General features: G+C 54.1%; 1 protein-coding gene across 1 annotated transcript; it reads right to left on the bottom strand.

Annotated features, from left to right (window-relative positions):
* Positions 1-34,820: 34,820 nt before the first annotated feature.
* Positions 34,821-66,163, bottom strand: NTN3 (netrin 3). The gene is made up of 7 exons (XM_005150663.4): positions 66,024-66,163; positions 56,150-57,144; positions 49,172-49,360; positions 42,958-43,107; positions 41,938-41,991; positions 36,605-36,679; positions 34,821-36,346 (listed from the first exon to the last, which is right to left on the bottom strand). Exons 2-7 carry the CDS (start codon positions 57,114-57,116, stop codon positions 36,018-36,020), a joined length of 1,764 nt encoding a protein of 587 aa, XP_005150720.2. The 5' UTR covers positions 57,117-57,144; positions 66,024-66,163; the 3' UTR covers positions 34,821-36,017.
* Positions 66,164-70,413: the final 4,250 nt, after the last annotated feature.

The raw sequence follows: 70,413 nt of genomic DNA, 5'->3' as shown, positions 1-70,413 counted from the left end.
GGGCACCCTGTGCCAGCGCCTCAGCACCCTCACAGGGAAGAACTTCTGCCTAAGAGCTCATCTCAGTCTCCCCTCTGTCAGGTTAAAGCCATTCCTTCTTCCTTGTCCTGTCTGACCCTGAGCACTTCCAATGGTGGGGCACCCACAGGAGCAGCCACAACAGGTTCAGCAGATCCAAGCCTGCTTTTAGTATCAGACGAACCTTAGGGTTTTTGTCCCCTGTTCAGGCCAGGGCTGCTCCTCTGTACCCACTGACAGTCCAGGGTGATGTGAATCCTATGAGAACAGCTTGTGAGACTTCAGGACTTGTCAGAGCTGAAGGTGAACCCTGATCCCAGCCTGGCTGGGTGCCCACAGCCAAGCCAGACCTAATCTGGGGCTATACAGTGCCCGTGTTTAATGAGGTATTGTGTATGGATGTGTCTGGCTGTGTGTATGTGCATGTCATGGGCTCCGGGTGTCTCCTTCAATGTTTGCATCTGTCTGTTAGTGAGTTTGAGCATCTGGGGCCGTTTCCCTAGCCTTATTAAATATCCCCCTGGGAGCGTGTTTGTGTATCCATGGATCTTATCGCATGTGTCTGTGTCTTCACAAAGAGGTGTTCACAGCTCTGCATGCACACAGTATTTGCTCCAGTGCCAGTGGGTCACACTAGGTTGTTGAAGATGCTTCTTCCACTGTCAGGATGTGCTGAGTGATGTGGGAAGGGTGGGTGGCCGGCCTGAATCCAAGGTTTGGATGGAACGGTGCAGACTGATGTGGGTTTCCCCATGGGTGGTGGGCACCAGTGCTACTCAGGCCATTTCCTCTCTCCCCAAGGGCAGGTAGAGCCTGCAGGATAGTGTTCTTCACTTCACAGACATGGAGCAGGGCACAAGGCATCCTGGAGGCTTGGGTGCAGGGTCAGATATGATCCCCTGCTTTCAGTGAGGTGCCCCTGTGAAGGACTGCTCCCAAGCCTGGCTATGGCTCCTTTATCCCAAGTGGCTCCAGGTTTCAAGATGTCCCTCCTTGCCCAATGGTTCCTCATGACAGGTAAGGCTGTTTCTGTGTCTCTGCTCCCATCTTTCTTCCCTGCTGCCCTCCCTGCTCCCCTCAGCTCGTTTCCTACCCTGAGGAGCATCGCTTCTGCCGGGGCACTGCCCTTCCTCACCACAGCACCTCCCTGCACGAGGCACGGTGCCGGCAGGAAGAGAGGGCTGGCAACCACGGACTGCAGGAGTATCACAGCCTCCTGCAAATGTGCTGTCCACCCTGTCATCACGCCCATGAAGCAAAGCTGATGCTGGCTGGGGATGTGTCCCCTGGTTCTCTCCCTTTGTCATGAAGAGCCAAGTGTGCATGCCGAAAAAATCACCCTGTGGCAGAAACTGTCCTGGCTGGAGCACAGCACTCCCTGCTCTGCTCTGTGGCTGCAGGGTCTTTGGCTGCAGATATTTACCAAGCAATTTGAATTCAATTACAGAAGCCGGAAGGACTGGGAGGATTTTCCTTCTGGTTTTCTCTCAACAGAAGCCAACTTGTCCAAATTACAACCTAGGAAGCATCTCATTAGTGGGAAGTGAGGTCTCCAAAACATTTGCTGGTGGTGTAGGGATGCAGGCTGGTACATGCAAGTGGGTGAGGAGGCTTTCTGGTCACCATTTTCTCTTGCCCATGGTAATCTTCCCCATGTGTGCTCTCAGCCATGGCACCTGTGCAGAGAGGAGATAGGGTTTTGGAGGCTGCTAACTTGTTACATCACCTCCCGCTTTGGCTCAGGAGGTATTTGATTTTGCAGGGCTGAGGCATAGGCTGTTTTTTTCCATCAATTTATTTCCCACCACCTCCTCCTGCCTTTCTCTCCAGGGAGTGTGGTGTCACCCAAACCAGGGGAAGGTGAAGCTCTAGTGGCAGAATCCTGGGGATGGTGGTTACAAGCATTTAACAGCCTTACTGAAACCAGAATCCTCAGCAGCATCACTGAGCTAGTCCATCTCAACTGTTGTCCCAAGAGGTTGGTGGTACATCCCTCACCTGGCCTTCTGGAGATCTGCTCCCCAACATGGCTTTCCTACAGGGACCTGTGTGTGGTCCCAGGACATGCTGCAGACCCTGATTCAGGTGGAATACAAACTCACACAGCGGTCTGGACTTTGGAAGGGGCAAGGCAGGAGCCATCCAGCAGAGTGGCAGAGGGAGAAGGGACCAGGGCACTGCCGGCTGTGACTACAGAGAGGTTTCTGACAAGGTTTGGGAACAGAAGCAATCAGGAAGTGCATCTGGCAGCTGTTCTTGGGCTTAATGGCTATGAGGTGACATTTATGCCAATAATCTAATGCCCTTCCCAATATACTTTCCTAGATAGAGCTTGCAAGCAAACTGCTGAGCTGCTTCTGACAGTGACCAAGATGCAGGCATGGCTCCAACAGTTTCAAGTGAGCACTGCAAGTGGAGTGTGCATGTGGCAATGTGACGCTCACTGCATCAGAAGCGAGGACACCCTTGTTGTGTGTGGGGAGCTGCAGCACAGGGACCCTGCTCACCTGGCTGTCCCCCTCCCAGCAGACCCAGTGGGTTTTGGTGGGGAGCTGCACCATCACTCTGGCTCCTGGCCTGCGCGGGAGGTGCCTGCGCTCCCCTGCCCACGGCACCATCTGCTCCCTGAGCTGCCGGCCAGCATGGCTCTTCCTGGCTGCTCTCCCTGCCCAGTGCTCTCAACCCTCCTCAAGTGCTCCGTGCCCAGGCAGGAGCATCCCAGCATCTGTCATGTAGGTGGTTGCCTGGCAGCCCTGGTCCCCTCCCTGCATCGTGTCACCTCGGCCAGTATTTGGGTGACAGTGTGTGCTTCGGGAGGTGGCTTTTGTGGCTACACCATCAAGAGCCACCTCTTTCCTTTGCTCCTCTTCTTGGCAGCTGCAAGGCTGCAGCTTCTATATCAAGGTTAAATTTGATGAGTTTCAGCTTCCAGCCGGGTGATCATGTAATGACTTTGAATGCAAATGCGCATCGCTCTTGCATCCAGCAGGCATTCCCTGGGTGAGGATCGGGATGGACGCTGGCTCCTTCCACGCAAGGTGAAGGAAAGGCTGGTATGGAGAGCCAAGCTGCCTGCATCAGCTCAACCACCCTGTTTGCACACCTCTGCCAGCCCCATGGCCAGGAGAGCTGCTGGGTGTCTCTGCTGCCCACAGAGCCAGGGGGGCCCATGGGACACAGCAAATTCTGTTTCCCATGGGTTCCTCTGTTCCCAGGACACCCCAGCAATTTTCTTCTGCGCTGTGAAGTGTCTGAGCCCCTTATCATGACCAAGGTTGGTTTTGACATGGAGCTCCTCCTCACTCCCCATGAGGACTGTGTCCCACCAAGGGAGGATGAAGAAGTTTCTACCAGATGAAGCTGCTCCTCCCCAGCAAGAGAGGCAGGAGAGCAATGGCCTGGCCCAGCTGACATGAGAAGCAGTTCTGCTTTCCATTCAGGCTTCCACTGCAGACTGCCTACCCTGTCCCCAGTGAGCCTCTTGCCCTTCTGTGTGGTTCAATCAGGTCCTCCTTTTCCTGAAACAGCCCTGTCTGCCCTTCCTTGCTACCCATGGAGGGGCCTGTTGCTGCTCCCAGACCTTAGTGAGCCCTGTCCCGTGCTGCTGCTCCCGGTGGCATGCCATGCTCTGTGACCTGTCCTGTCTTTGCTGCCACTGGCACCCTGGGGACACCCACTCTTTGCTCTCCTGGCCTCCAGCAGCACCCAGTCCCCTCACCACCCAGCTTTGCCCCTCCAGACCTGTCCCTGTTCCTCTCACCCTGCCACCTCGGGGCTGCCATAGGTCTTTGGGGAGCCCTGCCTGCAGTCCCCTGTGGGCAGCGTGGGGGGCAGCTACACCCCCCATGTGGCATGTGGCTGAGATGAGGAGTGGGAAGGGGGTCAGGAGACAGGGCAGCCCACCGCCTGGCTTGGCTCACCAGCTCCCCTCCCTGGCCCCACCATCCCATTTATTACCCCTCCACCATTCATCGGGCCAGACAGATGCCCCCAAATAAATACCCCCAGACAATAGGGTGGGAGGGGCCAGCGGGGCACCTCATGAATAAACATGAGGGTCTTTGGACACAGCTTCCTCTCTTTGCAAAATGGGACCGATTGTGCAGCAGGCGTTTAAAATTCAGCCGTGGTAAGGCTGTCTTCCAGTGTCCCCTGAACCACAGAGGTGCTTCATTTATTTCATAATTTCCCCTCCTCCCCTCTCGGCAGAGCTGGCTCTTTTCACGCCTTCTCCTCCCTCTTTCCCCCTTCTTGCTCCCTTTCTCTCCCTATTCTTTTTTTTTTTTTTATCTTCCTTCCTTTTCCTACTCCCTGTTTCTTTCTCTCCCTGGCTTTTGTGCTGGGGGCCGTGACGAATGGCTCAGAAAAAAGGGTGCTGTGAGAAACTGGAGGTGCCACTGGCAGAGTGGGTGGTGAGGACTTGGTGCTTGGGGGTCTGGGAGGGTCCTGATCACCAGCACCCAGCTGGGGGCTCCCGTGCGGTGTGGGCGTGGGGTGGTGGTGGGTGATCAGGGCTCCCCAATGGCCTGGGTGCTTGAAAAACCAAGGGCTGGGTCCCTCTGCCTGTCTCCTGCTTGTTCCCCTGACTGTGGGGAGCCACATCCCAGTGCTCCCAGTCTCTGGCTGTATTTGGCCATGGGGAAAGGTCTACCCTGTTGTTTCACCCATTGCAGTGACAAGCAGCCTTGGGGGGGGGGGGATGTCAGAACATCTGAAAACTGGGAGGTGCACAAGGAATAAGGAGATGCCTGGCTATGCCAGGCAGCCCCATTTTTAGTGGGGGGAGGGGTCCTTGCCTGGGGTTTAATCACATGCTGGGATGCACACCAGCAAAATTGGTCTTTAGATCCTGTAGAAGTGGCTTGGGATGTTGGACAACAGCATCCCCAGAGGGCTCCCAAGGCCATCATGCCCACATGTGCCACATGTCCTGTGGGTGTATGGGAACTGGGAGATAGCTCCCTCAGCAGATGCAGGGGCCTCCCCCCAGGGCAAGGGTGATGCTGCAGGATATGGGTGCATGTAAGAAGGGCTGCTGAGCACTGCCCACTGCCACCTCTGCTCAGGGCCCGCTGCCCGGCTGTGTCATGGCCCGAGAGAGGATGGGGCTGGCAGGCTTCAGCAGCAGGAGGGCTCCTGCATTACAATCCAGTACAATCTGTCCCCCTTCCCACTGCCCAGCAGTAGGGGAGATGGTTACTGTTTAATCCCATTTGACAGCTCTTTCATCATCTGCCTGCTTCCCTCCAGCTTCCCCGTGGTTCCTCCAAGGCTCCTTTGTGGCTGTAATCAAAGCCTGGTGAGTGATGGCTGTTCAGGGGGAGGGAGGAAAGGGACAGCCAAGCAAGGGTGGCTCGCCTACCGGGGCTTGTAAGGGAGCCTTGCCACAGCCCTGGAGACCTGCTCAGATGGGGCTGGTGAGATCACAGCTGTAGTGCAGCTCCTGCAGGTATGGCTGTGGGTGGCAGCACCATGAGCTGGAATGCATGGAGCATCTCCAACACTGGAAGCCATCCTGGGCTGAGCATCCCCAGTGCTCATACCTGCTCTTGAGTGTGCTCACTAAAGTGGGATGGACGCTGGTTCTCTTCAGTGCAAGGTGAAGGAAAGGCTGGTATGGAGAGCCAAGCTGCCTGCATCAGCTCAACCACCCTGCTTTAGTGAGTGCTTGAGTCCAGAACACCCCTGTGTCCTGGGCTGCACCCCAAGAGTGTGAGCAGCAGGTCGAGGGAGCAGATTCTCCCCTTCTGCTGTGCTCTGGGGAGACCTTGCCTGCAGTCCTGATCCAGCTCTGGAGCAACAGCACAAGAGGGACGTGGAGCTGTTGGAGAGAGTCCAGAGGAGGCCATGGAGATGCTGTGAGGGCTGGAGCAGCTCTGCTCTGGAGCCAGGCTGAGAGAGCTGGGCTTGTTCAGCCTGGACAAGAGAAGGCTCCTTAAGGGGAGACCTTAGAGCAGCTCCAGTGCCTGAAGAGGCTCCAAGGAAGGAGCAGGGAAGCAGGGGAACATCCCCACACCAAACACACCACTGTGGTCCCAGGCAGCTGCCCCTGAGCCGCTGCTGCCGAGGGATGCCCCAGTTCTCGAGGGAGGGAGTGTGCACGTCCCAGGGTTATCACACACATTGCGCCGTTTGACAGTGTTTCCCAAGAATACATGTTCCCTCCTAAACCCAGGCTCTACTTATCTCAAAGGGCACAACCGACAATTAGCTTATCTGCTGTGAAAGTGAGGAACGGCTTTGGTTATCTGGCTGGCTTCAGCAGGATTGGGAAAAAGAAAGGGAAAGAACCCCTGACAGACAGAGGCACATCCTATAAATGAAGTGACTGTGCTGTGAGCTTGCCACAGACAGGCTCCATGTGCTTGGGTGGGGAGCTGGAGGTGCTCCCTACTTCTAAGGATGCTTGGGGCTTCCTTCTGTAAAATCCTGCCTGCAGTTGCCGCTGGCTTTGCCAAACCATCCCAGGCCGGGTGGCAGTTCTTTTTGTTTTTGCAGGGTGGGTTGCAGCCTCCAGTTAAATTGGGGCGGGGGGGAGGGGGTTCAGCTGAAGAGCTTCACTCTTTCCAAGGAAGAGGATAAGGAAAATAAAGCATTTGTCCTTATTTTGTTTTAAACTTCTGCCTTTGAAACAATTTGGCAAGTAGGGAGTGAAGAGAGGCTGGGATTTGTCTTGTGTCCTTGGAATATGCTCAAATTTGACCAAGCTGGAACACTTTATTTGGGAAAAACATGCAGTAGGCACAAGTTTGGTGCAAAACGCTTCCATGGGAGCACTTCCTGTCCCAGTGCACAGGTGTGCCACCTCCCAGTCCCTGGGCAAATGGCTGCCAAAGTGAAGAGCCACCCATGTCCCAGTGCTGGCAACTGACAGCATTTTTCTGCTGTCCCATCGCACTCCTGCATGAAGCACATGTAGAGCAAAGAGTGCACGTTTGGCCAGCCCTGTGCAGCGTGGTTAAGTTGTCCTCTGTTCACTGCCCTTCAACTCCAAGGCTGTCTCTCCTCCCTGCCTGGCCCAGGACATGGCATCCCTCACTTGGAGCAAAAGTGAAGAATTGGTTAATTTGTTGCAGATTGTTTTTTGAGGAGCAGATAATCAAAAAAGCTGGTGGAGAGCCCAACTTCTCCTCTCCTGGAGACTTATTGGAGGACCTTCTGGAGCTCCCTCCTCCTGGAGGCTTTCTGGAGGGTGACTGGTGCCCCATATTGTACTTAAGGAAGGCACAGGATGCCTTTGGAGGGAGCTTTATTTGGCTCCCCCTGTTTCGCCTCCTGCCTTCTGCTCTCCCCCAAATCCTTACAAAGAAACATGTATCTTGTTTGCAAGCTAAAAACTAGAAATGATTTATATGTTTATAAGCCCAGCTCTGGCTCCATTTATTTTGGCAAAGGAATTGTTTGCATCTTTGCAGAATTCCTTCACCCATACCACTCATTAGATATAAATTTCAAAACAGCCAGAGGGAGCAAGTGACTCAGGGGAATTAGCAAATGGCTTCCCAAAGCCTTTTACATCAAGGCCAGCAGCTCAATTCCAGATCTTTATGCCAGTGGCCCAGAAGATACTGTCATCTAATGTAGGGTCAGTGAACGTGAGGCAATGAGTGCATTTGAGGACCTTGGTCTCTGACTTCTAGCTGGTAGGTGTCTTTACCATGGAAACCTCAGCTAAAGAAGAAATCTTTGTGGAAGAGAATGATTCAGTCAATGAGCTTTCAATGGACATGACAACATTGGCTACAGGAACAGATCAAGAAGTGGACACCTACCAAAGCCTTTTCATCCCAGCATATAGATGTGGGGACTTCTGTATAAGACATTTCAGGAAAGTCAGACTTGAAGCCTGGAGATGGGGAGAATCTGTGACAGCTGGTGCCTCTGCTCTGGGTTTAAAGATCACTTTGATTTTCACCTGGAAGCTATTAAGAAAATTGTGCATGGAGATACCAGCTTTTGCTTTTCTCTGGCAGATGAGAACCCACAAAGCAGTTAATGGCTATGACCCTGCTCTATCACCTTGTCCTGGCAGAAGGTCAGGACTTGGGCTGGCATTGGGAATGGGGACAACCTCTCAGGCTGCTTTGGCTGAGGAGATGCGTGTGTTCTTCTGATGGAACAGTGTGGCCTCTGGAGACTTTCAGTGCCCCCACAAATGTGTGTTTGGGGGGCAAGGGGACAGACACGCCTTTTGTGGGAGAAGATCTGTGAGGAATGGGATCAGCCATGTTCCCCCCTGTAGGAAGAAAGCGCTTCACCCTGGACCAGTCAGCCTGAACTGCTAGAGATGTCCCACTCTCTGAACCTCCATGGGTACTCAGCGATGGTGTTGCCAACTTCCACATCACCCATTTTCCCTGGAGGCACAACCCAGGTCTATCAGGCAGCATGTCCCACAGCGGCAGCATGAGGAGCCTGCATTGCACTGCTGGTCCTACCCATGTGTGTCTGGAAGCTCACGGTGCCACCACACTCCTCGTCTCTATCCCCACTCTACCCCACCCTACCCAGAGCCCCAGCTTCAGTGTGCAGGCTCACTCCAATCCAGCCTTGGCTCCTTGTCTCACAAGTAGAGATGAAAATAAACTCCAGTGAAGGGTCCTTTAACTTTCTCTACTTGAGTGAAAATAAATGTGATTTCCCCACCACCCAGCCTTGTAAATTCCCTGCATGTGGAATATCTTCCAGATATAGTAAAGAGACGGCTTTCGGCAATTCTTTTTAAACATCTTTAACTGCTGTATATATTTCCAGGGAAACGTAATATGCGCTACAGCTAATTTATCTGCGTGTACTGTAAATATTTTCAGGAGATAGCAGCAAGGATTTCAAACACATGGCTGGAAGGATTGGCACACAGCGTATGCTGGGTGGGAAGAACACATTTAACCCTTCACGTGCTGTATCTCTTCCATTTTCTTCCTCTCTGTGTGTCCCCTCCACAACATCTCCTTGCCAGCCCATGGCTGTCCTTCCAGTCTGATGTCCAAGCAGAAGAAGCTTGGTTTCAATGGGGCAGTGGGGCTTGTTCTTCCACATGACCACAAGGTTCTTGCTTAAGGGGGCACTGGGAGCACAGCCCTGCTGTGACCCCTCATTCTGGCCTGCTCCATACAGCTATGCCTGAATCTCTCCATCCCCTTGCACAACTACCAAGACAAACTTTGGGCATCTAAGCCCATCTTCCAGCCCCAACAGCCTCTGGGTTTCAGCAAATGTTAGAGTCCCAGTGGGAGAAACCAGTTTGCCCAGTTGCTGCTGAGCACTGGGTCTGGGCTAGGAGGCTAAGCAGGGCAGGGGCACAGCTGCTTGCCACAGGCTTTCGTTACCCTGTGTCCCTAGGGAATGGAAGTCCTGTAGAAGGAGCCTTGACCTCTGTACAGCCCATCCCCAGCTCTCTCAGTATAGAAGAGACCATGGCTGATGGAGAGCTGGGGAGCAGAGGAGCAGAGGGGAGCAGCCACCTGCATATGCAGACATGTTCATCCATTCTCCACCCAGACTGGCTGCAGTGGATGTGGGAGCAGGGGGCTGCTGGGACAGCTCACTGTGAGCCCACAGCCCCACTCTTTGCATGGTGATCCCCACTCATAACCCCATCATAGTGCTGTGATACTGTGGGGACCATGGCTCCATCCTGGGGAGAACCCTTGCAGAGAGAGGTAAGATGGGGTCCAGAGGCCACCTTAGCCCTGTGCCCAATATGCCCCAGGAGCTTCTGCGGGGGGATGGGAGCCTTTCCAGCAGAAGGTCTGGGGAGGAAGCTGTGGGATGCTGGCCTGAAGGGAGCAGAGGTCTTTCATCATGCGGGCGATGTCTGGTGTCAGCAGGGAACTGCACAAAAAGCACATCCAATTCAATGCCTGTTATTAAGCCAATCCAGCTCTGTGGCACGAACAGCCTGTCCTGAAACTGTGGGTCACTGCAGCTGGGCCAGTCACCCTGCAGAGGGGTCTGCTCGCTGGAGTGTTTTCCCTAGAGAGTTTCCCTAGCTGTTTTCACAGGCCCTTGACATTTCCAGACTCCTCTCCATCATCTGAGCACTGGGGTCCAGGGTTTTACAGTGGGCATGGCTGTGAGCCAGACCAAAACCCAGGGGGGTTGTGGTCCCTTTGGCTTGTTGCAAAGCATCACCTAAGTCCTACACAGGGCAGTTTCTCCCACCAGCTAAGGATGGGCAATAGGCTGAGGTGTTGAGGGCAGAAAAGCTCCCCCCACAGGCACAGTGAGGGCAGCTCTGGCAGCGGTGAGTCCTCCCCACCAGCAGGTACAGATGCATTGGTTGTGTTCTCCTCATGATCTGTTCCCAGCCTCTTTTCCGTGTGATGTAATATAATGCAGAGTAAGGACATGAGGTACCTATTGGCTTGGAGCCCACCTGAAAAGCCGTAAAAAAGGAGATAAAAGCCTTTAAATGCTAAGCCTGTCTGATGAGACAATAAAAGGCAAATGTCTTCCCAGCTTTATGTCTATGCCTTTTTGCTTGATTTATGGAGGTTTTGCTATACTCCTTCATGGTTTGTGACTCTTCAAGCTGTTCGGCTGTTGTAAAAAGCCCATGGAAGAAAACTGCATCAGCTGGGGGCTCATCTGGTCTAGAAATCCATCCCTCAGCCCATGCTGGTCCTGCTGCAGGGTCTTGCATGTGGTCTGCAGTGGCCTTTGCCTGATGTCCTGCAGGGGAGAGTGGTTGGGATGATTCCGATGTCCCTGGGCAGCACCCATGCCACTACAGTGGTTTCACAGGCATGGAGAGGAAGAGGCAAGCAAAGAGAAAGGGCCCAAATGTTTCCATTCAGCCTCTGGGTGAGCAGCAAAATGCTTGGGAGCTGGATCTGCAAAGAGGAACCAGATGGGGGGAACCGCAGCTGCTCCCTGCGAGTGGAGCTGGGTTGTCTTTGGGGACATGGGGTGGAAGGTCGGCAGGGGGTGGCCCCAGGGCGAGGGGGGCTGCAGGAGTGGGGGGAAGCCATCCCCACACAGCCAGCATGTGCAGATCTGGAGCTAATCAGACCCGAGACAGGATGCATGTGTGTCTACTGGGGCAGGGCTGTGAGAGCAATTGCTCTCAATAAAACAATGCTTCCCTCCTCCGTTTCTTTCGGAAGTGAAGCTGTGAGCGTGAATGTCCTCAGCTGACTCTCCTGATCTTTCTGCCTCCTCCAAGAGGGAGGACTCGGTGGAGACTTGGGGATCAGTGCAGCCAAGCAGGAGCCCATGTACTTTCACATCACCCAGTGCCAGATGTGGCTTTGGCACTGGGCAGCTGAGATAGGGAAGTGATATCCCTGCCTTCCTGCATCCCTTCAGTCTTCCCAAACCAACTCCTGTTTGCAGGAGAAGCAGCAATAGGGCTTGCATTCCTACAACGGGGAAGGGAATGCTCTGAGCTGGTGGGAATCCGGGGATGTGGGATGGGATGGTAGCTGTGCTGGGTGGGCAGCACCTCCAGACTAGAGCATGGCAGTGGTAGGGCACAGCAACCTGTGAGTGCCTGCTCCACTGCCAGAGGTGGGAATTGTCCTGGCTGGCGAGGAAGGGGGGAGCTGTCCTGCCTCCCTGCAAACTGGCCCTGCTGTCCTCTGCCCTCAGTGCTGATGGGCAGCTTGTGACTCCTGTGGGGTGTCAGCCTGGCCTTGCCCTGCAGCACCAGGGGAGGGCACATGTGACCCGGTGGGTCCCCCAGCCCTGTAGCATCCCCTCACTCACCAAACCGTCCATCACCTCTCACTCTTATTGCCAGTTTGCAACAAACCCACTGAAGGGAAAGGATTTAGGGGTGCTGGGGGGGAGCTACATGGGGAAGCAGAATTTGGTCTGTCCTTAAAGGTCTCTAAAAAAAATATATATTCTTGCCTGTAAAAAAAATTAGTAATTTTAAACCTCAGGCAAATGCTTTGCATTCCTGAGCAATGCTGCCCTCTGTTTACTGCCCTTATTGTTCTCAATGAGCTGGAACCGTGGAAATGAATATTTGCTCCGATCCCATCCTTTGCCCAGAGAAAGAAAGGAAGAAAGAAATAAAAGAGGAAAAAGAACCAAAACTGCTGAAGGAAAACAGAGTCATTCTCCTCATGACTGAGTAAAAGAATAACATGGGACCGTGGAGAAAGAGCTGCCAGGGTGCAGCAGTTGATTTAAAGCAGGATCTGAATGCCGTCAGTGCTGTGGTGTGCTGAGCTCACCCTGCCAGGGGTTGCTGCTGGGGTCCCTGAGCCACCTCTGGTATGGAGAAGAGATGTTGGCCATGGGATAGGGGATCACACATGGGGGCTGCTGGCAAAGGGCAGGAAGATGTAAAGCTCAGCCCGGGGCTTTCTCTGGTTGGGTTATGTCAGGCTGAGACATTGCTGCAGACCACACAGGCACACGCCGAAACAGGCTTTTAGTGTTTCCGCAATGTAATGGGCAGCACGTGGGGCTGGGAGCCCTTGGTATGCCATGGTGTGGGATGTGCCTGCAGCAGGGGAATGTGCACTGGCCTTTGCAGCCCTGTCCTTCTTCTGGGCAGCTGGAGGCCAGGCAGCAGAGACCCTGCCCTGAAGAGGACACTAGGCCCCACTGCCTGGTTTTCTCTCCCCAACTCATTAACCCATTGCCTGTGGGCTGACAGGAGCAGAGGAACCAGCCCAGCTTTGGGCTTCACAGCCCTATGCACAACAGCACATGGTTTCTGAGATGGGTATGGGGATGTCAGGGAGGGGACATCCATGCTGAGGCCCGGGTCCCCCCAGCACACACCCACGGTCCTGGCTTTGGAGATCAGCTGCCCAAGGGTGAGGGAGCCCAGCTGCCCCTCTCTGGGGGTAAACCGGTGGCTCCTGGCAAAGCAAAGCACCCGTCCACCCTTGTGCTCCCCAGTTAATCATCACATTGGGTAATTGCACCAGTGGCCGAGGGGCAGCCTGTGGGAATTTGCCTGCAGGTGTGGGGCAAGCCAGAGGCCCGGTGGGCCCTGGCTGGGTGCAGAAAGCTTTTAACTGGAATAGGGTTACAGCCAGGCAGCCCAGCAATGCCAGGGATGCGAGGAATCCCCTACCTGCTTCAAAAGGATGCTTTCTTTATCGGCTAATTAAAAACAGGGCAGTGGTGATGGGGACCGGAGTGCACCTGCACCAGCAAACACCCGGCCAAGAAAGGGGGGAGTGAGGGAGTGAAGAGGGGGTGAAAGCACTGCAATCTTGCTGGAAGAGGAAGGCTGGGACAGACCAGCATCTCCAGGACCCTGTGGCATTGCTACTGCCGGCCATGTTGTGCCAGGCAGACCCTGCTTGATGCAGGGTGGTTTAGTGGAGAGGCTGGGGTCAGGTTGTCTTCACTGCCATGCAACAGCATCCCTCAGCCTGCCAATTCCCAAGGGAGAGACCCAGGCTAGAAAGCAACTACACATTGATTTTCTGGCAGGGTTTAATATTAATCCATTAGGGATGACTCCTGGCTGAGCTTTATGTACTGCCACAGCTCCCCAGCAGTGCCCTGGCCACATTTTGCACTGCTCAGCTCTTGCTCTTCCTCTGCTCTTCCTCAGTATTTTAAAATAGGGGGTTTGGTCAAAATGGCTCCTGCAGTGAATCAGACTCAGCAGCTGGTTCAGGCAAGATTTCCAGTAGGAAAGAGCAAATTATTTTTGGGGCTGGTGTGTGTGAGCCCTGCCTTGGTGATTTGTGTCTCAAAGCTTTTTTCCAATCTGGCTCCTCCAGTTTCCAGTGAAGGCAAGGCTGGGGACACAGCATCTCCCATCCTTCCCACAGGACACATGGGGATCTCTGAACTCTCCATCTCTCCATTGACTAGTTGAAATTGTCTGCTGGCTTTGAAAGTTATAGAGATGGACAGAGAGACATACCCACACATACCAGGACTGTAGAAACCTCGTTTGCTTTGGAAACCAAGCCAAAAAAAGAAAGGAAGGAAACAAAAGAAAAGGATGAAACAGTGGAAGTGAGCCATTCATTAGCTGTAGGAGCAGTTTGGACAAAAAGCCCAGCACTGATTTAATGAGATAATTTCACACCTTTAATTAAATAGGTATTATTCTGCTCAGGGAGGAAGCAGGGACACCCCGGGGGTTTTGCAGGATGGAGGAGCCCAGGGATGAGGAACAGGGCTGGTGACTGTCTCCAGATCTGGGGAAAGGGATGAAGCCATCACAGAGTGCACAGAAGAAACCTCGGAGAAGTTATTCGTGTCTAGAGAACTGTTACATCCCATCTTCACACTGATGTCAAACATGCATGGACACCCCACAGGGAGAACAGCCCCAGGTCCTGGATGAGTCCTGGCTGGGACATGTACCTACATGATGAGCCTCAGTTTCCCCAGCTGTGAAGTGCAGACTAGCACCATGGAGGAGGGCAGTGAGGAGGCAGAAATCCAGCTGGACCAAGGAGTCTAGCTCTTATAACCTGCCTACCAATCCCAGTGGGCTTGGTTTTCCCAGGGGTCCCTACAGGTTCTTCTGCTCCCTACCCTGCAAGAACGTCAGCAGTGGGGATGGTGCTGCCCTGCTGACATTCTCTGTAGTGGAGATAGACGATGCCCATGATGGGTACTCAGGGCGGACTCACCCCCATGGGTCACATCCTGCACCGTGGCTCAGTCCCAACCTGTGCCCACCCCTCGCAGGCCCATGGCTGGATGGGGACACTGGGAGAATGAAGATACAGCAGCACATGCTGGGGAATGCATGGGTTTGGGGAGGCTTCTGGAGTGGCCAGAGCCCCACTTTCTCCCTGGTGCAAGGGGGCTTTGGTGCAGCACCTAGGGCTGAGGCTGCTGCAGCCAGGAGCATCCGTTGCTTCGCTCTGCCCCTGCCCCTGACGAGCCTGGCCCTGCCAGCATATGGGAAAGGCACAGTGCTCTGAGGGACAGGGGGTGGGAGGAGAAGGACAGGGATGAGCAAATCTAAATCTTGAGTTTCACATGCCTTGCTCTATAGTTTTTGGCTCAGCCTCCCCTCCCCTCCCCGCCTGGCAGCTGGGCTCCATATGGACATGTGCCAGTGCAAAACGAATGCACTTCCAGCCTCCGTGGGGGGGCAGAGAGGTAGGAGGGTGAAGGAATAGAGGTTAAGGGATGTGGGGCTGAGTAGGAGAGGAGGACCCCTTAAAGCCTCCTCCACCCCTTCTACAGCAGGTCCTCAGGCAGGGTGGAACTGCAGGCTTGGCCTCAGGGGGTTAAAGACTCCTCCACCCCTCCGAACGATGTGCACACGGGGTCCCTCCATCTCCCTTCTGCAAGAGCGGGAGGGGCGGGAAGCGACGCTCAGCCATGGCAGCAGCACCGCGATAGCATCGCAGGGATGTATGGTCCTGGCCAAGCTGCAGACCCACGGGGAGCTGCGGCACGGCCGGGGCTGGAGCTGCAGGGTGAGGGGGAACCAGCGCAGAGCCCCAGCCTCGGCAGGCACTCCGGCTCTGCGGAGCCGGCTGCGGCCAGCCCGATCCCCAGGGCCAGCCAGAGGTTGAGCAGTCTCATAACCCCTGTCCCTCCTTGCTGGAGGGGGTTACCCAGGCTGTGTCATGCAGCCTGGGCCGGTGCCATCTCCACGCACGCTCCCCATGCTCCTTGGATGGTCAAGAAAGAGCTTGCAAGGACTGTCCCCATGGAGCGATGGAGTGATGCCAGTGGGAGCTGCAGGCAGCTGGGCATCTGCCCACAATGCTTCTCGCTGGGCGAGAGCTGGGATGTGTTTCCAACATGGAAGATGGAAGTTATTTTAACACCCGAATTTCTTGCTGAGGCAGAGCCCCTCCCAGTTTTCCAGCACCTCTCCCCTGGCCAGGGTTCTCATAGAATCATAGAACCACAGGATAGTTAGGGTTGGAAAGGACCTTAAGATCACCAAGTTCCAACCCCCCTGCCATGTGCAGGGACACCTCACACATGTCACCCAAGGCTTCATCCAGCCTGGTCTTGAACACTGCCAGGGATGGAGCATTCACAACCTCCCTGGGCAACCCATTCCAGTGCCTCACCACCCTAACAGTAAAGAATTTCTTTCTTATATCCAATCTAAACTCTGTTGTTTCAACCCATTACCCCTATCACTACAGTCCCTAATGAATAGTCCCTCCCCAGCATCCCTGTAGGCCCCCTTCAGATACTAGAAGGCTGCTATGAGGTCCCAACACAGCCTTCTCTTCTCCAGGCTGAACAGTCCCAACTTTCTCAGCCTATTTTCATATGGGAGGTGCTCCAATCCCCTGATCATCCTCGTGGCCTCCTCTGGACTTGTTCCAACAGTTCCATGTTCTTACTCTTCATCACCGCAGTGGAGGGAGAGCCAGGTCCCTGTCCCCTGCCAGCTCTCCTTTGGGACAATATACTGCTGCTCCCCTATGCTAGGAAGAACACTGTCCGCCACCTCACATGCACAAATCTGTCCCCAGACCCGATGTGCTGTCTCCATCCTAATAACACCTGCAATGATCCTGCAAACATGGCACATGGTGGCCCCTTAGACACCCTGGGACCCACTGGCAGCAGGCAGAGCTGGTGGTAGGGCTGGTGCTGCCCTTCCCAGGGCTCTCCCCTTCTGTCATCCTGCCTCAGGTGGCGACTCTTCCATGACAGTTCCAGAGAGAGGGTGCAGAGCCTGGCAGCTGCTTGAGCAGTTTAAAGCTGGGTACAGAACATGGCCTGATTTTCTAGCACGTGAGGTGCTTTGCTCAAGCAGCTTGTGTCTCCCCATTCTGCAGCAAGTGAGATGGAGCCTGTGGTGAAAACACCAGGTTTGGTTAAAACATCCCATCTTCTGAAATCTTGGCATTGAGCACAGCTTGTCACAGCCAGCTTGTGATACTGTGTGATGAGTTGTGTCCCTACTCAGCATGGTGGGACATCCCCCAGGGCATCTTCCTGGGATACTGCAGCCATCCCTGCTCCAGCACTCTCCATGCTGGCTACCACGGGCTCCCCACACACCATCCTGCTCCCTTTGCTGCCTGCAACCTGGTTCAACCCAACTCAGCTGCCTGCCCGTCACAGCACAGGGAGGTGCTCCCAGGCCTGAGCCTGATGTCTTAAGCTTTTCCAGAAGAGTTGTGAGAAGCTGAGCTGCCCCAGAGGAGAACCCAGGGGTGAGGGGAGTGGCAGGAGAGGGGAGAAGGGAGGATTTCCCTCCTAATTTTAATAAACTAAATAAAAGGAGTAGAAAACTGGTATTTCATGCAAAACTTGGCGAAAGTTAAACCACTTCCAGATGCTGTCTCAGAAGGCTTTGCTCCAACCTGATCTGTTGCAGATAAAGTCGTAGGCACCTCTGCCAGATATTATATTATGTGCCAGAAGAGTTTCCAAATGGTGCCGTGATCCAGGTGGCATTTTGTGGCATGCTGTCACATAAAGGGAAGAGAAAGGACTGAGAAATGTCTCCACAGCTGTAAACCCATCTTGGGACTGCATCAAGCATCCCTTGGTGCAGACAGGTTGTGGTGGCCATGCAGTGGCAGCACCATGGGGGCCCAGGCTGCAGACAGCTGCCAACAACATGTCCCTTGACCAGCACTGTGGCCATATCCCCTTGCCCCTTTCCAGCAGGACCTTCTCTGACTCCTTCCCCTGCTTCTGGTCTGACTTACACCCATCCCTGTGAGCTCTGCTCCACAATCCATCACCCCATGGCCCCCCGTGTGCAGAGTGATCAGTGGTGATGCAGGGATTGTCTTCTCTATAACCATGGACATGAGAGATCGGAAGCTCCCATGGCCATGGCTCTGGGTGAAGTCTAGCAAGCCCTGCAGCTCTCAGCCTCACTGATAGCTTGTGCCTGCACCAGCACTGCTGGGATGGGGCTTGTCACTGAGTGTGGGATGCAAAGGGTGGGTTTAGGTTTGGGGAAACTGAGGCAGAGCCAGGCCAAGTCTAGCTGAGGAGGAAATGGGGCTCCTGCGACTGAGCTGCAGCTCTGGCACACCTGCCCGGAGTGGGAACGTGGCCTGCATTCCTGCCTAGAGCCCTCTTCCTTCCCCCCCACTGGCCCGCACCCCTGCTGCCTCCCGGCCTCCGCTTGTTTTCTTAGCAGGCGGGTCCCACACTCATGAGCCCAACAATTTCCTGCCTGGGCGAATACATTCCTCTCCCCCATTGCAGATCCCTTCTGCAGCCTCCCCACCATGGTGCTGGATGCTGCTGCTTTCTGCTGCCCGCACCAGGTCCCCCTGCTCCCCTCCTGTCCTCCCTGCCTCAGTTTCCCCTGCTGGGACCCCCCTACACTGCTTCTGGGAAGCAGGGATGTGGGATGCTGAGGTTTGCATGACCCTCCCACAGTTTTAAAGGAGGTGATGTCCTTCCCCATTTGCAGTGGTGGGGGCTGGCCTGTCATGGGGATGTGGTGATCTGGGCTGGGAACACCCAGTCCAGCTCCAGCCTGGGCATCAGCCTGGAAACAAGGGAAGCACTGGGAATGCCCCCAGATTCCTCAGTGATAGGCAATCTTGGGGTCTTCCTGCCCCCGGGGCAGTGAGCCTACGAACAGGATGGGCACAGTGAGACCGTGCCAGCCTTACTACTGGAGCAGGTTTTCCTCCTCTACAAGCTGGGAAAACCAGAAGGGCAGAAGAGTAGTGGTAGAACAGTGAACTGGGATGGCCCGGGACAACAAGGGTGGCACTGGGTGGACAGCAGCATCACCTTGGGGTGCACAGCAGCATCACCTTGGGGTGCACTGCCAGAGCTGCTGTGGGGGCCAGGAAGGGAAGCAATGGGCAGAGCTGGCCAGGTCCAACTGTGGAGACCACCTCATGGACAGCAGTGCTGGGACCAGCTGCAGAGGACCAGTGTGGAGTGATGGGGCTTGGGCTCTGAGCCAGAGGGACACCATCTGTGGGGCTGCTGCTGCTGGCAGAGTGACCATGGGGCGGGTAGCCTGCCAGACGTGCCCATCCCTTGCTGCCAGCGCTCCTGCCCACCCGTGTTCTGAAGAAAGGGAAAAACCCCGGCCCGCCTGTCAGGAAACCTCAAATCAGGGCCAATGTTTTTGAAAGGGTTTTTTTCCCCTCCTCTCTCCTTTAACACATCTGCCAATATAATCTGACCTTTTCCAAATAAATAAAGCCCGTGCACTCCAGCTTTGATCCTGCACTCCAAATTTTCTATTTACTTAATTGGCCCATCCAAGGTCTGAGCTTCTGCAGCCGCATTCCTGGGGGCTTATCACCACCCACTCGCCTGGTTGTCATTATCATAGCCTCTCCCCAGCCTTCCACTTCCACTGGGTATCCTGCTCCACATACACAGGGTGGGCATGCAGGAGTGGGGATGTCTCTAGTGTTTCATGAAAGATCTTGGTTTTGGTGCCTGTTCTTGTCATTCCACTTCTCCTGCTTCTATCTGTGGAGGTCAGCTTGGTCTGAGAGAGAGGGATCTCTATCCCATCCCTGTGGATGAGTAGACGGTCAGGGACTTCTCTAGGCAGCATGGGGAGAAAGGGATGCTCCTGCAGAAAGAGGACCAGAGCTTAATTCACTGTTCAGAGATGCTTTTGTCTCCATACAGATCTTATCCTAGTAACCCTCCCCTGGATTAAGGACCGTAGATGTTCCCCCCCAGAGCAGGAGGGAGCACAGAGCTTTGATGCCATGTGGAGATGAAGACTCTGGATACCCAGAGATGGTCACCATAGACTGGTGACCCCCAGCACTCCCCTGCTAATGTACCAGGTCATGGCTAGGACCAAGCCTTCCTGCTGCAGACCTTCAGTGAGTAACTGGGACAGATAACACTGCCTCAGCAGGTCCCTCCTCTCCTGGCCATGGGGAGGCCAGACTGGGACATGCAGGGCTGAGACCAGCAGTGGAGGGAGGACAGTGTGTCCTTCTGCAGCACAGCCTGTGCCGGAGGAGAGGAGGCCATTGGGACCCAGGGAGACAGGAGGCTCCCAAGGATGTGTTGCTCCTGTGCTCTTGGCAGATGTCTTCCAGTTATTTTTTTCAGTCTGGGAAAAGGAAGGAAGTGAAGGGCAGGCTGCAGGCAGACTCAGACACGGATATTGGTCCTGTGTGTTTCTTTCACACTCCAGCTAAGGTGGCTCTGTTCCTGCCCTGAAGAGGCAGAAGGTGCTCATTCTGACTGTGGCTCCTCAGCTTCTTCAGCCAATAACCAAAAGGTGTGAGTGGGGTTTGGGAGCTGCAGCTATTGGCAAGATGGGGAGAGCAGCACTCAAAGGGAGGCCTGTCGAGCAGGAGGGTTCATCTGGGCATGGGCATCACCGACGTGATTCAGAGCCTCTTGTGGGCAGGTCCTAACCGTGGCAGCCATGTGACATGGAGCACTGCTTGCTGAGATGACCATGTGCAGGCAGGGTCTGGTGATGGAAAGGGTGTCTCAGCTGTCCTATAATTCTCTGTCTTTCATTTCCACTTTCACTGGGAAGGGAGGGAGGTGTCTGCTTAACCTGGTCCACCTCAGTGAGGTGGGAAGACATCGGTGGTGCTTTCTGCACTCAGAGTAGCCTTTGATGTGTGGGAGGTCCCAGAAGAGTTAGTTTGCCAATGACACCAAGCTGTGTGGTTCGGTTGATACACTGGAGGGAAGGAATGCCATCCAGAGGGACCTTGACACACTTGTGAGGTGGGCTGATGCCAACCTCATGAAGTTTAACCATGCCAAGTGCAAGGTCCTACACCTGGGTCGAAACAATCCCAGGCACAGCTACAGGCTGGGCAGAGAAGAGATTCAGAGCAGCCCTACGGAGAAGGACTTGGGGGTGTTGGTCAATGAGAAAATGAACATGAGCCAGCAGTGTGCACTCACAGCCCAGAAAGCCAACCGTATCCTGGGCTGCATCAAAAGGAGCGTGACCAGCAGATCAAAGGAGGTGATCCTGCCCCTCTACTCTGCTCTCGTGAGACCTCACTTGGAGTATTGTGTGCAGTTCTGGTGTCCTCAACATAAAAAGGACATGGAACTGTTGGAACAAGTCCAGAGGAGGCCACGAGGATGACCAGGGGACTGGAGCACCTCCCGTATGAAGACAGGCTGAGAAAGTTGGGGCTGTTCAGCCTGGAGAAGAGAAGGCTGTGTGGAGACCTCATAGCAGCCTTGCAGTATCTGAAAGGGGCCTATAGGGATGCTGGGGAAGCAGCATCATTAGGGACTGTAGTGGCAGGACAAGGGGTAATGGGTTAAAACTTAGACAGGTGAGGTTTAGATTGGATATAAGGAAGAAATTCTTTACTGTGAGGGTGGTGAGGTACTGGAATGGGTTGCCCAGGGAGGTTGTGAATGCTCCATCCCTGGTGGTGTTCAGGACCAGGTTGGATGAAGCCTTGGGTGATATGGTTTATTGTGAGGTGTCCCTGCCCATGGCAGGGGGGTTGGAACTAGATGATCTTAAGGTCCTTTCCAACCCTAACTATTCTATGATTCTATGATTCTTAGAGCCCTGGAAAGCTTGTCCTGATACTTGGACATCACTGAGGCATGAGGATGGATTCCAGCTCCCCAAAACCCTATATGGTTGGCCACAAACTCTGGGATTCTGGCACCCATTATAATGGGATGTGGGAGCTGTGTACAAGGCCATAGACAGTGCTTGGGTTTGACTGGGAGCAGTACTGGTCCTTTTCCTTATTGATCCTCAGGACAGTGTCAGTGAAGGGTGGTGGATGGTCCTGGCCATGGCTTTTCCTCTGGACCAGCTAAGCCTACACCCTGGGATGTTGGAAGCTGAGAGATGCAGGCTAGAGGAGGACATGGCTTGGATTAACAGCACTGAGAGCTGAGGGCAGAGGTGTAGAAGAGGTGGCCAGGCTGAAGTGAATGGACCTCAGCCTCTGCAGGGTCCAGCACGGGGAAGGGCTGGCCTGGCATGGTGGGTGCCACTCAGCACTGCTCTTGTCCAGGGTGCCAGTCCTCCTGAGCAACCTATGGGGATTTTCCCCTGATTAACCCTCAGTTCTGCTGTTTCACATCACGGCTCATCATTTATAAACCACTGGTGGGAAGAAGGAATATTTCATTCATGAGCATCCTCGGGTGGCACTGCTGGATGTGCTGGCTCAATGACAGATGGGCACCATGATGTAGGAGGTGACGGGTCATGACCAGGGCACTGCAGAGGGGCATGACTGATCTGTCAAAGACCTCCAGCCTGCCTGTGCCTCACTGGCAGCTGCCTGCTCAGCTGTGCTCACCCTGGGACTGAGGAAGGTCTTTTCTTTGCCATGCTGGGAAATCCTTGCCACTAAAGATCTCATATGGCTTCACCACCCAGACTGTCCTGCAGCCCTGCTCTCAGCTCTTTGAAACCCCTTGTAGATGCCTCCTCAGCTGCCTGGCTCTGCCTCATCCACACAGGCAGCACCACTCTGAGCTCACCCAGAAGCTCCATATCCCTCTGCTGGGTAAAGCAGTTGTTTCCAAATGACAAGCTGTTGATGCCTCCCAGTGACACCCATCAAGGTCTCACATAAACCACCTCATCCTCTCGGTGCCATCCCAGGGGGAGGATGTGGGCAGCACAACCAAAGCGGGACAAGAAGGAGATGAAGAGGGGCAGGAGGCAAGGGAAGGTAGTATCTGGTGGGATTTCGACATCTGCCATGTTGACTTTTCCAAGTAGAAGCCAGTCACTCAACATCTGGCCAAGAATATTGCGTCTTGCTTAAGAGCAACTCCAGATGTTCCTGAGACCTTTTTCTCATTATTTTATTTCTTTCTTTCATTCTTTTATTCTCCCCCTTCCCTCCCAGCCACTCCTGACTCACTAAATCAAGGGAGACAGGCTTTTAACTCTCTGGAAGGAAATAAACGGCTCAATGGTGATATGAAACGAATTCTCTGGAACTGTGACAGCAGATGTGTGTTGGGGGAGGGAAAGGGGAGAGCAAGGTAAGGGAGCTCAAGAGAAAGAAAAGGGCACGTGTACATTGCCATCTTTTTAGCATGAAGTGCCCCAGCTGGATGCACAGCTTGATGGCCAGAGGGATGTGCAGTCTTCACTGAAAGCAGGACTTGTGACTGGACAGATAAAGGAGAATGGACCGGTTCCTGTTCCACTGGATCAGCTGGTGATCTCCTTCCTCTCCAGCATTACCAGGGTCCAGTCCTTACCTCCTGGAAGTGGCTTAGAGCCAAGGAGGTCAAAAGAAGGATGAGTCTGGTATGTTGATGACGCTCATCGAAAGAGGTGATTTATCATCCCTGACGGGAATGGAAGAACAAGCATCCAAACAGCAAGAAACTTGGGAAAAGGGAAAGTTTGACAGGAGGAGGGGAGAGGTCAAAGGTGAGAGATGAATAAGATGGAGGAGGGTGGCGATAAAATGAAAGCAAGGAACAAAGGTATAGACACATGTTTTCTATGTCATGTTTCTTGACTGCTATGAAAGACTTGTTCTGTGCCGGTCAGTCCTGCAACATCAGTATCCACTGTGTGCCATAGAGACAAAGGCCTCATGTCTCTCTGATGTCCCAGAGCTGCTCCATCTGCAACCTCTTCAGGCCTGTCTGCCATTATCTACGCTATCCCCTCCTGAGCCATCACCTCCAGCTCCATCCATTTGTCAGAGCTGCTTTGCCTGGGTTTGAAGGCTCCCAGCCTTTGGCAATCTCACTCCTTCCCCAGGTGGGAGGGGGTGGGAGGATAGTGGGTTGGGTTGTAGGCCCTTTAGTTAAGCCTTGGGGCTTAAATCATCTGCTTTCTTCTTTTCCTACATCTGTAATGGTACCATGACAAACAGCACAATGGGGATAGCACAGGAAAAGCTCTATTTGTTTTCTTGTCCTTATAATTAATGCACCAAAACACTGGATGACCACTGTAGTCAGCCTAGAGAAGCAACCTGATGGCACCCTGTGGATGGCTACCAACAAGCCTGGCAGAGTTTGTTTCAGAGAAACATGCCACTAAGAGACAGTTAGGATGACAGAACGCAGCTCTGTCTCACTTAACCCACACCAGAACCCTGCCCCAGAGCAACTGAGGAGTCAACCACCTCCACCAGCATTTCGAACTTGCCACGTGGTGCCAATCTGCTCATGCCAACACCTCACAGGACACATCTCAGGAGGGTTTATCCAAATGCCAAAACTTCAGCAGTAAGGTTGCAGTGCAGAGCTTGGAGTGTAGAGAGTGCCTGCACTGGTCTTGTGAGGGAAAGGTGCAGAATGGGCAGGGCTGTGCTCGCTGCTCCCTGGTGGAGGTCCTCCTCCAGCAGGTGGCTGAGCTATGGGATGCTATCGGTAAGCTGCAAGATGTCAGGGAAGCTGAGAGGAAACAGGACTGCTTGCTCCAGTCCCAAACAGCGCAGGGGCCTCAAGCTTCCCCTCTAACTCATGGAGGAAAGAAGGAGGCTGTTGATCAGGGAAGCTGGGAATTAGTAACAAAATAAAACAACCAAAGGAGGAAGAGAGCAATTAAAAGCAAGGGGCTTCCTCCTAAATCTGCTGTACCCACCCAGAATGGCTTTGCTGTCCTGCAGGGGGCTGATGAGGAAATGCACTTGCATCAGAAACAGCCGCTGGTGCACTGGTACAGAAGATCTCTACTGGTGTCACCAGGAAAAAGCGGCGGCCTGTAGTAGTAGGGGACTCTGCCTTGAAAGGGACAGAAGCGCTCATCTGTTGGCCTGACCCGCTCACAAGGGAGGTGTGTTGCCTACCTGGGGCACGGATCAGGGATGTTGCGGAGAGGCTGCCTGCTCTAGTAAGTCCCATGGACTATTACCCGCTTCTAGTGATACATGCGAGTGGTGTCCCTCAGGGATAGGTGTTGGGACCAGTCTTATTTAATATCTTTGTCGCTGACATGGACAATGGAATTGAGTGTGCCCTCAGCAAGTTTGCCAATGACACCAAGCTGTGTGGCTCAGTTGATTCACTGGAGGGAAGGAATGCCATTCAGAGGGACCTTGACACACTTGTGAGGTGGGCTGATGCCAACCTCATGAAGTTTAACCATGCCAAGTGCAAGGTCCTACACCTGGGTCGAAACAATCCCAGGCACAGCTACAGGCTGGGCAGAGAAAAGATTCAGAGCAGCCCTACGGAGAAGGACTTGGGGGTGTTGGTCAATGAGAAAATGAACATGAGCCAGCTTCAGTGTGCACTCACAGCCCAGAAAGCCAACCGTATCCTGGGCTGCATCAAAAGGAGCATGACCAGCAGATCAAAGGAGGTGATCCTGCCCCTCTTTTCTGCTCTTGTGAGACCTCACTTGGAGTATCGTGTGCAGTTCTGGTGTCCTCAACATAAAAAGGACATGGAACTGTTGGAACAAGTCCAGAGGAGGGCCACGAGGATGATCAGGGGACTGGAGCACCTCCTGTATGAAGACAGGCTGAGAAAGTTGGGGCTGTTCAGCCTGGAGAAGAGAAGGCTGTGTGGAGACCTCATAGCAGCCTTGCAGTATCTGAAAGGGGCCTATAGGGATGCTGGGGAAGCAGCATCATTAGGGACTGTAGTGGCAGGACAAGGGGTAATGGGTTAAAACTTAGACAGGTGAGGTTTAGATTGGATATAAGGAAGAAATTCTTTACTGTGAGGGTGGTGAGGTACTGGAATGGGTTGCCCAGGGAGGTTGTGAATGCTCCATCCTTGGCAGTGTTCAAGACTAGGTTGGATGAAGCCTTGCATGGCATGCTTTAGTGTGATGTGCTTCTGTCCATGGCAGGGGGATTGGAACTAGATGATCTTGAGGTCCCTTCCAATCCTAACTATTCTATGATTCTATGATTCTTTGGCCTGGTGACTTCCAAACTCTCGAGCACAGGCAGATTATTGCCTGTTTAGCCTCCCCTGTGGCAATGATGGAGAGGCTCCTGGCTTTCAAAGAGCTGATGCTCAACATCCTCTGATAGCCGGGTCTCCAAGAGACCTGAGAGCTGAAAGTGCACACACACACACAACCTTGTTGAGGGGTTTTCACTGTGCTGTACACACTTGAAGCTCACGAGAAGCCCTCAGAGACCTTCTGTCTGGCAGTAAAAGCCCTTCAGAAAATGATAGATGAGGTCTTGAGAAACCACAAATACTGTCCAGCTAACAAATGCCTGCTAACAATTCTGCAGAGCAATTCTGCTCTTTCATGAGCAGAAATTAAGTCTGGCACTGTGGATCAGGAAAAGGTCCTGAGGGACAGCAACCTTATGACCTGCCCCATGTCTCATCCGTGTCCAGCACCATGCTTGATGGTCAAGGGCTAGGGCTAGTCATAAAATTCTCAATCAAACTGGTTTTACCCTCTGAAAAAGCCAGTTTGCTGAAGTGAGCCAGCTGACTGGCCTCTCCTCAGCATCCGGCCCAGCTTGACCCCCATGTCCGGACACCCTTGGGAAGGCTCTGCTCTGGCTCTAGGTGGGGTTGTGGGATCCTGGTGCTGGCTCAGCTGCAAGTGGCCTGAAGCTCTGTTGGGATCCAGCTCTAGCTGTGGCTACAGGAGTTTCTAGGCTTCCTGCCCTGGGGCCAGGGTCTTGGCTCTATGTTTCTGGCTCTGGAGACTGAGGCTGAGAGGCCATCCTGGCTCTTGGGAGGACCTGTGCTTCAAGATTTTCCAAACAAATCACTTGGATTATTTCTGACATTTTTTTGGAGGGTTTTCCTGCTGCCGGAAGAGAACAACTTGTTTTATTGATTTTTCAAAAATTCCTAATCCCAAGCCTGCTGGTCACTCAGAAGAGGATGGAGAGAGGGCTAGTGAGTTTGGCCATACCAGGTCCACCAGCCCTGCCCAGAGCTGGCAGGCATGGGAAGCTTCAGCTTCTGTCTCCTCCTCTCTGCCCCAGGCTTGCAGATGGGCTCCCCTGAGTGCCCAGAGCCTGCCCAGAGCCCTATAGCGCCTTTTGTTGATCTGTGAGCATCCCCAGCTCTCCCATCACCTAGCTGTGGACTGGTGCTCCCCACTGCCCCCCATGCTGGCTTCAGAGTGCCACAAGGAGATGAGGTACACCCAACAGGTTTTATCAGAGAATCAGAGGGCCATGGAGATGCTGTGAGGGCTGGAGCAGCTCTGCTCTGGAGTCAGGCTGAGAGAGCTGGGCTTGTTCAGCCTGGACAAGAGAAGGCTCCTTAACGGGAGCCCTTAGAGCAGCTCCAGTGCCTAAAGGGGCTACAAGAAACCTGGAGAGGGGCTTTGGACAAGGGCCTGTAGGCACAGGACAAGGGGGAATGGCTTTAACCTGACAGAGGGGAGACTGAGATGAGATCTTAGGCAGAAGTTCTTCCCTGTGAGGGTGCTGAGGCGCTGGCACAGGGTGCCCAGAGAAGCTGTGGCTGCCCCATCCCTGGCAGTGTTCAAGGCCAGGCTGGACGGGGCTTGGAGCAACCTGGTCTGGTGGAAGGTGTCCCTGCCCATGGCAGGGGGTTGGAACTGGATGAGCTTTCCAACTGGATGGTCCTTTCCAACCCAAACTCTTCTATGATTCTATCTTTTCTGAGCACTTGATGGGATACCTCTTCCAGGGGTTGCTCTCTCTGCCTGGAGCATGTCCTGTCTGCGTCCCTGCCAGCAGCACCTGGAGTTTTCGCTACTCTTCCCAGCATCATGCAGCAGCACCCAGACTCATGACCCTCTCCTGCCCCAGGGTGCAGTGGTTGCAGGCAACAGGTCCTCACCCCCACCCCACAGTGCAGAGCATTGAGTGGCATAAGGCCATGGAGAGGTGGCACTGTGCTGTTCGGGGACAGGAGCTGCCTGGACAGGATGATGAGGGAAGCAAAGCCCTGGGCCACCTGCATCCCTTGGAATACATGCTGTTTGAAGGGAAATGGGACAGATCTCTCTGGAGAGGCTGTGAAATTCAGATGGAAAAATATGCATATTTTCCAACCATTATATTTCACAAATGGAGCTGTTCATCCACTTAAAATATAGGTGACAAGTACAAAAGGCATTTGGCATTATAAAGCAGGCCAAATCTTCAGGAGATCGAAGATATATGGTACACAACCACATCCCAGCTTCAATCTGCTTCTATACTGTAAATTCCAATTACATCATGCTGCCTTGTTTAAATACCATGAAACCTGGCTCATGCCCTAAGTATGTTTTATATATTGCCACATCCATTTGAAATAGATGGGCAATGTGTTTTACGGCACATGTGCAAATACCTCCATATTTTTCCAACTGGGGGTTTATGGGATCTTTCAGAAAATTAATAATGAGGCTCGGAGGAAATGTTCGACTTGGAGGCAGTAGCAGAGATTTATGGTCATCCCACTGGATGCCAGGGAAAAGTCTGAAACCGCCCGGAGCAGACGAAGGCCCCACTATTTCACCAGGCACTCCCTGGGAGCTGATTTTGCATAACGGGTGAGACCCGGAGTTTCCCCACAAGATCCAGCAGGTTGATGGGAAGGGATTGCTATTGAAGGTGAGAAGCTGAGCACTGGAGTGAGGGATGGGAATGAAGGTTGGGATCAGCACCCGAGGAACAGGGGCAGGGCAAGAGGAATAGCTGAGCATTGCTGGTGATGGGGACAGCGCTGCTTGGCCACCCCACTGACCCCCTCCAGCTACCCTGTCTCCCTCCCAGATCCAGCACTGTCTGGCTTTACTGGAAAAGGGACAGTGTGAAACTCTATGAGTGTGCTGGCCAAAGCCACCTGAGAGCTTGCCAGGCTTTGCTAGGCTTGCTGATGGATGAGCAAACCCTGTCTGCCATGATGTGGAGAGCACTCTCCTGGGACACTGACCCGATCAACACCAATCCCATCCCTACTGGCCCCGAGGCTGCAAGGATCACGGTGTGGGTGGCCAGCAGCACTGGGAAGGGACGCTTAAGAGTCACCACACAGCAAAAGCCTCAAGTGGCCATGAGGTCAGGTTACTGACCCATTGCACAGCCATGGAGCTCCAAACATCAGGGAAGCTTTGCTCCTACTGTCATCTGTCTGGCAGGACACAGGCAGGAGACAGGCAGGATACAGTACCTGGCTCTGCACTGCTGTTTCAGAGGTCAGCTGGTGCTGGGAAAGATGCAGCCCTTGGGATGCCTTGCTTGTGCAGAGCTGTGTCTGCTCTGCCCCGTCTCCATCCCCTTTCTCCCTACGCCGTGAGCAGGACCATGGTCCTTCCTGTGACAAACCCAGTGATCACCTGGTGGAGCTCCCCCAGCACCAGCCATCTTCTGAGAGTGACACCTCTCCCTGCTCCACCCAATGATTTTCCATCACATGGGTGTGCTGGAGGGAAGAGGTGGGACAGTGGAGAGGCCCTTTCTCCAGACTTTTTGGGTAGTACATCTTGCCCATTATGAAAACACCAGCATTTATTTGAGTGCCACAGTGGCTGTGTAAATAGAGAGCTTGTTTTAATGGATGCTGGCTGGTGGCTCAGCAGTGGGGTCCTGATACTGCCCCGTGAAGAGAACCCTAACCTGTCATTGACTTAATGGAGACATGGCATCCCTCTGAAATAGCAGTCCTGATGCGGACATGAATAGCAGAGGATGAAATGGGGGAGAATGAGGTTGTGGCAACAGCTGAGCAGCAAAAACCTGGAAGGAGGCACAATACTGAGCCCAGGTCACAGGGTTCCAGCATGGCTCTGTCAGGGCAGCAGCACCGCTGGGTAGGATGCTTTTATAGTGCCATGGCCCGTGTGCCACTGGCAAACCTCCTGGCACAGCATCACAGAGATACCTTAGGGCCAGTGCAGTACAGGTGCAGGTTGTGGGGTGTGGAGGTTACAGGAGTTGCAGGAGGATCACCCCATCCCCAGGATGCTGGTGGGGACCACTCTTCTGCCTCATCCTCTCCATCACCACTGAGGTGGGAAAAACTCAGCAGGAGGGAGACAACAGATATCTCCAGATGGTGCCCCCTTGACCACAGCAGTTCCCTGTCTTCGGCTCTTCCTTAGGAAAACATGTTACAGGCCAGTCCATTGATTAATGGTTTCCTCATGTTCCCCCTGCACAGCTGAATTGGAAAGCTGCCTCCCTGCTCCCCAGGATCCCCTGAATCTCCCCTGCCTCTCCATGTCCCTGCACCCTGCATGAGCCTGGGTACCCTGTGCATACAGGGAGAATGTGTTAAACCAGTGAACTGTGCTCTCATAAAGATGAGGGATCATAGAATCATGGAATGGTTGGGGTTGGAAGGGAACTTAATGATCATCTAGTTCCAACCCCCCAAAATAGATAGATCAGGTGAAGGAATAAATGAAAAAATGAATGAATGACATGGTGGTTAACTCTGATGTAATAAATGCCCCCAAGGCTTGTAAAAATACACTTGACATTTTGAAAAATGGCACATTTCTCACTGTTTTGCAAGGACAAGAGTAGTTGGAGCAGCTCAGCCCCCTGAACACTTGGCTGACAGGGTCATGAGCAGAAAAAGTGCATCCTGCCCTGGTCCTACAGCCCCTCTGTCAGGAGCCTGGGTGGGTGGAAGGGTTGGGGTTGGGAAGGCAGGAGGAGAGCTGGGAAAAGGAGAGGCTGAGGTTTGCTTAGGAAGTAAAATTTGTGAGGTTAACGAGGCTTGTGAGGGTTGTAAAGTGCCGAGTAAAGCCCTGTGCTGGGGTAACGGCTGGTGGGCAGAATGCTGCTCTACCAAAAGCCTGGCAGAGCCAGAATGGAGGATGTGGCATTGACTGGGTAACCACAGCTGATGGATGACAGCAGGCCACTGATGCCTAGTGCACTATGTCCACAGGAGACAAAGTGCCATGCTGTTAAACATAGAAGCATGGAAAGGTTGGGCTGGTAGGGCCACCATCACTGCTCTATGGCAGTTGAAGCCACTACTAAGATCCATGTTGATCTGCATTGCAGGATGGAGAGGAGTTGCTCTGTATACCAGGGAGCTTCAAGGGAGTAAAGAAACCACATCAGGTCATGACAAGGGGCCAAGCAAGTAGGTTTTGACTTTCTAAGTAGATCTTGCTAGTCACCAGGCAGCATGTTGCAGAGTCCAGCATTCAGCTGTGCTATATTGGTCAAGCAAAATGCCCTTTGCTTGACTATGCTGCACCTAAGCGAGGTGTTTTCCTGTGTGATTTTTATGGACTTCCGTTACCAAGAGAAAAATGATGGGAAATAATATGTGTGTGCATCCATCTGTCTACTCATTTACCCATCTCTCTGTCCACTAAGGTTGGGTACCAGTCAGTCTCACCTCTGTGCCTGGCAAAATAAGGGAGCAGATTCTCCTAGAAGGCATGGTAAGGCACATGAAAAACAACAAGGTGGTTGGTGACAGCCAGTGTGGCTTCACTAAGGGGAAATCCTGCCTGACCAATTTGGTGGCCTATGACAGGGCTACAAAGATGATGGACAGGGGTGGAGCAGTTGACGTCATCTACCTGGACTTGTGCAAAGTGTTCAACACTGTCCCACATGACATCCTTGTCTCTAAATTGGAGTGTCATCAATTTGATAGGTGGAGCACTCGGTGGATAAAGAACTGGCTGGATGGCCACACACAAAGAGTTGTGGTCAATGGCTCAATGTCCAGCTGGAGACCAGTAACGAGTGGTGTCCCTCAGGGATCGGTGTTGGGACCAGTCTTATTTAATATCTTTGTTGGTGACATGGACAGTGGGATTGAGTGTGTCCTCAGCAAGTTTGCCCATGACACCATGAGCTGTGTGGCTCAGTTGATTCGCTGGAGGGAAGGAATGCCATTCAGAGGGACCTTGACACACTTGTGAGGTGGGCTGATGCCAACCTCATGAAGTTTAAGCTTGCCAAGTGCAAGGTTCTACACCTGGGTCAGGGCAATCCCAGGCACAGCTACAGGTTGGGCAAAGAGATTCAGAGCAGCCCTACGGAGAAGGACTTGGGGGTGTTGGTCAATGAGAAAATGAACATGAGCCAGCTTCAGTGTGTGCTTACAGCCCAGAAAGCCAACCGTATCCTGGGCTGCATCAAAAGAAGTGTGACCAGCAGGTCAAAGGAGGTGATCCTGCCCCTCTACTCTGCTCTCGTGAGACCTCACTTGGAGTATTATGTGCAGTTCTGGTGTCCTCAACATAAAAAGGACATGGAACTGTTAGAATAAGTCCAGAGGAGGCCACAAGGATGATCAGGGGACTGGAGCACCTCCTGTATGAAGACAGGCTGAGAAAGTTGGGGCTGTTCAGCCTGGAGAAGAGAAGGCGGCATGGAGACCTCATAGCAGCCTTGCAGTAACTGAAGGGGGCCTATAGGGATGCTGGGGAAGCAGCATCATTAGGGACTGTAGTGACAGGACAAGAGGTTATGGGTTAAAACTTAGACAGGTGAGGTTTAGATTGGATATAAGGAAGAAATTCTTTACTGTGAGGGTGGTGAGGCACTGGAATGGGTTGCCCAGCGAGGTTGTGAATGCTCCATCCCTGGCAGTGTTCAAGACTAGGTTGGATGAAGCCTTGGGTGATATGGTTTATTGTGAGGTGTCCCTGCCCATGGCAGGGGGGTTGGAACTAGATGATCTTAAGGTCCTTTCCAACCCTAACTATTCAATGATATGTTGTGAGTGGAGCTGGCTGGACTACATGGAAAAAGAGCATCAAGTTTCCTGTAGTATTCTCACATTTTGCTTCTTTACTTGTCCAGATTCCATGTTTCCATGAAAAATGTCCATTGGCCTTTTGAAACGAGAAAAATTTCAAACAGCTGCAAAATTCAGTCCCAAAGCAAGGGGGAACTTGCAAACGTGACCTCTCCTTCAAAATGATTGAATCTCAATCATTTTGCCCCAGCTGAATACTAGGAAAAGGCATTCGCAGGCTGGATCCCTGCATGGCATTCCTCAGCACACATGAGCTCAGCCTGATGCTCATGGGCTGGTGTCTGCACTCCAGGAATGAGAGTGCACCGGAGTATGCTGAATCTTCTCAGATCCTTTGTTAAATTCATTTACTTTTTTTTTTTTTGCCTCAGAGAGCTGGTTTGAAAAGTGTTCACCTTCATTGTGGCAAGTTTGTTTATGCTGCTATGTCTCCTGGGCCTTGCAAAGGCTACTGCTTTTGGCCATGGCTACCAGGACTGCATGACTACCACCCAAGTCATAGAGTCATAGAACCACAGAGAGGTTTGGGTTGGAAGAGACCTTAAAGATCACCCAGTTCCAACCCTCTGCCAATGGCAGGGACACCTTCCACCAGACCAGGTTGCTCCAAGCCCCATCCAACCTGGCCTTGAACACTGCCAGGGATGGGGCAGCCACAGCTTCTCTGGGCATCCTGTGCCAGTGCCTCAGCACCCTCACAGGGAAGAACTTCTGCCTAAGAGCTCATCTCAGTCTCCCCTCTGTCAGGTTAAAGCCATTCCCCCTCATCCTGTCCCTACAGGCCCTTGTCCAAAGCCCCTCTCCAGGTTTCTTGTCGGCAACTTTAGGCATTGGAAGACTGTGATAAGGTCTCCCCTGGGCCTTCTCCAGGCTGGTGAATGAAAGATGAATTCTTGCTTCAGACTTTGGCGTGACACAAACAGGGGAAGTCAGGACAACAGCAGCAGCCTTAGTGAAGGTACAAAGTGGACTACTCTAGTTCTTCAGCCAAGACTTCAGGATATCCCTCAGGGAAGGGGGAGCTCCTTTCCTCAGCAGCATCCCATGGCACACGTTGTGGTCCTCCTCTAGTGTCTCTGATCTGCCCCAGCAGGAAACACATATGTACTAGGACACCAGCTGGGAACCATTCCTGCTCATCAGCAGTCCCAAGTGGCAGAGCTGAAACAAGAGGGATGAGTTGTATGGGAGGGTAAACCAAGAACTTCAACCACCAACACCAAAGTCCTCAAAGTTTTAGGTTCTCTGTTTCAAGGAAAAAGAAATCAGTTGCCAAAGGAAACCCTGGGTCCTTCTGCCCCAGCAGGCTGTAAGAGTACTTTTTGGGTACCTCTCCTGAAGGCTGTAGCTGATTGGAGAAAACACGTGCCTTCTGTAGCCCTGCCCATCATGAACATCCATGCAGTGATGCTTCCCCACTCTTTCGTGGGCTGAGCTGCTGAGAAGAGGGGCTCAAGAGCCCCCACATCCCATGGGGTGATTCCGAGCAGCCTCTGGGGCTGTGGGGATAACCCCAATGGGATCATCATCCTGGCTGGGTGCAACCAAAGGGTGTTCCACCGCTGACCCTTGCAGGAGGACTGTGGGGATCATGGGGTCAGAGTGAGCCTGAGGCAAGGACAGCAGCTCTGCTTCTGGAGTGCAAGCAGCCACAAAAGGAAGAGGAGGGGTGGGTGGGCTACATTCTTCACAGGCCATCTCATGGCAGAAACCAATAGCCTGAGAGAACCAGAAGAAGAGGAACCAAGGCTGGAAGGATGCCCTCAGCTCAACTAAGAGAAGGGGGATTCTATATCAGGAGTGTGGCATAAGACCAGCTCATCCAAGGCCAAGTGGGTGCACATATCCTTTGCCCTTCAGCTTTTGCCCTCCCCTCAGCTCTGCTCTTGCCCTCTGTAGGCACCCCAACATCCACAGGACCTGAAAGATGGCACTGCAGGCTCTCCACGTCTCTGAAAAGCCACTTCCAGCACCTCCAGCAGCTTCACCAGTGGATTGACCTCCCTGAACAGGGCATCTGCATGTCCACACAGACATTCCCCAGTGCCTACACCCTCACTCCCAAACTCCCCTGTCCAGAACCTGTCTCTTCAGCTGCAGACTCCAGCACCATGCTGGGATGATGAAGCCCAGAAGCACTGAACCAGCTACGGGATGGGGAGTCCATGTAAGCTGCCATGGGCTCCAAAGGGCAAAGCATCATTCTGAAGCACTGGAAAACTGTGATGTATGCTGCAATACCTCGCTGAGCCATTCAGTAAGCAAGGCAATGTTTATAGGCAAAGGAATATCTACTGTCAGAGCACCTATTATTTCTATTCATATTTATTATGCCAAGACTGCTACAATCTCAACACGGGGTGATACTGATGTCTGCTTGAACTGGAGGCTAATACATGGTGAAGAAGATATAAAGACTAGAGGTGGGTCAGTGAAAGCTCATCTCTCTTCGTGCCACCCCTGCCTTGTGCATCTCCTCAGACAACCTTGGCCACAGGGGATTATGCAGCCAAGCCAGCTCTGAAGGATGCACACCAAGGCAGACGGTCACTTGGTGTCAGCTCAACAGAAATGGGTGGAATTATGTCAGTTGGTATCAGTCAAGAATACAGGGGCATAGACCTGGCTAGATGTATGATGACACACTATGGCTGTGGTCAGCCTGTTTGCCCCAGGTCCTACTTGTGGGGCAGGCCACAGCATTGGAGGACATGGGAGGGGAAAAATGGGTGTCTCTAGGTCTTTCCCACTGGGTTGCTTGGACTATACACCAGCATAGGTAATGGCCAGTGGGGATGTGAAGTCTGTCCCTATATCCCTGGTGGACACAGCTCTTCCTGGTAATGGCCATCAACCAGTGTCTGTTTTTTCCCTAAGGCACTGTAGCATCACACGGGTTCTGCCGCAGGCGGCAGCACTGGTCCATGTAAATCCGATGTCACCAGACAATTAGGCCTGAATGATTCAAAGTTCATTTGTTATTCCTGGTGGAGAACCTGGGGCTGGTCCCTCTTCAGCATTAGGAGGGTTTCCACTCATCCTGCCTGTATACACATCAGTATGATGAAAGAAGACTCGGACCTGTTCCTACTGGGGAAGGAGAAGGGGCAGAGAGAGATCTAACAGCAGCACATTTTTAGAGAGCAAGGAGGAAGCAGGGCCTGGATGCTGGAGAAGGAAGAACTGTCAACTCAGATGTCACCACCAGGCACAAGAAGACTAAAGGGAAAAGTCTAGAAAAGAAGTGCTACCAACAGCATGCTCAGAGAAGGACATCAATCCCCTTCAAGCTCCTTCAGGCACCATGGGATCTCACTGTGCTTTGCTCCTCATTAAAGGTTTGTCATTACTGTGTTATTTTTAATACACGCTTAGAGGAAAAGGCCCACACGCGCACCACACGTGCACACATGAGGGGAAACCATTGCCAAAATATACACTATAGACAGAAGAGTCTGTTCACACTATATATATGTACAGAGTCTCTGGGTGCAGTTTGGCAGTGCACAGCCAGGCTGAGGCTGAGCATGGGGTGGGATGGAATGTGAGGAAACCCCTCAGGGCTTCACACACTTCCCCTTCTTCTCCCGCCGCTGCAGTTTCCGAAGGCGGCGTGTCCAGGCGTCCCGCCACTGGATGACAAGGCTGTTCTTGTCGGCCATCAGTCCCGGCCGGTCGGTGGAGTTTTCACTGATCCCCATGACCAGGTACTTTTTGCTGATCTGGATCTTGGGGCACTTGCAGGACAGGTCTTTGAGGTGGATCCACAAGACGTTGTCACCACGCTTGACCCGCTCATCACGGCACTTGTAGACAGAGAGGATGTTGATGGTGAACTTGGCCCAGTTGGCCACCGTCTCCATTTCGAGGATGTTCACCTGGACCACTGAGGGAAAAGAGCAGGAGACATGGTGGTGCTTTGCCTTGCTTCCCAAAGGAAGTTCTGGTGATAGGAACTGCCCATCACCAGCAGCCCCACCTACCTCATCTATTGCACCCTTTGGGGGGCTGATACGAGGACCCCTCTCCATGCTGGGTGCTCCCCATGCCCTGGAACATCTGCATTTCACCCACCCACAGGCAGCCTGTGGCCAGGCCCCTATAGCAAAGCCCAGCATGGTCCAGTGAGGGAGGAGGTCCTTACCATAGTCCTTCTTGCAGTACTTCTTCATGTTAATCTTGTAGTTGCCCTTGGCTGGCTTGCAGTAGGAGTCACAGTCTGTGGAGAAGAACAGAGGGTTGAGCATGGAGAGGCTTGAAGAACATGTTGTCCCGTACCACCACAAGAGAAGAGGGTGGAGTGGATGGCAGCTCACAGGGGCTGAGAACTCAAATCCCAGCACAAAAACTGACACCACATCAGCCAGGAAGAGAAATCAAGTGGCTTTGGGCCTATCCAGCAGACTGTGTCACCTCCTGTGCTGATGGTGTCCTGCAAGATAAGTCAGCACAGGAGTACTAGAGGGAGCCTGAGGACTCCCCTCTGGGATGCAAAAAGGGGATGGGTGGGAGAAATGTAGATGAAGGCCACCATGGCAGGTAGGGGCCATGACCAAGGAGAGTCAACCAGAATGGCTGTGGCCCTGCAAACATGGGCAATGTGAGAGAGTAGACTCAGCACCAACCTCACCATCCACAGGGAGGAGGCCCAAAGGGTGGTCTGACCTCAGACCAGTGGGGTCATGATCCTCAGCCCTCAGGGGCCAGGGTGGTGGAAAGCATCCTCATGGGCAGCCCCTCCAGATCCCTGCGCTTTGCCAGTGGCCCAGAAGTGGGGAAGGGGAGTTGGGCCACGGGAAGCTGGTGGGTGAGTGATGTGGCTCTGCTCTGACACTGTTCCTCCTGCCCAAGCATTTCCTCTTCAAATGGGCTGGGGAGGCCACCATGCTGTCCACACCACAGCATCCTCTCACGGCAATCCCAGCTTCAGGCAAGGCTCATGTCCTAAAGGAGGCTCTTTTCTGTGCATTTCTAAAGACCCCAGATTTGCATCTCAAGCAGAGGGAGGGCAGGGAATGCCTCTTTCCTTCTCCCCAAATGCTTTGATCCCAACAATTGCCTGAAGCAGCCCTGTTCTCCTTTCTTTCTCCCTGCCATCTTCCTTTGAACATCTCAATTTGTCTCTTTCCAAATGGCATGGTTGTTTTGCTTTGTTTTCTCTATGCCCATCTTTCTTCTTTTCTCTCCCTCTTGCAGGTTCTCTCTGGCTTGGCCCCACATCCCAGGACAGAGCCAGCAGCCTCTGAAGTTGTCTTTGTTTGCAGGTTGCCACAGTGATTACTGGTGACAGAGGCGAGGGGCTGGGGGAATAACAGTGCCCTGTGCCAAGGGGAAGAGGAGAAAAGAGGGAAGAAAACAGGAGCACAGACTCTGCTGTTCTCCTTTGTGCTGGGCTCTCCTTTATCTGAGACTTTGTGCCGCCTGTCCCACATTTGTCCTCAAGACAAGCAGTGCAGCATGAAGCTAATTCTTGGAAGAGGGGGATGTTCCCCAGTTCCCAGCTCAGCCCCTCTGTCCTGGCTGTCAGAGCTGTCCCAGCCCCGCTGCATCCCCCAGGGCTGCAGTGGCAGCTGTGGAGCTGGTGTGGGGCCTCCCCATGCTGGGGGGCTGCTGGGTGCACTGAAATGCTCAGCTGTGGCACTAATGGTGCCCCCATCTGCTCCATCCCTGGAAGCTGCCTCAGCCTCATCCTGGACCCCACTGAATCCTCCGAGACATGCTGCAAGCCTGTCCCTGACAGCCTACTCCACCCTTTCCTGCTACAAGAAAGGGTGTCTAAAATAGAGCTATCACCTTGTTCTGTGGCTTGCCCAGCAGGATGGACAACATTTTCCTCCCCATGCCGAGTGATGGAAGCTGAGAGGGGCTTTGGACAAGGGCCTGTAGGGACAGGATGAGGGGGAATGGCTTTAACCTGACAGAGGGGAGACTGAGATGAGCTCTTAGGCAGAAGTTCTTCCCTGTGAGGGTGCTGAGGCACTGGCACAGGATGCCCAGAGAAGCTGTGGCTGCCCCATCCCTGGCAGTGTTCAAGGCCAGGTTGGATGGGGCTTGGAGCAACCTGGTCTGGTGGAAGGTGTCCCTGCCCATGGCAGGGGGTTGGAACTGGATGAGCTTTAAGGTCCCTCCAACCCAAACCGATCTGGGATTCTGTGATTCTATGATGCCCTGCACACAGGCAACACCTCTGCTGCTGGTGGGGAGCCAGCACATGGGAAGGATGGATGGATGGATGGACCGACAAAGCAGGATGATGCTGCACACACATGAGAGGAGGTGGCTGGTTACCAGCGAGCCACAAGCTGGTGCAGGCATACCCAGGTCTGTGGGGCAGTGTGTGCAAGAGGCAGTGAGTTTGCTTTGCACATCTGGTTTACTTCTCCTCACCTTGGAAAAAAAAAAAAAGAAAGAGGAATATTTTGTTTTAAGAGAGATGTAACTTAATTAGGTGTTATGGCTGCAAATCTTTTACTGCTGACTTTGAATTCCTTTAAAGCCCTGTTTTGTGCGCCACGGTTTTTGTTAATTCTGCTAACGGGGAATGGGATTTTCTAGGTGGATTTTTTTTCCACTTGGTGGAAAATATTTTAAGATAATAATAATAAAAATTGCAAGAAGTGGACCTAGGACGTTTCAGCTTTGAGACGGTCGACCGCTTGGGCAGAGAGATCAAAGCCAGACCTCAAAGGCTCCGGAGGGTGGGAAAAGCAGGAGAAAGCTGGGAAGAGCGATGTGGTGGATGGCAAAGTCAGCAAAAATCCTGGACGCACCCAGGGACAGGACCTTGCAAGGAGGAAGATGGGGAGAGGGGGGAAGTCCAGCACCTGAGCACTACGGCCCCGAACAATGTCCCCCTGTTCCTGCAGCCCAGCACCTGCTGCCAGCAGCAGGGAGGGATGTGGGGAAATGGAGGGAGAAGGGTCTTGGAGGCTGCCTGGGTTGGGAGGACTGTGGGGATTGAGAGGCTGAGTGTCCTTTTGGAGAGTGTCCTGCTCATGGGGGAACCTGGAGGTCCTGCAGCACAGAGAAGCAGCCAGAGGGTCATCAGGGTACAGGGAGGGTGCAGGCAGGGAGCAGGCAGGGTGCAGGCAGGATGCAGGAAGCAGGCAAGGTGCACCGCTGTGGCCAGCCCTGCCTGCAGCACCAGCACACTGGAGACAGAAAAACTGAGGCAGAGTTTGGCAAGGCAGCATCACCCACCCCATCTCTGATCCCTGCTGGCCAAGGGGGCAGCAGGACTCCAAGAGGATCTCCTGCTCTCCCGGTGCGGGCTCTAGGCAGAGGTGAGCAACTTTGCATTAAAGATATCCAAGCTAGAAGCCAGAAATCTTGACACAACAAAGCCACAGATAAAACTAGAACAGTTTAAGGCAGACCTGCCCTGCTAAAACAAAGTAAACACCTGGGTCTCTAGCAAATTCAATTTACTTTATGCAGCTGAAAAGATAAGACATCACTCAAAGGCTGTTCCTATTTATAAAGCACTGGAGAGGAGTCACCTTAACTCAGCTCCACACGTTGCTCCCTGTTCGCAATAAAACCATACAAATCCCCTTTGCTTCCCCCCATTTCTTTCCTTTTCACAAGGCCTGGTGTTCCCAACTCCCTCCCTTGCGGCAGGCAGGGCATGCAGGAGCAGAGGAGGTGGTCTGCTCTGTCCCAGCAGTGTTACCATCCCAGGCAGCTCAGCTCTTACAGTTGTCCTGTCATGCAAGATGTGCAGTGCTGCCACTCTCTGCAGCAATACATGTGGCCTGCACGTGTACAGGGTCAGCATCTCTCTGCAAGGAGCTGAGCTACCAGCTTCCTCCTGTGCATCTTCCCTCTCCATCCCCCATCCTCATGCTTTAATCCTGCCATAGGTCAGTACATTCCACACCCCTTATGCCCATCCATTCCCCTCCTACAGCCACTGAGTACATGTATGCACCACAGGCGCCATGCTGGAAAACATTCCCAAAATGATGGGAAGCAGGTCCCAGGCACATGATAGTCTGTGGAGGGGCTGTTGGCATTTTCCACTCCCAAAGCAAGGTGACTGCAGGAAGGAGAGCTGGGGAGAAGGATGTGCACAGTGCATTGGCTCTCCAAGGAGAGATTAGGCTCCCCCTGGGATAGATGTACTCCAAACTTCAAGAAGAGAGGGCTCCAGGGAGACCTTAGAGCAGCTTCTAATGCCTGAAGGAGCTACAGAAAACCTGGAGAGGGGCTTTGGACAAGGGCCTGTAGGGACAGGACAAGGGGGAATGGCTTTAACCTGACAGAGGGGAGACTGAGATGAGCTCTTAGGCAGAAGTTCTTCCCTGTGAGGGTGCTGAGGCGCTGGCACAGGGTGCCCAGAGAAACTGTGGCTGCCCCATCCCTGGCAGTGTTCAAGGCCAGGTTGGATGGGGCTTGGAGCAACCTGGTCTGGTGGAAGGTGTCCCTGCCTGTGGCAGGGGGCTGGAACTGGATGAGCTTTAAGGTCCCTTCCAACCCAAATCAGTCTGGGATTTCGTGATTCTATGAAAGGAGGCATGGGGAAGCTCCTCAGTACCTGTGTGTGTGGGTAGCTGGAGGTGCCCCTGCTCTCTTCCCAGGACCACAGGCCATGGGATGAAGTGAAGGATGGTGCAGGATGTCTATTCCCCCACACTGGCATGTGAAAGAAGATCAAGGTCCTGGGGACAGCAGGGTGAAGGGTAACCTGAGGAGGTAAGTGGCTGCTTCTTTCCCTAGCTTCAACCTCTTGTCCTGGCTTGGGATCCCTACAGCAATATGGCTAGGAACAGCCATGCTCCAGTGCCAACAGGACTGCAGAAACAGAGGAGGGAAGAGAGAAAAGCAAAGCTTGCAGCCTCCTGCTGAAGCTGTCCCTCTTCGCTGGGTGACAGCAGCAGTGACACTGATCTTTCCATGGTCCTATCACCCTACACAGCCAGGATAAGCAGCTCATACCCAAACACTTCACTCATCCAGACCCGTACCCACCCATCTCCCAGGGCAGACCTGGCAGCCAGCACCCTGGCACAGGGGCTCCTGAGCCTGCCAGACCCCCCTGCTCTCCCCAGCACTGCTCAGAGAGCCAGAGCCCTTAGGGGCAGAGGGCACTGAGGAGAAACCTCTGGCACTGGCAGTAGCAAAAGGAGAGTAATAAAAAGCCACCTCAGAAGCACCCACACCACAACCCTGGCCATAACCTGCTGAGGGGTGGCGAGGCCCTGGGGGCTGCATCCCTGCTTTCCTCCCTGGAAGGGATGGAGAGACTCTTTCCCCAAGGCCCTGTCAAGCTTTGCTGGTCCCTTTCCAGAAATACACAGGATTTCAAATCTCAGTCATCACTTTCACCAGTTTTTTTTTTGCCATTAATCTTTTTGCCCATGGGTTTGGCAGGGCTCAGCCCCTCTTGCTTGTGTGCCGGGTAGAGGGGGAGATGGGTTGGGATGTCTCTGGGCAGGGCTGGGGCCATGGGCTTAGCCTGCGACGTGAAGCACTTACCTGCAGGTGCCTCAGTGCTGGTGACCAGGGAGGTGGGGTTGATGGCAGGGATCTCTGGAAGAGAAAAGGAGAGGTATCTTAAGGAAAGGGGTCCCAGCTCTGGTGGTGACACTTGGGCAAAAGCCTCCTGCAAGCAGGGTGCAGAGGGGATTTTTTGGGTCTTCTCCAGCAGCTTTCCAAGAAAGGAAATGGAACGAGTCTGACCACAACAGCACGGGCCATTAAATAGGGCCAAAGATGCCCAAACTGAGGTCAGTGAATGGGGACAGGCTGAGATACTGCATGCCCCATGAGCCCTAAGGCACTGCTGCAAAGGACATGTGCTCCAGTGAAGAATGCTCCTTGGATGCTCAGCTCATCTGAATTCAGTTTAGGCACTGGATGGATGCTTGGCTGACCTGAGCATACTCCACCCAGGCTGCACAGCACAGGGGTTAAGTGTGGGCAAAAATACTTTATCAGGACTCCCTGTGACAAAACCCGGGGGAAATTCTGTCCTAACCCTAAATCTGGCGAAGAAGAGAGGGAGAGGAGCCAGCCCTGCCAGCCCACCCCCACTGCCACCGCTCCAGTGGTGCTCAGGGCAGGAAGTTGTGAGAAAGTCACACTGCCACTTGTGAGAAAGTCACAATCACTGCAGCAATAACATAGTTTTATGCTGACCACAGGATCTGGCCTTGCTCCAGCCCTGACCATGCTCAGGGCTCAGCTGGGTGAGGGGGGCACCTTGATGCAGCTGAAGATGTGACCCAGTAGAGCTGTTTCAGCCATCTGGAAGCATTAACCCAAAGGGTCTTTTCAGAGCCTTCTGTGCTGGGGGATGTGATTCATGGGTGCCACCAGAAGGTGACCCAACCATCCTAACTTGACCACCACCTGGAGAACATCCACAAAGATGGACATGCTCTCATCTCAGCTTCCCATCCACCACAGACTGCACAAACATGGGCTGGGGACAAAGAGGCAGCCAGTGGAGCCAGCTCAAGGACAGCAGCCGTGGGTGCTGGTGGGGACACTCACTGATGCAGGGGGCCACTGGTGAGCGGCTCTGCTGGTAGCCCTTAGCACAGCGGTTGCAGGTGAGACCGGTCACGCCGTCCTTGCACGGGCACTGCCCTGTCGTCTGGTTGCAGGTCTTGCCAGCTGCGCCAACAGGGTGGCAGTCACAAGCTGGGTGAGAGGGAGAGAGAAGAGGTTTCATCAAAGGTGATGCACAACACAGACCTCAAACTGGACCCAATGTGCCCCCCCTGGAGAGGTGAGGAGGAGGTGGGCCAGCACACTAGTGGAAAGGAGCTGCCAGGGCTGGCACAACCAAGACCTGTGGGTCCAGACTGTGGCCCCATGTATGCTGTAAGCAGCATGGGCAGGAGGGCAAGCAGACAAACGGCTTGGCCACAGTACAGCTCCACTGACTGGGATGCTCAGCATGAGCCCCTGGAAACCCTGGAGGTCACAGAGGCACCTGCAGAAACCAGCCCACGTTTAAGGTCCAGACACCAGGAGAACAGTTTCTTCCTGCCCACTGCTCTGGGGACAGTCTGTTGTGCACACAGGCAAGAGGAGGGATTTCCACAGGCAGCCCTTTCCTGTGTAACCTTTTCTTGTGCAACCAAAAGGCCCACCTGGGGCTGTGCAAACCCTGGTTCATGGCCAGCATGGAACTGGGGCCACTGCAGGGACAGAAAGTAGATAGATACATGCCCAGGTCTGCTCTTCCCCCACCTCAACCCCAGGGCAATGCTCCTGCTGCAGCAGTAAAAGGCATTTTCTCCACTCACTCCCCAGCCTGTGAGCTTTTCAGCCCATGGAGCTGAACCAACACTGAGATTTCACACAAAGTTTGGCCTTGCCTTCATTTTAGGATCATCTGAAGTGTGTCTTCTCAAAGCTTCCCAAGCTCATGAGCCTCAATCTTCATCCTGGCTCTTGGAGACTATGACCAAAGGATATCCCCATTGCCTTTCTAATGTAGCCTCCCCAGAAAGAAGCCACACCTGAGGTGGGTGAAAGTTGAGTCTTCACCCTCAGAACAGACCCGAAGTTATTCTCCATCACTGGATGATAGACCTACTGAGGGCTGTCTACATGGAGGGATGCAGGAAGGAGATGTTCACTCAGGAGCATCTTCCTGCCTGGGGCTGGGCTGGGTATGAGCTGGAAGAGGTTATCTTGGCCCCCATCAGTGTAAGAAAGAGTTGAACATGATTCCAAAGCAAAAAGAAACCCCAACATCCCCTCGCTTTCCCTCACAGCCCCCCGATGTTATCATTTCCCTAATTTTCACCAGATGGGGCTGGTGGGAGCACCACGGCACTGCTCCTTCAGGCCCCCTCCCGCACGGCCAGAAACCAGAGCAAGCAGCCTCTAATGGGGACCAGATGCTTCACCCTTATCAGATCTTGGCTGGGACTGGAAGCGGATGTCTTTCTGACAGGGATATTTTGGGGGCTCAGCTGTGATAACAAATGGCAGTGAGCAAGGGAGCCTTGGCATGATGCAGGGCCATCGGAAACATGGGGGCTTTCTTGGGCGCCAGTGCTGGATTCTTGGTGTGAAGTTTAAGGAAGGACATAAATCTCAGCACAATCAGGATCGAACTCATCTAAGCAGATCTCTCTTCATGCAGTAGAATAAAGCTTTCAATGACTCTTGACATTTTACATGAATCAGCCATTAAGCCAGCTTTGCTCACCTTAGGTCCACAGCAGATATGTGTTTTTGAGAGATTACCTTGGTCTCTGCCAGACCAACCTCCAGCCCCTTACCCTGCCATGCTGTGATTTCCCATAGTCTCACAGAAATCCTTTGCTCCTTCCCACTTGGATGGGAAGAGCATCCCAGGTAGCACCCAATGCTTCCCCTGATCAGTCCCACATCCCAGCATGGCTGCATCCTACCACTCTGCCTCAGCATCTCCATTCCTCCTCATCCCGAGGTGACCAACAGTGGTGGCTGGCTCAGGGATGAAGGAACTGGGGGCAGAGCTCCAGCTCCATTCCCAGGTGCAGCTCCAACTCCAGCTCCATCCCTATCCCCATCCTCATCCTCATCTCCATTCCCAGCTCCAGCTCCAGCTCCATGTCTGCTGCGCACACATTGAGCCCTGCTGCTCACAGCCCTGCTGGGTGCCAGGATCCGGCCCATGCAGCTTGAATAGTGGATTAAGTCACTAGCTTGGAGCTTAACTCATTGAGCTATGCTTGCCAGCAAGCACATCTTGCACCCAATATTGAGGGTATTTTTGCCTCTTAAGGCTTAGATGCTACTGCTTCCCCAGTTTTCATTGCAGAAAGCTCAGGGTTTACAGCTTTGTTTAAACTACAGGGATTAATGCACAGACATTATTAATTTACCTTTGCAATTACCATCACTGAATTAATCCTGCAGGTTGTTCTGCCTTTTCCATCCTCCCAGCTTTTCCGTCTCACAGTGTCCAGTGGTGACACCAGGACAGGGAGGCCCTTCTGGGAGGGAAGAGCTTGCCTTGGTGGCTGAGGGCTCCATTCTGGTGCCAGCAGGAGCATGGGCTTCTGCAATGTATAGCTGATATTTCTGTGCCTGTTTCAAGGATGTTGCATCCCAAGCAGAAATAAATCACAGATGGATGGTTCAGTAACATGCATTGGGGCTTCTTAAATGAAACAAAACAGTTCCTGGCCTCTGGGCTGATTTTTCACCTCCTGAATATGAACTGAGCTTCATCCCTAGCACCTGCAGCATATCTCTTTGCTAGGATGTTCAGCTTCCACCCTGGACTATCACCATGGTACATGCAGTTCCCAGCAGCTTACTCCACAATTGCTTTTAACATCTGTTGTCATGAGCCATGCTTTCCCTTTTCTTTCTGTTTTCTTGAAGAAGTGTAGATACCTGAGCTGTAGGTACTAGACACATCTTTGGAAAAAACAAGCCCAAACTCTCTAGTCACAGAATCCCAGACTGGTTTGGGTTGGGAGCAATGTTAAAGCTCACCCAGTTCCAACCCCCCAGGGATGGGGCAGCCACAGCTTCTCTGGGCACCCTGTGCCAGCGCCTCAGCACCCTCACAGGGAAGAACTTCTGCCTAAGAGCTCATCTCAGTCTCCCCTCTGTCAGGTTAAAGCCATTCCCCCTTGTCCTGTCCCTACAGGCCCTTGTCCAAAGCCCCTCTCCAGGTTTCTTGTAGCCCCTTTAGGCACTGGAGCTGCTCTAAGGTCTTCCCAGAGCCTTCTCTTCTCCAGGCTGAACAAGCCCAGCTCTTCCACAGAGTGACCTGTCTCAGAGCAGAGGTGCTCCAGACCCCTGATCATATCTCTAGCAGCAACAAATCTCATTCATGGCACGGGGCAGCAGGCTGCCAGGTGCTGGTCCTACTCCAAAGAGCTCTCAATCCCAACAAGATCCACCATTCGATAAGTACAAGGAATGGGTGGAAATGCCCTCTGCTTTACTGAAGAAGGGACAGCCAAAGGAGCAGAAGCATCAGGAATTTCATTATTAGCTCAGTTCCCTGAGGCAGAGACAGGAACTGGCTCTCAAGACCCAAGAACCGCCCTTACCGCCAGATCCTCCTCAACATATGCACTGTGGTAGGGAATGGCCCTTGTGCACATGCTCATCTGGCAAGGCTCAACTTTTGCAGCACTTCCAAACCTGGAGCAAACCCTGTCAGCCCTCCAGAAATGGCACCTCCCATTCCCGGTTGGCAGAGACCTGCCCTGGCTTGGCACAGGGATGGGCACCAGAGGGACCCTGCAGCACTCTGCTCCTCTGCAGCATGGACTGGTGTTTCTCCTGCACAGCAGCATCAGTCCTCGCCCTGTCCTACCAGCTCTGGAGCACCCCCAGGTGCTCTGCACGCCCCATCCTCTCCAGAGCAGCCACCTTGAATCTGAGATGCTTTCCATCACTTTAATGCTCCACAATTACAGGCCTGGGAAGATGGTGGAGCAGGACCAGACACAGGCAGGAGGCAGCCATAGCCCCTCTGCTTTCCTCCACCTTCAGCCCTGAAAATGGGGAGACCTGAGCCAGTGCCTGGGTAGGAAATGCTGCACCCACAGTATCCCTGGTCCATATTTAACTACCCTCCTTCCTGCTCCCAGCACCCAGCCAAATCCCGCTTGCTTTATTTATCATTAATTTTTGCTCTCTTCCCTAGCTGGAGCAGAAACAGAAACCTCAGTGTCCAGCACATAGGCGGCACTGGGGATGCTGGGTGCTACAGGGAATGGAACACCTGCAAGGATTCCACTTTGCTTGGGATTTCATGGGATAATTTTGGTAACAAAGGTAGAAGGAGCTGGTGAACCAAAGGGAGGTAGAAACCCCTCATTCAGGGCAGGGTGAGGAGGCTGGGTACTGACTGCAGAGGATGTGAGGTGAGGTGAAGGTGGTACAGCCACTCCAGTAGCCTCACAAGCCCTGGTGTCAGCTGGGGTGAGTCAGGACTGCCTGTGATCCCCCAGTGCTTGAGGACAATACTCAAAGAAAAGTGAATTTTGCTGCAGCTGCCCAGTCCAGCAGTGCTGCAGCAGGAGCTGGGGGCTGCTGCCATCCCTCCCTGGCCTCAGTCAGAGTCAGTACCCCTCCGGGAATGGGACAGAGCCCAGGATGCTGGGCTATAGACCTTCAGGATGCATGGAATCATAGAATGGTTTGGGTTGGAAAGGAGCTTAAGATCATCCAGCTCCAAACCTCCTCTTGCCATGGGCAGGGATGCCTCCCACTAGACCATCTTGCCAAAGCCTTGTCCAACCTGGCCCTGAACACTGCCAGGGATGGGGTAGCCACAGCTTCTCTGGCAACCTGTGCCAGTCTCACCACCCTCATGGTAAAGAACTTCTTCCTTATATCTAACCTGAACTTCTCCTGTTTCAGTTTAAACCCATTCCCCCTTGTTCTTTGGCTACAGTCCCTAGTGACGAGTCCCTCTCCAGCATCCCTGTAGGCCCCCTTCAGATACTGGAAGGCTGCTATGAGGTCTCCATGGAGCTTCTTTTCTCCATGCCTTGTCTTCCCTCCTCCTCTTCCTCTCTCCCAGTGTTACCCCAAGGATGGTGGTACCTGGCATAGCTTTGGGACCTGGTTGCTGCCTGGCTTGAACCCTGGCAGCAGGAAACCCTTCCTGCTTCTGGGGGGCTGCCATGTCCAGAGCCATAGCAGTGACATGGTTTGGCCATGCCGTTGGGCCTGGGAAGCCCATGGGTGCACGGGCTGCTGAGGAGGGATCTATCTGTCAGCTGCTTGGGTGATTACAACTGATGAGCTAAGGAGGTGGCTGTAGGCAAGGCTGCCTCTGTCAGTGCTCAGCCATGCTCCTGCTGCTGTGCCAGTCAAACATGGAAAGTTTATTCCTTTATCTCCTCAACTGCTCCCGTGGAACGCATATGGACAAGGGACAGATGTCACATACTACATGAGCCAGAAGGACCAATAAAACTAGGGCACCCCAGAGGGGAACCCCAGAAGTCAAATTCTTCAATTCACGTCTGTGGCCACAATATTAACGGTCCAAAACCAGCTTCAGCAGTTCCTGTAGACCCTACACAAACATGCTACGTTTATGTCCTCACAGAAGCAGAGGTGCCCAGTGCCCATGAAATACTGCACTCCCTTCTGGGGGGTATTTGCACTTTAAGCTGGAAAAAGAGGGATCAGGGATGAATTCAGAGCACATGATGTTTGGCACAGGCTGTGGACCTTTCAAGGTCAAGCTGTGGCTCAATGGCTTGAAACGATTGCATCTCTTGCCCAGCTCAGGGACAAGCCACCCTGCCTGCAGACACTATGAGCCATGGTGCTCAGCATCCTCTGCAAAACAGCTCCCCAGAGCTACCCCAAAGCTAAAATACACATCTGGGTCCTGCTCCACAGCCCAGCAGGATGATGGACATTTCTGCCAGCATCCCCAGCCCACTAAGGCAGGGAAGCTACTGTGGGTCATTTTGTGAAGCAGCTTGAACACTTCCAAGCACATTCATGGCCCAGACACCAGGACCCTGCCAGGATGGATGGAGCTCAGGGAATATGCTCGCTCCCTGTCCACTGTCCTCCCCATCCCTTGAGGAGATGTTGGGTTTGAAATTATGTCCCTGCATGGTACTCTTGGGGTGGCAGAGGTGACCTGGATGATGGAGGCTGGAGGTGACCTGCAGCCAGGCTCTGAGCAAAGAGATGTCACAAGGATGGGAGGGAGAGCAAGAAAGATTGTATGACCCACGCTGCCTGCATGGAGAACCCCCCGTCTTACCTTTGCAGGCTTTGCGGTCCGTGATGGACTTGCTGAGGTCCCGGTAGAAACCCTCCTTGCAGTAGTGGCAGTGCCGTCCTGCAGTGTTGTGCCGGCAGTTGAGGCACACGCCGCCGCTCTTCCTGCCTGAGAGCTTGTACAGCTCCATGTTGAAGCGGCAGCGCCGGGCGTGCAGGTTGCAGTTACAGGCTGCAAGGGAAGGAGAGAGGATGAGGGCTGGGAGTGCGACCTGGGACCCACTGTGGTGAGCTGGAGCTGCCCCAGTGGCGATGAGGAGGACAGGCAGGGCACAGCTGGCCCCAGTGTGCCACCCATATGTGCAGCATCAGCCAGTGCAAGGGGGTCAGGGTGGAGGAGAAAGGCATGGGTAGGGCTGGGGCATGGCTCAGCTGGAGGCAAGTGTGGGGTGGAGGGGTGTAGATATGGGGTCTGGCACCACATCCAGGCACCTGCAGACCCGTTGTCCCCCATCTCCCTTCCCACCTTCATGGGTGGGTGCATTGGCCTTGCTCCTGCTGCTTCACAGGGCACCATCCTCACCATCAACAATGGAGCCCCCAGACACTTCACATTTAAGGCTCTACCCTGTATGCACGTGCTCACACACATAGAAGCCCACACAGCAACCTGTGTGTGTGCACACATGTATGCACAAACAAATATGCACAAGGACACACACAAGTTCTTGTGCACACAACCATGTATATGTGAACATGCATACACAAAAACTGTGCCCCTAAATATCCACATACATGTGTAGACACGTGTTCATGTGCACCTAAATGTCCCCATACCATTACATGTGCACATATGCATATGCACGCACACAGATGGCACAGAAACAGCTACATCCCATTACACAGAATCACAGAACCACAGACTGCTTTGAGCTGGAAAGGACCTTAAAGCTCATACAGTTCCAACCCCCTGCTATGGGCACACGTGCACACACACAAATGTGCGCACACGTGCACACATGCATGCTCACACACATGCATGAATAGCACACACAGACATTGGCACACGCACACATGTATGCTGCTGCAGACCCACACACATGTTGTTCTTTCATCAGCTCCCCCTGCCCGGCTCCAAGTGTACAAGATAAAAAGGCAAAGCAACGCCTGCTCCTGCGTAACACTCGCAAAAGGATAATGGGAACAAGATTTCTTTTGGTGAAACACGGCGCCCTTCCCCCGGAGCCGGTAAATTGAGGTTGGGTGAGCGTTTTTCCAGGCGTCCTGTGAAATTCATTAATGTGTCAGACCAGATTTAACTGCTCAGGCCTGGCTTGGCGGGTGTGTGAAGCTGTCTCCCCCATGGCCGGCAGGAGCTTCAGTCCTGCAGATCAAACACTCCCTCACCCGCCTGGTTGCAAGGATGCGGGTGGAAGGAAGAAAGCGCAAACCCCGGCCCTAAAAACAAAAAGAGCCTTTTGAAGGCTTAAGTGAGTAGGGCGAAGACTGGTGCTGGCACCACACGTTCAGACCCTCAGCTCCCCCCCCCCCCCCCCCCCCCCCTCCCCCCTCCCCCCCCCCCCCCCCCCCCCCGGAGCTCCCCCATGCTGAGATTAGTGTAAAAAATCACACGGCAGGCATCAAAATAACACTCGGTGTGTCGGTAGGTGCCTCGGGGGCTTGTGCCTTTTGAGCTCTTTTTTGTTTCCCAGGTGATGGTGAAAACAGGGACTTCTGAGGCAAATTCTGACTCTGGATACTGGGATGCAGCTCCTGTAGGGAGAGCAGCAAATACTGCCTATGGTCCAAGCAGTCTGGGATGCTCTGTGCCAGGGATGCTGATTCTTGGCCAAGCTTTGCCAGGGCCAGGAGAGGTGGTAAAGTACCCCAACATCCAGGCTGTCCTTGCATGCACCAGATAGCAGGACAAGGACAAGCCAGGCAGTTTGTGCCACTGAACTGAGGCAGCTGCATAGAATTGCAGCAAAGGAGCAATTTTCGGGAGTAGAGGAGCCTCAGTATTCCCTTGCATCACTGAAAGGCCAGTTGGGTAACTCCAAAGGGCAGCTCTGCTGTCCCACTGGGAATGCTTGGGACCACCCCTGTTTGTCCCTGGCATCCTCTGGGGAGAGAGAGCAGATGGCAGCCCGGAGGGGAGTCTATGGGCAGCAGATAAAGGTCAGGTAAATGATTCGCTGCCCTTGGCGTGGGTCCCTCCCTGTCTCCGGTTTAATTGGTGAGAGAGTAACTGGCTGGGACGTTTCACAGCATCACCAAACCTGCTGCAGGCCGGGGGCCCTCCCAGGTGGCACCTTTCCCTGGGAACATGCTGCAGATCCTCCCAGGAGTCAGCTTTTGGGCAGAAACCTCCTCTTGCTGCCCAGCATTATCCCCTCTGGGATGCTGCTGCTGCCCACTCTGGATTGTTGCTCCCAGTCTGGGTTGGGGATCAGGAAACTGCCTCCAGCTGAGCTGAAGCCAAGCCGGGATTTTGGCATGGTCCTGGCCAGCCAAGGTGGGGATCTGGCCAGGCTGAGGTGGGTGGCTGTTCCCTGCTCAGGGACAGGGTCACACCAGCACGGGATCCACGATGCAGCCATCTGGCACTAATCAGGGCAGCCAGGTCCCCCTCTTACCCTGATAAATACTTCCCTGTTCCTCAGCGCCGGCAAGGTTGCAAGCTCTGTCTGTCTCCCGTTAATCACTAATTAAAGGCTTGAATGTTCCCTGCTGTTTGGGGTATTAATAAGAATTTAATCACACAGTTTGGGGCTAATTATGTGGTAGCTCGCTTCCGCCCTCATACAGTATGCCCAATTAAACAATCATATGATCAATTAAACAATCACAACATCTAATAATTTGCAATAATAGACTAATTAAATGTTGACACCTTGGAATGGAGCAACGTTCTGTCCCCCTTTTGATGGTAGTTGAACCCCTGCCCAGGCTCTGGCCACCCCACAACATCTCCTCTTCCAGGCTGCTGCAGGTGAAGAATGCAGGCTGATGGCACAAGGCAGTTTGGGGCAGGAAGCCCGGCACAAGACAGACAGCACTCTGCACCAGGGCACATGTGTGGCAGCGACGGATGGAGCCCGCAGGGCAGGAGCATGGCTGCCGCCCCTGGAAGTTCCCTGGGAATAATTACGGAAGGCAGCCGGCTCAGCGAAACCCTAGACCTGCTGCTGCTGCCAACCCGCAGTGGATTTGAGCTACGCCCCTGCTTTGGCTGGAGGAGAGCCCGGGGCAGGATGAGGCTGCACCTCCACCCTGGGATGGGAACCGAGACCCTTCCCTCCCATCCACACTGCCCCTCCTCATGCGGAATGTGCTTGGGAAAAGAGGGGCCAGGGCTCGTGTCTCTGCTGCCAAGAAGCAGGAGGGGAAGCAGAAGTGGTGGAGAACCCTCCCTGAGGGGCTGCGAGGGGCAAGGCTGAGCCACTCCAGCCCCAGCAAGGGAGGAGCAGGACTCAAGATGCTCAGACAAGTGTAAATCCTCTCCATCATGGTGGCTGTGTACTCCCAGCACTCCTGCCTTGGCACCTGCTGTCCATGCGGTGCAGCATCCCAGCAGATTGGGGGTTCAGGGGTATGCTGCTCGCTTGCCACCTCCCAAAGCCACCACTAACCCCAAATCACTGCCCACTGCACTCCCAGGGAAGGACCGTGCTTGGTGCTGTTTTCCAGCACATATGCTAGGGAGAAGGCAAGGAGCATCCTGCCAGGGAAGGGGCTGCCAACAGCACAGATCCTGCTTCATGAGTAATCCAGGCCAGGGCAGCTCTAGGGGGCGTTTCTGATATGACTTTTGCATGGGAGGTACTGAGATAGAAGAAGAAAGCAAAGATGTACAAGAAGCGGCAAAGGACATGGGGGAAGCACATGGTATCCTCTAAATCCCATCACAGCTACAATGATCAGCATTTTCAGGCTCTGGAATCTCAGATCAATCTCCACAGCCCTCCAGCCCAGAGCAGAGGGAGCAGCAGCCAGCGAGGTCCTCCCAGGAGGGCGCAGCCCTTCCTTCCTCACTAAACCCCCCGCATCAGAGCCAGCTCCGTGCATTATCCCAGTGCTCCAGGAGCGCTCCCGCAGCGGCGGCCACAAAGGGAACAAGAGCTCCCGCATCCCCAGCGACTGCATCAATTACTTCCAGTGGCTGCCCTGTGCTAATCCGCTTCCCCCTCTTCTCCAGTATGGGTGTTAGGGGGTTGCCTGCCGGGGGGGCGGTGACAGGCTGCCCTTGAGCAGCTCCACATGTGCAAGCAGTGGCAGGGAGGAGGAGGAGGCACAAGAATAAAGCTGATGCATCTCATGGGGGGGAGCTCGGGACTTTGGCGATCCTGCTTGCACTGGCCACTCTGCTGGGATTATCCTTCACTGAAAGGCTAAAAGCTGGAGGGACACATGGATGAGGACACATGTCTCTCCTTCCTGCCCTTCTCTGTCCCATTTTGGGCAGGGCACAGGAAAGCATCCTAATATTGGCAGGGCAAACACCTAGTGGGACATTCAGCCCTTTTGGGGTACCAGAGAGCCCCCTGTGCCCATGGACCAATGGCACCACTCTCTAACCATCAGGCACAGGGTCATGCAACCTGCGGCATGGAGCAGGCACTGGGCCCTCTTGCCAAGCCAGCAGTGTGATAAATCCACTGTCACCATTCTGGCTGGTGACAGCCCCAAACCTGCCTGCTTGCCAAAGCCACACTGACCCCCCCAATACCACAGCACAGCAGTGTCCCTGTGAACCTCATGGCCACCCCATGGCAGCTGTGGTGGGATCATATCTATTGTCCATGCTCGGACCTCAGCCATCACCCGCCTGTTTCACCTCCACAATTCCCACCCCAGCCAGAGGCAGAAATTCTTGTGAAGTTAAAAAAGTTTGTCCTCAGCTCTGTGGATGGATGTCCCAGCACAGTGACATGGTGCAGGACATAAACTTGGCCCCATGCCAGAGCAGGTAGAAACTCCTGGAGGGGGACAAACCCTCATGCAGGATGCTGGGGAGCACAGAGCCAAGAGGTGACACTCCAACACGACCTGAAGCTGTACCAGCCCTATGGCTCCATCCAAATCCACTTTTGAGATGTTGTAGCCTCCCAGGCCTGCCCCTTAGCTGGCACTGAGCTGCCAAGCTCCTGCATACATCCACCCTCCTCCTTCTCACCTGTCTGTAGCCACACATGATCACCCACCACCACATGCCAGCATCACTGGTGACTGCCTGCAGGATGGAGTCTGAAAGCCCGCAGCCCTGGGCTGAGCAAAGGGAACTTCCCCGGCAGCCTCTCCTTTTAATTGGTACTAATTGCTGCATCTGTTCATGCTGGCTGGGGAGATGTCATTGTTGAAAGGCACAGAGGGGAAGGCTCGGGGAGCTAATCCAGCTTTCAGCCACTAAGCCCTTTGGAGGCGGGTGACGGAGAAGCTCTTTTCAGGTCCCTTCAGAGAGGGCACAAAGCCTGAGAGGGGAAAGGGAGAAAGAAGGGGAGCGAATCAACAGGAAAAAACTACTTTCACACGCAGCTCGGGGAAGGGTCTTTGTGCAGGGGGCTTGTTGGGGGTGAGTTTGAACGGACTGCACTGTGCCCCTGCCTCCTCTTCTCTCTCTCTCGTTTATCTTTTCAGCCCCATCTGCCAAAAGGGTGATGCAGCTGAGGGCAGTATGCTCAGGAGCACAGCCCTGCAGTGCAGGACCTTCACCCTGTGATGGCCGAGATGGACAGAGGGACAGGAGATCTGCAGATGCTCCCCTCAGTTTAACCTCTTCTGTGCCAGCAGAGCCACAGCTGCTGCCATCACCCTGCTGTACCGGAAGACTCAATGGTGAAGCAGATGCGCTGTGGGGTGCCTCAAGGGTCCTCAGGTTGGGATCTTGCTTTTTAACCCAGGAGGTTTCCATGGGTTCACTTCTATCCAGAGCCCTTCCCCCAGAGGCAACAGCCATGGGCAGGGTGCAGAGTTGATGGCTTTTTTTTCTGAGCTTTGCTCCAAAACTCATCTTTCTGAGACAAGTGAGAGAATGCAAGGGCTGACACATTCCCACAGGGAGTGAGGTGGTTTAAATCATTGACTCCAGCACTTGCTTTCAGCCTGCTGCCTTTTTAGCCATTCTCAGAAGAAATCCACTCTAACATATATATGTATATATATATACAAGCCGACAGCTGGGATCTCAACAAGACATCGATCACAAATACTAACAAGTCCCCCTGACCTCTGGCACATCCACTGAGCCTTTCAGGGGCTGATTGATGGTATGGCTTTCCCTCGTCTCCGTCCTCCTGCCACCCCGTGGAACCCAGGCTCCAGTCCAGGAGGAGTGAGGGGCTGCTCTTCCCTCTCCCAGACCTTTGCAGGGCTGTGGCATTCCCCAACCCCATCCCAAATCAGGACAAAAGAAAAAACCTCAATCGAAATCTCACAAAGAGTCAGGAGTGGGAGAGCTGAGCAAAGCCAGTATGATATTTTGGAACCATTTCATTTCAATGACAATATTTTTAACCTCTGCAAGGACAGACAAGCTAAAACCACCACGCAAAATGCCAAACCCCTCATGAATGGTAAAATGTTGACTCAGGTATTTCCTCAGTCTCTGCTAGGTTTTGCTGCCTGCTCCCTACCCCACAGCACATCTCATGGGAGACCACTGTGATTCCCCTTCCTGGCGCAGGGACAGCTTGTTTGATGCCCAAGGGAAAACCCCTCGGTGGGCATTGTGCATCCCATACCGAGGCTTGCTGACCTGCTGGAAGACACCGCTGATTTTTTGGAGTGTTTCAGTGCTTTGGCCCATGGCAACTTGCTGGAGGGCTGGGAAAGTCTCAGCTCAGCAGAGACAGGGCAGATGCTTGAGCCTTTCCAAGCTCTCCAGGGAGGGGTATGTTCCCCAGTACCTCTGGACAAGCGCGCTTTATCACCTGGCTCGGCACCCATCCCTTCCTCCCCCAACAACCCATTTAAGGGCTTCAACCCTGTAAAAAATGTAAGTGAAAAATGAAATCTCACTCACCCAGACACTCATTGGCCTCACGAGCTGTGGCTCGCTGCCAGGGTCGATCATAGTGGAAGGGCTTGCAACGGTCGCACTCGGGCCCCTCAGTGTTGTGCTTGCAGTCACACACCAGCTTCTGCTCCTTGTCCTTCACACAGCGTGCCGCATGCCCATTGCACTTGCAGCGCCCACCGACCTGCAACTCCCCTACTGCATAGTAATACGGGGTGGAGCTGGTGCCCCCCTCGTCCTCCGCAGCATCCCGGCTGCCCAGGTCACGGAAGAGGTGCGGGCGGCTGAAGACCACACGGATGTCGGTGGCCGTCACCCAGTCCTGGAGCACAGGGCTGCTGTCGAAGTCCTGAGCAGAGGGTCGCCCATCAAGGGTGCTGAAGGCGATGAGCCCGCCGGTGAGTGGGTAGAGGTCGGTGAGGCCATCAGTGCAGAGGGCCTCCTGCTCATTCTGCTTGGTGACAGTGGCTTTGCTGGGCTTGCCGTAGATCTTACGGCACTGGGAGGAGTAGTACTGGTATGGCACCCAGGTCTTGCCGTAGTCCATGGACTTGAGGATGGCGGTGGATTCTGGCCGGGGAGAGCAGAACTGGAGACTGACATAGACCACCTCAAACTTCTTGCCGAGGGAGAGGGTGAGGGTGACATTCTGAGGTGAGTAGTGGAGGGTCTCAGAGCGCCAGCATGTCATATTGGATGCGGTGTTGAGGTCGGTCAGGTAGGCAGGCGGGTGGGCTCGGCGTGGGTCCGAGGCGTTGCAATGCCGTGTTGGGGGCTTCCCACACGTGCTGGAGGCTTGGACCTCCTTCCCAAAGGCAGCATTGACGAATTCAGGGATGCAGCGACGAGGAGCACCACTTTCATCGTAGCAAGGGTCCGGAAGGGTCTGCTGGGCCACGAAGGGGTTCACAGTCTGGGAGAGGCCCAGCATGGCAGTGGTGAGGAGCAGGCGCAGGAGCTGCAGGACCTCCATCCTCCCGGGCGAGGGAAGTGGCTCCTCCCTGGGTGGACAGCAAAGAGAGAGAATGGCTCCTGCAGCTCTGCCATGAGCAGCACAACTGCAGCACTGCTCATGCAGGAGGCTGGTAAGGGATGGAGAACACCCCCATGTCTGCCTCTCAACCTGTGCTCACCTTCCCACCGCACACTTACTGACGTAGCCTCCTGGTAGTGCAGCAGGGAGGTGATTACTTATCCACACTTATCCCTTGCTGCTCATCAGCAGGAGCAAAATACCAAGGATGGGAGGTAGGCAAGAGCTGGGGAGACCTTTCAGCTGTGGCAGCAGCTGCAAACCCAAGTCACCCAACCACAGTCCAGAACAGCTCCTGCCAGCATGGGAGAAATGAGCACCAGTGAAAACACCTTGGGGCATTTTACAACAGGCAGGAGCTCACCAGGATGAAGGCTTTGGGTCTAGCACCACTTTCCTTGCTGTGCCACAGCCCAAGCAACATCCCAGTAGCCTTGGACATGGTAGCTTTCCTGAACCAGATGCTAGATCTCTTCCAAATCCCACCACTAAACTGCCTGAGTTTTCCCACTGGCAAAAGAAGGTTATTTTGGCCTCACCCCCAGAAACCCAGGTCTGGGACTGGCCTGTCTGTTAATGAAGGGAAAGGTAAAGACCATCATTGTCCACATTCAAGTGTCTTCTCCAAAAGTTTTGCAGTGACTGATAGAATCTAGAGGAAAGTCATAAAGTAAATACTTGAACGTTCAGTTGGTGGTAGCTGATAAACTTGGACAATGCTCACCAGCAACATTTGATGTGATTTTGGATTAAAATCAGCTTGAAGGTGCTTGCGAACACCTGACAGAAAATCTTGAGGTGCACTGGTGTAGCTCACCTGTGACTCCTCAGGGGAGATTTAGGGTCCTCTGCACTTTCACCATAACCTGTTGCAACCACTAGATTGTTGCTATGAAAACACATTTCATACCCAAACAGCAGTGCAGATCAAATGGGGATTTTTGATCAACAGGGAAATAGTGTAATAGGTTTTAAACAGTATAACCTACACTTGCTTCATTATTCACTATTCACAAGTGCCTGTAGGGACAGGACAAGGGGGAATGGCTTTAACCTGACAGAGGGGAGATTGAGATGAGCTCTTAGGCAGAAGCTCTTCCCTGTGAGGGTGCTGAGGCGCTGGCACAGGGTGCCCAGAGAAGCTGTGGCTGCCCCATCCCTGGCAGTGTTCAAGGCAATGTTGAACACAGGGGCTTGGAGCAACCTGGTCTGGTGGAAGGTGTCCCTGCCGGTGGCAGGGGATTGGAACTGAATGAGCTTTAACATTGCTCCCAACCCAAACCAGCCTGAGATTCTGCGTGACTTGGATTCTGTGCTTCACTCAAAGAATGAAGCCCTGCGGCAACAGCACGACACAAGCACAGCAGATGATCTGCTCCCCATCTACAGCCCCCAGCACCACCCTGGCCTGTCTGTCTGTCCCCTTGGCCTAAGAAGCCTGGCAGGGGACAGCCCATTCCAAATGATGCAGGTGTTTGGGTATTTTTGCCTTATTCCCTTTTGCAAAAAACCACCAAGGAGCATGGCTTTGGAAGGAAGCTGTCTCTGTCCAGCTGCCAAACAACTAATGGGGGAAGCTCCTCTCTTCCCAGCCACACTCAGGCAGGCAGCCAGTGTCAGAGCTCACGCATGCCCCGTGAGGAGGGACCAGGGACAGGGGTCTCAGCCCATCCCTAGACATCTTCCTCAGGACAAATCTTGGCCCTGCCACCTCCACGCTGCTCTCTCACTGCTTAATCTGCTGATGGAAAAGGAGATGCTGCCTGCTGAAAAGCCAGCGGCTCCTTTGGTGGTCTTTGCATCACCCAGGCAGCATGTCCCTCACTGTGGCAGCACTACAGAGCCCTTTGGGGACATGGCAGCCCAAGATGAGGGATACTGTCTCTGGGGTGCCCAGAGCACTGACAACCCCTTAGGAGTGTCAGGAACAGAAGGGGTATCAGGGATGTGGCTATCACCACAGTGGAGGAAGCACCGTGTCTCAAGCACAAGGCAGTGAACAGCATCCCCACTGGAGGCAGCTGCTTCCAGGGCAGGAGGTGAAGCCATGGTTTCTCCAAACTCCCCAGCATCTGCCTGCCTGGGAACTGCTGAATGAAGACAGCCTCTGGTTAACCTCTCAATACGACCCTGATGGAACCATCCCCAGCACCAGCCTAGTGCAGAGCAGCAGGCAGTGAACAGGAGCCCCTGCCAGCCCACAGCACTGGACCCTCCCTGCAATGGCAGTACTACCTGACAATGCACATACTTGCAGAGGCCAGCATGGCCTTTCAGTCTTGTGATGCTGCAGCTCACCCATCATGACATCCAACCACACACCCCACAGAGGGGACCCGGCTGGGTGCAGCCACCACTGCCTCCCATCCCACCAACACCATGGCAGCACATGGGACCAGCACAACCCTATCAGAAGAGAGGATAAACGCCCTGGGATGCCCTAGAATCTGCATCAGTCCACTCCAAGGGGACTTGGGTGTATCAAACAAGGCACACACCATCTCTTCTGCTACATGGTAGCAGGATGACAGGAGTAGGGCCATGCTCAGTGTGCCACCTGCAAAGGCCTTTTAATTCCTTGTAAGACACAAAGGTAGAAAGAAACCCCAAAACCCCTGCCCAGAGGAGAGAGACAGCACCCGCACCCAGTGGTGGCAAGGGAAGAGCCCAGTGGTGAAGGTGTTATGAGCAGGGTTGGGGCAGCAGGTCTAGGGCTCAGACTGGGGTGACCACTTCTTTTGGGGCACTTAAGGGAACAAGCATCTCCTACCCATCCTCCCCATCCAATGGGAAGCTCAGTCTGTCCTGCCTGCTGTAGCATGGTGCAAGACCCAGAGGTTCAGTGGGCAATCTTTGGGGCTCTGCTCCTGCAGGGAGCCAGTGCTGGCTCATTGGTGCTGTGGAGGCAGGGCAGGAATGGAAATCATTATCATCCATGAGACCACACACAGACATGCGCTCCGTGCCCGACTCACCCCATTATCCTGCTGAAAGAGAGCTGGGGCCACTGGGCTCTGTGGGCCCCACCTTGTATCAGAGAGAAGCGCAGCATGCTCCTCTTATGTATATTCAGCATGACCCTGCACTGCCAGCAAGCTGCCGGGGAGGCCTTACAGTGGGGATTTCTCTCCCAGGACCCTATCTTTCCCTGCTTTCCACTTCCCATCTTCACTTCCCCTGGGTTCAGCGCAAACAGAGATGGTGCTGACTGAGGAAGGAGAAACGTCCCATCCCTGGCAGTGTTCAAGGACAGGTTGGATGGGGCTTGGAGCAGCCTGGTCTAGTGGAAGGTGTCCCTGCCTATGGCAGGGGGTTGGAACTGGATGATCTTAAGGTCCTTTCCAACCCAAACCAGTATGGGATTCTGGGATTCTAAGAAATGGGACAAGCCTGTTGGCACAAATCCAGCACAAGGAGTGCAGCTCCCAGTGACAGCACCCAAGTGGTGTCCCCGGCAAGGCTCTCAGGTGGCCACCAGCAGCACCACAGGGCTCACCCTTCCTGAGGAAGCGACTCCGCTCCCAGCTCCTCCCCAGAAGCAGCTGCATTTCTGAGGTGGGCAATTTCCTCCCTCCTCCGCTCAGGAACACTAACAGCCATGCATCTTGGAAAGAAGTCATGCTGTCGCAGCGCTTCACAAGTGCTTTAGAAAGGAAAGAACCAGCTACTGCATCCAGCGCCTCCACATCCCTGCTCTGTACAGCAACACGCTTCCCAAGTGTTCTCAGCATTTCCCTGCCTTGTGGGAGGTTTGTCAGGGTGCTGCTCCAGCCCGCCCTGGGTTCCCCTTCCCATCATCTTCCCCAGAAGCAGTGCTGCTGAGAGCAATGCCAGGCTCCAGAGCTCTGTATGTCTACCCATCAAGTGGGTGCTTGGTCCCCAAAATGGAATGCATGAGGCAAATACAGGTGAGCCAGGGGAAAAAGAACAGAATCCCCAGATATGGATGCTGGTGCCTACAGTGGGCCTAGGGTCACCACTCAACAGACTAGGGGCTGTAGCAGCTTTGCAGAGGTAATTACAGGATTAAGTGGAATGACATTGGGTGGGGAGGGAAGGAGGTTATTAGGCAGATTTGATCCCAGGACCTTTGTGGCACAAGAGCAGCCTTCTCCAATTAAAGCTGAGTGGGAAGGTGTGAGCAGCCCAAGCACTGCTCTGCCATCTGCTGAGCCCTGCTGCCCAAAACCTGGGCTTATAGGGCAGGGATGGCTAAAGCTGAGCAACCAGCACGGACAGTGAAAGCCATGAGAAAGGGCAGGAAATGGTGCTTCCTTCCTGCCGTGGTCCTGCATGGCTCCCACAGGTCCTTCCAAACACCACTGGCACAGCTCAATGGGCTGTGTCTCTCCTCTCGTGCATGGGGTGTTGGCAGCACCCGAGGAAAGCGTGTGGTCTTACATGGTCAAGATGGGGGTGCCTGGAATCCACGAGGTGCCACATCACAGGGACAAGGTCCCTGGTGCTAGCACAGGGTAGGGACAGAGCCACCCATCCACCCAGGGCACCAAAAAACTCCTCATGGCATGGCACAGCCAGGGAGCAGCGGGCAGAGGAACACCCAGGCAAGGCACAGAGCACCTGAGCACTTGAGGGGATCTGGCAACTAGATCCAAAGTACCTGAACAGAGCTGATGAGGACTGCACACCCCTGCAGGGTGCCATCCCCAGTAAAGCCCACCAGCAGCTCTGAGCAGAGGGGCAAATGGGGGGACAGGAGGGGACCCAAAGCAGAAGAAGAATGATGATCTCAGAGAAACTGTAGCCAAGCCCAAACAACCAGAGCATGTGCCTTAACCAGGATGTACCTGCTACAGAACTTGCACATTCCCACCTCATCATGAGCCCTTTCTAATGAGGACATCCCCGCTACCTATGCTGTTGGAGTGACCCACTGCAGATCTGCTCCAGCTCCATGAACAGGACCCATTTTGGGAAGTTGTCGGGATCCCCAGGTCCCCACCACTTCCATCCCATCCACAGGCACCAGTTCCCCACCCACCACACTGATGCTAGCTGGGGGATGCTCCATCCCCCCACCCAACCAGCAGAACTCATCAGGACCAAGCTGTGCTCTGGCCATGGATAAATCATTCCATGTGTTGCTGGGACGAAAAACACAACTGAGAAGTATTTAAAATGAAAGGAAAAACCCCACGCAGCCAAGATGTTGGGATTGGGCTTGGCTTTCCAGCAGGAGGGAGCACACGTGGTGGTGAGAGGCCGGAGGGATGTGGCACGGAATGCTGATTGCCTTCCCAGCCACTAATGGAACAACCAGTGCCCACCTGGGACGCAGCTAATGGCACCAAGAAGATGCTTCGCTTTGCTCTACAGGCTCCTCCTCTCTTCTGATATTTAAACATCAGAAGCTTCCAGCAGCATATGGATCCGCATCCACAGAGCCGATCACTCTGCACAGACCCTCTGGCTTTCAGCCCCTCCTCCCCAGGGTCCATGCATCTCACGTGGGCAATTACACAGCAGCATCCTCCCACAGCCGGCACCTCCGGCACTAGGTATCATGATGCTCCCTGGCAGGCTGGAGCCAGCATTACACAAGCCATATGATACCTCAGCAGTGCCAGGAGACACCCACAAATTACATTGCACGCAAGAAAGGATGGGCCAGATTCTGACCTCAGCCCTTTGGCATCATCCAGCAGTAACTCCATTCACATCACGCCAAACCAAGACGTAAGCGACTCCATTCAAATTTACACTGGCATACCTGTGGTCAGAATCTGGCCTGGCTTGAATTAGCTGAGGCCTGACGTTACAAAAGGCAGAAACAGAGCCCAGATTCCCTGGGTTATCGAAAACAACCAAAAAGAATAAAAAAACCAAAAAGAAATCCACCATGAAGCAAACAGTCCCCAGGCTACTCCACCATGTGCACAGAGCTGTCAAAGGCTGGATGTTCACATCCATCCCTGCTCACCCATTTTGGTAGCTTGTAAGTCACATGGGCCATGGGAAGGAGAGTCCCCGTGGGATGCCCTGCTCCTGCTCTCCTGGCCAGCAGCCCTAGGGACAGATGGTCCTGCTCCTGGGAGCAGAGATTTCAGCATGGAATCATCTATATGCTGTGGAGCTGAATCCCTTTTGCTGAAACACTCTTGCATCCTTCAGCCAGCACAGGCTGGGGATCTCCTCCTTGTGCTCTCAACACAACATTGGCTCAAGGAGGCATCTGGAGCCCTGCAGGAGCAGAAGACACAGCTGCCTCGTTGCTACCCTGTTAACCTCCATTACTGCTTGACTTGTAGCTTCACCCAACTCTAATCCCACCCCAGCTCCCTGAACCCATTGCACAATCCTGCCATGCCATGTGGTCCCCAGGAGCATCCCTGGAGGTGCAGAGGGTTTTCCCAGCTCCCAGCAGATGCACAGGACTTGCATGGTCCCAGCCTAGACATCCTCATTGCTTCAACCCCTTTCCACTCCTCCATACGGGAATACAGTGATCTGGTTTCCATAACGTCCCTTGTTGCCTTTTCACAACATGCCGGGCACAGATGTTGAAAATAGTCTGGATGAATATTTAAAATGGCATTCAGAGATGACAGCATTTGGCTGGCTTTGAAAGATCTCTCACATCAGGTCGAATATGGCTCACGACAATCGGGCCGGAAACACGCTGCACTTTGACATCTCAGCTTTAGCTTTTTTGTTTTACCCCCTCTCTGGCTGTTGGTAGGATATTTCATGCCCCTGGTGTCCCACAGCCTGTTGTTGCTTGAGTGCCAGCCAAGTCTGCAGCCTTTGGAAGAGGCTGTCACGTATATTTTTCAACATCACAGGGCAAAGCGGAATATGGAAAATCTGTCGCGTTTCCATATGGAGCGCAAGTGTCCTGCGCAGGCTCAGGGAGGGGCTCGTGGGGGCACAAAATAATTGCTTCCTTATGGAGCAGGGCCTGACTAACAGGGTGGGGTAACAGAAGGCAGAGGTGCAATGGACTCCCTCAGCATGGCGGCCTCTTCTCTGCCAAAGGAAGTCGAAGCCATCTCAGTGTGTGCCCCAAGGTCTGTGCCGATGCTCACCTCCTTCCAGGCTGGGAAACCCTGCTCAGACCCACACCACCAGCTGCCACCCCAGGCGAGGCCTCTGTTCCAGCCAGCTCAGGCTGAAGACACCGTGTTCTCACGCCAAGGAGCAGCAGCAACCTTCCTCAGCCCAGACTCCTAGCAGCTTGCAGTTTTGGTGGGCTCCTTGCTTCAGGACACAGTGTGCTCAGCTGCATCCCTGGGCTCAGCTTCTTTCTTCTCTAGGCTGAAGACTCACCTTGGCTCCTTCCCAGCCCAGCATTACACCTGCCCCCTGCTCTGCAGGGACCAACTCGCCCTTGTTCCATGTATAGGCAGAGGAGGAAGGGATGTTGGGACCCCCACAGCCCATCCTGCGCTTTGACCACAGAACCTTCTGTCCCCTCACCAGCTTGCTCCAACCAGGTGGTCAGAGCAGCACACCAGCTCCCTCTGTTTTATAAATAGGATATTGCTAGAGAGAAAAAAAAAAGCCAAAACCAAACAAAAAAATAATAATAATTTTAAAAAAAGAAAACAACAAAAAGAGTTGCTATCCATCCATCCAAATGCCTTGGAGGGTGGTTTTGGAGCACAGCTTAAGCCACATTCCTGCTGCACTGGTTGCAGGGAGCTCCAGCCTCTCATGGCTTTGAGGGTGGGTAATAGTGAACTCAGCCGGGGAAGAAGGATCTGTGTCATTTCCATGTCCAGGGTTGGCACATCCAGGTTTACGCTCAGTATCATCTCAGGTCTGAAACAAATGGCATGGTCGGAGGTGGGAATGCTCAGCCCCTCATCAGATAGAGGAGAGCCCATGCACAAACACTTCCTAGATGAGCATCCAGCTAGCAGGACCCACAAGCTCTGGCTCCTCCCCACAGGGCCTTCCTCACCTACCTGCTCAGCAAGAGCCAAACGAGGCAGCAGACTGCTGAGCACCACATCCCCCATCACACCAGTTATTCCTTATCCCAGGAAAGGTATTTCCACCCACCCACTCCCTGGTGGGCCAGGAAGCTGCAGGAGGGACAGCGCTTTGAAGAAACGAGGGTTCAGCAACGCCAAGACAGAAAAGCAGAAACTCCCAACATCCCTTCTCTCTGTGCCAACACCCGCTCCACATGCCCTGGCTGGAGCTGTGTGACCTCATGTGGGGCAGGGTGCTGGGAGTGCGAAGGGGTCTCAGCGTGGCCCCAGGACTGCAGCACAGCAGGAGCTGTTTCCACAGGGAAGCCCAGCTCTGCGCTGCCCTGCGGAGGTGTCTCCCTGGGGCAGCAGTGTCAGAAAGGGACCAGCGATAACCCCAAGCCTGGGCTGGTGCAAGGATGAGGACACACTACCAAGGTGCCCAGTGGCTTTGTGCTGGTGGGGACCTTTGGAGCGGGTGAAGGCCTCGCGCAGGCGCTGCGGGCAGCACGTGCGTGCCCCATGCCCGGGCACTGCAGCCAGCGCCTGGCAGCGCTCCCGCACCGGGTCCCCCCGGCAGCCTCGCAGAAGCGGGAAGGGGATCAGACACCGCGGGCCTCCGTGCAGCGCCAGGCGCCCCGCGTGTCCCGGCCGGCGCGGCGGCAGCGAACCGAGCGGAGCGGCGGCTGCCGGAGGTACCGGGGCCGTGCCCGGCTGCGAGCGGGCGGGCGGCACCCGCAGCCCCACCGTGGGGAGGTCCCGTTAGTAGCGGTGAAAGGATGGAAAGGGAAATAAAGGGAGGGAGGGGGGGCGAGGGGGGGGAAGAGGGAGGAATAAAAGGCAGCGAAGGAGGGAGCGGTGGGGAGCAGAGCAGAAGCCGCTCGGCCGGGAAGTTGGAAGAGCAGCTTACCCCGGGCGGGCAGGTAGCAGCGTCAGTCCGGGCAGCAGGTCCAGGAGCGAGAGGAGCCGGGGCCGCAACAGCAGGGGGGCGGGCGGCGTGGGACAGCTTCCCCTTCCCTTGGCTGATCGCAGCACAGGAAAAAGGGGGCAAAAAAACCCCAAACCACCCCAAAAACAGCCCACACCCTCCCCCCCAAAAAAAGAAAGAAAAAGGACCCCCCCCAAAAAAAACAAAAAAAAATAGACCCCTCCCCGAAAAAACCCCAACCCAGCAATAATAACAAATTGCCAAGGAAGGTGGGGAAAGAGAAAGCAAAATAAAGTGAAATAGTGCGAAGAGGGAGGGCTGCTCCCGGCAGTGCGGGCGGGTCCCCAGCGCCGTGCCCGCAGCCGGCCGCACTCCTGCCCACTCCACCGCACCGCCAGCCGCTGCTCCGGCTGCGAGAGAGAGGGAGAAAGGTAGAGGAAAGGGAAAAACACCCAATAAAATTAATATATATATGTGAATATATCTATATATATAGAGAAAGAGATAAAAAGAAAAGCAAGAAGTGGAGGAACTGAGCCGCGACCGCTGCCTGGGAGCGGAGTAAAAAGGCTCTAATAAATCCCGGGTTGAAAAGAAGGGAAAAGTCACCTCCCCGAGGAAATCAGAAGCAGATTTCGAGCCATTTAATCACATGCAGGGAGGTGTGTGTGTGTGTGCGCACCGCCCGCCGCTGCGCTGCCCGCCCTGCCTCCGCCCTCCGCCGCCGCCCCGCCGGGACCGGAGCGGGAAGGGGCCGGCATCGAAGCTGGCCGGGCGGGGAGGAAAGGGCCGCCCCGCCGGGGGACAACCCTCCCCGTCGGGGCACCGTGCGGGGCGGGCTCCCACCTGCCGCCTGCTCCAGCCCCGCCACCACCCGGGAGTTCTGCCCGGAATGGGCCCATCGCCGCTGCGGCCCCGGACGCCAAGGGCTCAGCCAGTGCCGCAGATAATCCTCCCTGGGCTTCCCAAAGCAGAAGAAATGAGGGATTTACCAGGCCGGAGCAGCCTTCTCTTACAAAGGAGTAGGAGAGTGGAGCTTCTGCTCCAGTTTGCGGTGCTGGTACTGCTACACCAGCACCAATCTTTGCTCGCAGGGAAGACAGAAATAGGGAACCGACTGCGAGAGGCTACTCATCCCTGCTGCCTCCGGGCTTCCCCAGGGGGGAGTCTGACCACCCCATTCATCCCTGGCCACCTTCGAGTGGGGCAGGAAAAAGGTGAAACTAATCTAATCAGCAGTTGTGTGAGGCAGCGGAGGAGAGCAGAAAACCTGGACCTGGATCCCCTCGTTCACTAGGGTTGTGTTCACAGCACTGCACCCCCCACATCTCCTAGCTTGGCATGGAGTACATCCTTCCCATGGATGCCCTTGTGAGGACCAAGAAGGGTACCAGAGGTGGTGAGAAGGGAAAGGTGCCCAAACGGTGCTCACCCATTATATTCAAGGCATCACCAGCATCACCCCAGACTCGAGGACCCCTAGTTATGGAGGAGACCCCTGGTCCCCACATCCTGCTGCTCCAGTGCAGCAAGTTGCAGAAGAAGCCTCTCCCCATTCATCTGGCAGATGCTTGCTGAAGGACGAGACCCCAGCTGGCCTCAAATCCCAGGGAAATTGCTGTTTGCTGCTGTCAGCCGCATTGCACAAAGCATATTTTCTCACTACTCCAGCAGCAGGGGTATGGATAAACAAGCACAAAGCCACCAGGTGACAGGGCAGAGGAGACCCGGACTGCAGACAGGGGAACCTTAGGGGTATGTAAATCTGATGCCACAAGTGTGCATTTGGAGAGTCAGAAGGCCAAGCCATAAGCAGCAAAGCCCCAGCAGCCCAGATGCAGATCCCAATGGAAAAGCAAGTGCAGGGCCAGTGTGTGTTTGTGAAGGGCCACAGCGAGGGCAGTGATTGTCAGGAAAGTGTGAGACTTTGTGCATGGGGCTGGGAACAGCTGGGATGACCAAGGCAATGGGGCAAAAGCTCCATTGTACTCAGCTCAAAGATCGTGAGCTGGCACAAAGAAGGAATTGTCCCATGGATGGTCCTGAAGGCATTTTCCTCACCAGAAAGCACAAGGACTACCATAAATATGAGCTGTGATGCTGAGCTGGCCTGGCCTGGCTGCTCCACAGTGGTGCTGTGTCACCACAGCCCCATAGCTACGCTTTTCACACTCATCTATTTCCATCCTGAATCCTAAACATGATATTAGAGGTGCTGGCTACCATACAGGGAAATCCTGGAACTGATGTCTACAGGCCTCACATCAGTTAAACCCCACCTGAGAAGGGTAGAAGCTGTTTCCTGGTTCCTCATTTCCACTGTTTGCTGCATAACCCCTTTGCAGGGTGGAGAGCCCAAGAGAAAAATATGAATATGGGTTTGGCAAACAGGGGGCTGCTGAGGACATCAGCAGGGATGGAACACCAACTGCGGTAGGAATCAGATGGCTGAGACTCTGCTGGGTGTCTCTTGGTTTGCCAGCATTACCAGGAACCGTGTTCCCAATGCTCACTGCATTCCTGGACTGAACTGTGAGGACTGGGAGGAGGAGAGGGCAAATGCACTGTGTTTTCTGTCATCCCGGTGTCTGCAGGCAGCTCTACAAGCTCCCATTCTACATATGCATCTGCTCCTGCTTCTCAAAGCCACGTGAAGGCCCAACATCTGGTGCCAGACAGGATGCTCATTTAACGGAGGATTGCTGGAAGGACACAGAGATGCACAAGCTGTGTGTCTGGTGCTGAGTCAGCAGAGGCAGATACAGAGAATCCCAGACTGGTTCGGGTTGGAAGGGACCTTAAAGCTCATCCAGTTCCAACCCCCTGCCACAGGCAGGGACACCTTCCACCAGACCAGGTTGCTCCAAGCCCCATCCAACCTGGCCTTGAACACTGCCAGGGATGGGGCAGCCACAGCTTCTCTGGGCACCCTGTGCCAGCACCTCAGCACCCTCACAGGGAAGAACTTCTGCCTAAGAGCTCATCTCAGTCTCCCCTCTGTCAGGTTAAAGCCATTCCCCCTTGTCCTGTCCCTACAGGCCCTTGTTCAAAGCCCCTCTCCATCCTTCTTGTAACTCCTCTGATGCCAAGATGCCGTGGGCAGGTCTCCCCGGACTCCCTCTCCTCCGGGCCGCACCGCCCCAGCTCTCCCTCCCTCCCTCTTTCCCCCGGTACGTGCCTCTCGCCCCTGCCCGCCACCGCCCGGCCGGCCTCTCACAACCAGTTCCGGTGCCGGTGCTGGTCCCGGTGCTGTCGCTGTTCGCTGTTTGCGGCCCTCGCTCGCCCCCTGCCGGGCTGCCCCGCCCCGTCGGAGGGAGGAGAAGGTCCCGTACCGGCAACACCAGCCCCTCTCATCCTCCGTGCTCCGGTACGAAAGGCTCCAAGAGGCAGAGGTTCTTGTTCCCAGGCTCCTTCCTCGTGGCCGGGCAGGCAGGGAAGAGACCCCATGTGCTACCTTCCTCGAGTCCTTATTTAATCTTTCACTGGAGAAGGAGACTGGAGCAGCTCTGCTCTGGAGCCAGGCTGAGAGAGCTGGGCTTGTTCAGCCTGGAGAAGAGAAGGCTCCTTAAGGGGAGACCTTAGAGCAGCTCCAGTGCCTGAAGGGGCTACAAGAAACCTGGAGAGGGGCTTTGGACATGGGCCTGTAGGGACAGGACAAGGGGGAATAGCCTTAACCTGACAGAGGGGAGACTGAGATGAGCTCTTATGCAGAAGTTCTTCGCTGTGAGGGTGCTGAGGCGCTGGCACAGGGTGCCCAGAGAAGCTGTGGCTGCCCCATCCCTGGCAGTGTTCAAGGCCAGGTTGGATGGGGCTTGGAGCAACCTGGTCTGGTGGAAAGTGTCCCTGCCTGCAGCAGGGAGTTAGCACTGGATAAGCTTTTAGGTCCCTTCCAACCCAAACCAGTCTGATTCTATGACAAGGGAGGACTCTTTCCTTTGGCTGGTCCCATAGGCCCCTGACCCACTGCAGGGGAAGAAGAGGAGCCAATTTTAGCCACTGGGTCATCTTCAGACTGATTCCATAATGTTTCTCTTCTTTCTGTGCCATTTACTCTCCAAAGGCACTTTGCTTCCACTTCCACCTGTGCTGGGCTGGCAGCCTCCTGGCAGACACATCTCCCTTTCCACCCTGTGTTCAGAGCCTGTCCTCACACACGGTGTTTTCTGGAGTGCAGGTCCCCAGGAACTGAAACATGGATTTCTCAGGGCATGCAGAGAAGTACAAACACCCCATGCCACCAGGTGTGCTTTGCTGAAGGCAACCTGCCACTCCTGCATAACACCAGAGGCTCAGAACTCAACTGTGACTCACCAGCCTTTGGGGGTCTTGTCCTCTCCAGCCTTCTGCTCACCACTAGAAACCCAACCCCATA

Source organism: Melopsittacus undulatus, chromosome 8 (assembly GCF_012275295.1).
Source record: "Melopsittacus undulatus isolate bMelUnd1 chromosome 8, bMelUnd1.mat.Z, whole genome shotgun sequence".
In the NCBI taxonomy this organism is placed as follows: Eukaryota; Metazoa; Chordata; class Aves; order Psittaciformes; family Psittaculidae; genus Melopsittacus; species Melopsittacus undulatus.
The sequence above is the reverse complement of the archived record's forward strand: the minus strand, read 5'-3'. Positions and strand labels throughout refer to the sequence as shown.

What these genes read in the sequence shown, in the direction of transcription:
- NTN3 (XM_005150663.4), bottom strand. Translation starts at nt 57,116, where the DNA reads ATGGAGGTCCTGCAGCTCCTGCGCCTGCTCCTCACCACTGCCATGCTG. An exon ending in ACCAGTGGCCCCCTGCATCA is followed by an intron (nt 41,992 to 42,957) that starts GTGAGTGTCCCC and finishes TTTCTCTTCCAG; the next exon opens with AGATCCCTGCCATCAACCCC. An exon ending in GTACTGCAAGAAGGACTATG is followed by an intron (nt 36,347 to 36,604) that starts GTAAGGACCTCC and finishes CTTTTCCCTCAG; the next exon opens with TGGTCCAGGTGAACATCCTC.